Genomic DNA, 60,948 nt, shown 5'->3' on the forward strand with positions numbered 1-60,948 from the left:
GAGAAAAAGGGGAGAAAATGGGGAAATGAGAGAGGTGAGTGGGCGAATCCATTTCAAGAAGTCTCATCCTTGTTCAACTACTTTTCTACCTTGAAAAAGTATTTGTTGAATGCTGACTATGAGCTAGGCCCTGGGTTTAGTACTGGGGATACAAATAGCGACTTTTCCAGTCTTCATTGTGCTCTCCAATTCAACAAGGTGGCTGTAATTCCTCCATCCAACATGACAAATATCTATGGTCTCTGGACCCTGCTCCTCATGCCTGGAATGTTCTGCCCCCTCACCTCCGTGTCCTTTCACCTTTGTCAGGTGGTCTTCCCTGGTCTTCTAGCAGTGAAGGCCTTCTTCTCAGATTACCTTTCATCAACTCTGTCTATATCTTGCGCCTGGTTATTTGCACTTTGTCTCCTGCCTTAGGATAGGAGCTTCTTGAAGGTGGAATACCTTTTTGTTGGTGCCTTTCTTTATATACTCAGTACTTAACTCAGTGCCTGGCACATAGTAAATACTTAATAAAGGCTTCCCTTTATCACAAGAATAACTGATTCCTGCATTTTTTCATTCAGTACTCAAGAGGGGGACGATGACATTAGCTGGAGCTCTTCCAAAGGGCATCTGTGATGATGAGAGTCATGGAGATTCTTTGAGAGGAAGATCAGGGGAATGAATGGAGGATATTTAGCTTGGTGATGAGAAGAACCAGGACTTGAGAGATGTCTTCAAGTCATAAAAAGGCCGCCATGTTTTCTACTTGTCCTCAGAGCCAAACTTGGCATCTTGAGTGGAACGTGCAGGAAACTAATGTAAGGAAGAACTCTTCAGCAATTGGAATTGTCCTAAAATGGAGCAGGTTGCCACAGGAGGTAGTGAGTTCCTTGATGCTAGATGTATTTAAGTTGTTGAGGATGTCGTGGCTGGAGAGATAGGAGCTGGACCTGGGTTTGATTCCTGGTTCTACTATGTACTTCCTGTGTGACCTTGGGTCACTGATTCTGGAATCAGAGGGACTTGATGAAAGTTCTGCTTTTGACTCTTACTATGTGTGTGACCTTGGGCAGATTATCTAACTTCTCTAGCTTCAGTTTCTTTTAAAGTGAGGGAGCTGGATTGTATGACCTCCTTAGTTGCCTTCTAGCTTTACATCTGTAATTGAAAGAACAAGTCAGGTCCCCCTCTCTGGGCCTCAGTTTCCTGATCTGTAAAATGATCCTACTCTATCAGCCCTCTTCTCTTCTAATTATGATACCTTACTTGGTCATCTCATTAACTCCCATGGACTCAATTATTATCTCTGTGCTAATGAGATGCTTAAATCTTATTCAGTCTTTACTTCTCTATCGATGCCCAGTCTCACATTTCCAGCTGCTTATTGGACATTTTAAACTGGATTTCCATAGGTGTCAAACTCAACTTGACCAAAACTGAACTCTCTGTGTCTTTCTGTGTCTCCCTGTGTCTCTGTGTCTATCTCTGTCTCTGTCTCTGACTCTGTCTCTGTCTGTCTGTCTCTCTCTTCTCCCATATCCAATCTGTTGTCCAGTCCTGTTAATTTTTACTTTTGTAACATCTCTAGCATCTTTCTTTTTTCCTTTGCCATTACTACCACCCTAGTTCAGATGATGAACATCCTTGGCTTCGTTTAAGGTCCAACAAATTCCACCTTCTATGAGAAAACTTCCCCAGCTCTTCTTAACTCCAGTGACTTCCCTTTGTTAATTATTTCCAGTTTATCCTACACATAGCTTGTTTCATACATATTTGTTTGCATGTTGTTCACCCCATTATGTTGTAAGCTCTTAGAAGGCGAGGCCTGCCTTTCGGTTTTTTTTTTTTTGTATCTGTATCACTTAGCTGACCGACCTCCTGATACATGGGAGGCACTTAATAAATGCTTGTTGTCAGACTGATTGGATGACTAGGATCCTCCCATTTTTAGAGGCTATGCTTCTGTATTTCTCTGCTTCTAGAGAAGGCAGGCTTCAATGTTGATATTTATGTCAAATATCAGTCAAGGAAAACCAACAGAGGAAGAATTGATGAGGACCTGTTATATTCTCACCCAGATTTCTGGAAGAGTGATATTCCTTCTCCACTTCATTCAGGAATTGGCTCCTAACACTGAAGGGACCCTCTGAGGATCATGGTCATCTACTCATCAACCAAGACCATTGGGCTTTGTGAAAGATCATCAGATAGGGAGAGGCAGAGAATAACTGGAAACTACCGCAAGGGAGGTTCCCCATGTCTTTCAAACAGGAGGGTGATGGTTTGTCCTGTGTTGCTGACAGGGCTAGTCTCTCCTCAGAAGAAATATGATGTAGGCCTAATTTCTCTTTGTTCTCCCCCTCTATATCTATTCCCTTTCTTCTTTCCCACTGTCCCTTTGTTTCAATTCCCTTTGGGTACTTACCTGGCATACAGTAAATGCTTAATAAATGTTTGTTGATGGTGCATTTTGGTCCCACCTTAGCCTTAGGATGCTCTCAGGAAAGGCTCCAGTATTAATCATTTATACTTTAGTCTGACAATGCCTAGAGTACTCAGTATTTCTTCAATTAGATCTGTGGCCGCTCCAAATAGATCAGCCTCATGATCTATATAAGAAAAGCTCAGTGTATGAAGAGCATCTATTCAGATTTTGATAAGCAGTTGGATGGGCAGTCCACAGAGCGAGTTACCAACTATATTTGAGACAGATCCTTAAGAAGAGGAATGAATTGGGTCTAGAACTGAATAGAAGACAGAGTATACTGGGTTGCATTTGGGAAATTATACTACATTTTCTCTCATGTCAAGCTTTCATTTATACAAAACCTATATGATGAATGCCAACATTCTTCCAGTATTGCTATGTAGCTGTGGAGAATAGAGTAATATGGTCTCTAACAAATCAAAATTATGAGTTACCCAAAAGGAAATGTAGAGGCACAACAACAGTGGACATAAATAGGTTGTATCATAGTACTCATGTCTTTTGAATGTAAAAAGTACAGAAAAGATATCGTTCTGGAGATGTCTGATGAGAAAATAGAGGTCGGCTGCTCATATCTGAGCCCACGTGAAGGCCAATGGATAGCCAGAATGCTATATGTAGGAGGCTGGGAAGAAAGCCTCTATCTAATGCATCGAGTAGATCCAAAATGGAGGAAGTATGGAGGACCTGGACAAGAATCACATGAGTTGGGAAGACATGTATGGGTTGTGACCTGCCTTGTTGGAGGGAGTGCCCACATCAATAATGATAATAATGGTGATGATAATAACTGACATTTATATAGCATTTTATGAGTTGCAAAGTGCTTTTCCTACCTACATTATCTCATTTGATCAATGAGATCATCTATCCATTAACATATTCAAGTGAGTTACAGAGTACTGCTTCACCTTTTCCTGGCTGTCTTGTAAACCTCATCTCTAACTGAAATGGGAGCCTTTGTTCCTTGTCAAAGGATTTTCAGGCTTTGAGAAGCAGCTATTTTGGGAGCATGGGCACTTGCCCTGAGCTCCCCTTATCATATTACATAGGTAGCTGGGTAGACTTAGCTCTGGCGACAACAATACGAAAAATGAACAAATGACTGAGTTATGCAAATTTTTGTATGCACCTAGAGGGGTTTATGATGGCAGTTGAGAACCGTGTTATTGCCACTGCCAATGTTAGAAATCGGAGCAATGTTATCTTTTTTTAAAAATTATTTTTAGTTTTTCATATTCATTTCTATGAGATTATGAGTTCTAAATTTTCTCTCCCTCCCTCCTCTCCTCTCTCCCTAAAATGGCAAGCAATCTGATATTGGCCTTATGTGTACAATCATATTAAACATATTTCCACATGAGTCATGTTGTGAAAGAAGAATCAGACCAAAAGGGAAAAACCATGAGAAAGAAAAAGGAGAAAATAGTCTGCTTTGTTCTGCGTTCAGACTCCATGGTTCTTCCTCTGGATGTGGATAGTATTTTTCCATCCTAAGTCTTTTGGAATTGTCTTAGATCATTGCATTGATGAGAAGAACCAAGTCTATCAAAGTGAAAGTGTTATCTTAAAGACCCCAGACGTAGTGATCAGTGTAGAACATTCAGGTGCTCCGCTTGGCATTCAAGGCCCTTTATCATCTAGGACCCGCCTACTTTTCTTGTCTTAGTCTTTATTCCCCACCACCTTTGATCCAGTGCTACTGCCCTCCTACTTATTCCAATAAGACTCTCCCTATCTTGGCTCCAGGCATTTTTTATGGCTGTCCCCATTCCTGGAATGCTTTTCCTCTTCTACTCTACTTGCTGACTTCCCTGGGCTCCTTTAAGTCTCACTTAAAACCTCATTTTTTACAGGAAGCCTTCCCAATTGCTCTCAATTTTAGTGCCTTCCCTCTATTAATTATTGCTATTTGTCCCATATACAACTTTTTTACATATTTTATACATATACATACATATGTTTATCCCACATATAATCTTTACTTTACATGTATTTGTTTGCATGTTGTTTCCCCAATAGATTGCAAGTTCCTTGAGGTCAGGGACTAGCCTTTGCCTCTTTTTACATCTCAGTGCTCAGCACTGTGCCTGGCATGTAGTAGATGCTAAAAAATGTCTAGTGATTGGTAAAAATCATGTAATATCACTTCAGGCTGCAAAAATTTTGCACCTACTGTATACTGAGCAAGCAAAGCTTGTGTTGGCATTATAAACACCAGAGGCTCAGTTTCACAGACTAAAAGATAAAGAATCCCTGTACTACAAATAGAGATTTTAATATATCTTAGAGAACTTAATCAATGAATTGTAGAACGTGATCAAAGACTGAACTATTTCCCAGAGTCAACTAGATACAAAAATGATAAATAAACAAAAACAGTATTTGGAATAAATGTTGCCATCCTGAGAACTCAAAAATTTCCAAGATACATACATAATGCCTGATGCACAATTGGTACTTAATAAATGCTTGTTGGTTTGATATGGGGAAAAAAACTTTCTAAAAATAGAGAAATAATGGAGGAGATCAAAATTGTGTGGGAACAGACAGCAGTGCGTATAAACCTGGCGTCCTATTTGGAGACACACCAAGAATTCTTGAGCCGATCTCCTCCTAATTTTTTTATTCAGCTATCAAAAGCAGTTACGTGATTTCCTTGTGCAGTCAGCCACAGCATACTAAAAATAAAAGACAGAACACTGACTTGTTTCTATATGAAATCCATCCAAGAAGATGAGAACTAGACAATTAAGATAATGATGACAATAGCAATAAAAATGGCGGTGATGATGATGAGACCTCTCCAACCTACTCATTTCCCATGACATACTACTCCACCCCACCTCAGCCACACACCAAGACGGTCAGACGCTTGATCTTGCCCATCACTCACATATATACCACCTTTATGTTAATGAGTTCTAAAATTCCCTTGACGGAACACAAGCTATTGGTGTTCTACCTCTCCCTCTGCCTTCCAGTACCAAACTTTGCTCTTCATCCACATTGTGGTATCTAATCACTTGACCCAGGGGTGGGAAACCTGCAGCCTCAAGGTCTCATGTGGCCTTCTAAGTCCTCAAGTGCAATCCTTTGATTGAATCCAAACCTCAAGAAACAAATCTTAATAAAAGGATTTGTTTGGTAAAAATTGGACTCAATGAAAAGCCTGCACCCAAGGATCTAGAAGGGCACATATGGTCTCAAGGTTGAAGATTCCCAACCCCTGTGTTGACCCCTCCGTTCTCTCCTGGCACTAGCCAGTCTTCTTTTCCCTATCTTGACCCCTTGGCTAATCAGTTCATCTCTGCCCTGTCTTTCTTTTGAACTCTTTGCCCCCTTATATTGGTGATTGTGCCCTCTCTGTCCTTAGCCTTTAATCACTACCACTGTCTTCTGCCTTTGCTCTTATATCTGTGCTTCTGAATAAAGGTGGAGAAAATCATAAAACCATACTGATTGTATTCACTACAATTTATGTCACAGCCTTAACTAGGCCCTCATTGCAGCAAAGCAATCTCTTTATGTTTCCCTAATTAATTCACTATCCTTATGGGGCAGCTAGGTGGAGCAGGGGGTAGAGCACCAGTGCAGGAGTCAGGAGGACCTGAGTTCAAATCTCATCTCAGACACTTGACACTCACTTAGCTGTGTGACCTTGGGCAAGTCACTTAACCCCAGTTGCCTCATCTTGGGTCATCTCCACTCATCCCGATGAATATCTGGTCACTGAATTCAGATGGCTCTGGAGGAGAAGTGAGGTTGGTGACCTGCACAGCCCTCCCTCACTCAAAACAAAGTCAAGTGCAAGTCATGTCATCATTTCTCTGATGGCATGGTCTTCCTCAGGCAACGAAGGACAAACACACACTATTCTTATTCCACAGGGCCTCTTCCAAATCTTTTTGTCCCTCTTCAAACCTCTCATGACTCCCTCTACCCTTCTTCTCTCAGTTGAGAACTTGGCTTTATATTTTCCAGAAAAAATGTAGGTTATTTTCAGTGAACCCTCTTCTCTCTTCCTCCTCATCTCATATCACATAACAGAAGAGGCCTTCTGTTACCCTTCCTCCTTTACCCTTGTCTCAAATGATGAGGCAGCCTTTCTCAAGGCAAACCTCTCTACCTGCACAGGTGATTCCATCCCATCCCATAACTCCTAGTAGATTGTCTCCTGTTATCTTCCCTCTCTCATTCATTTTCAATATGTCCCTGTCTACTGGCTGTTTCCTTACTATCCATATATCCTTATCTCCCCCTTGTCTCCAAAAACTCTCACTTAATCCTTCCACCCCACTATCTTCTTGTATAAAAGATTAGAGACTATGGGTGGGACAAGAGGGCTCCCTGTGATCTGCCAATATGATTTCCTGGTCAAATGTCCATCCCCCTACTCCTCTTAACACACAACATTCCCCACTAGAAGAACTATAACCAGCAATTTAGTGCCCAGGTCAGATTGTACTAATGTCCCTAAGGTAATCAATCAACAAGCATATATTGAGTGCCTACTGTATGCTAGGCACTATGTTAAAACCTGGGGATACAATTTCACAGTTTCTTCATTTATAAAGTGGTTTTTTATTACAACTCTGTCACTTACTAGGTGTGTAATCTTGGACAAGCCACTTAACTGTTCTTAACCCTTGGTTTCCTCATCTATAACATGAGATTAATCAATTAACAGACATTTATTAAATGTCTATAAAAAGAAGTCTGTCCTCAAAGAAGTCAAATTCTGTCTCAGGATTGACAACTTGTTTGATTCTGGAGAAACCATTTTCCTATTCTGAAACCCACTTTCCTCATCTTTAAAGGAAATTAGGATAAGAAGGAAATGATTTACAGAAATGGGTGGCAGCTTACGCAAAGGCATGAGTCTGGAGGAATGTCCAGTTTGGGAATGGCTTAGGTGGAATGTAGAGTGTATGATGGGGAACACTATACAACACAAGAATGATTGGCTAAAGCAAAACTGTGAGGCTTCGAAAAGACAAGAAGAGAAGTTCATATTGAACTATAAAATCGGCTTCCTTTGTAGTCCCATGTATTTTTAAAAAATACATTAAGTGCCATTAGTCTGAGGAGGTCCATCTTCTTTCCTTTTGTTGGTTGTCTAGACTTTAAAAAGTGATGGAGAAAATGTTAATAATAAAGATTGTTAAAACTGTTAAACTTAAAAGTATGAATCAGTGGGGTCTATGATACAGAAGAGATTAAGAGTTTGTCTCATGAAAGAAATAAGAAGCCTCTGAAGGGGGAGTGACACATTCGGTCATGCGTCAGTAAGACGACTTTGACAGCTGTGAGGGGGACAGACTGGATGGTGGTTATCCAGTTAGGAGGCCATTGCATAAAGATCCATTTACTTCAGACGTCTCCCTGGTTGCCTCTTTTACAGTGGTCTGACTGTTTGGGAAATGTCTCTCCTCAGGTTGTTTATTTGTCCTTTTCCTACCTTCCTAATTCCTGTTTATGTTCAGAAGCTGAGCTAGTTCTTTCTCCCCATCAACTGGTCCCTCTAAAAAGAACCAGCTGTCTGTGGAGCCATTAGCCTTCAATGCTGATAACATCTTCATGCTCATGGGTCAGGAGTTTTATCTTAAGCCATGGGGGTGACTATTTGGTTAAGAGTGAATCCCTGTAGCTGTTCCATGACCCCCTGAAAGGAAACCAGAAAACTCATTGGGAACTAAAATGTCCTAGAAAGTCTCATACTGTTTTCTGTTTATCTTCCTCCCACCCCCATGTGTATTTTAGAGATTTTTAGCTTCTTTGATGAATGGGCTTAAAAATAACAGCATTCAGATGAGGAGAGCAGAGTGTGGAAAACAGACCCACTTTGGCTTTAATGAAAATCTTGAGTCTATGTGCGTTGGAGGGAAGGGGCCAGTTAAAGGCAGGGGGTTGCATGAAATGACCCCCTGAGTTTCCTTCAAGCTCTATCACTGGTTTAGACTGCCTTTGAATGGGGCCACTTTGAGAGCAGGGATTTCTTTCCACAAGCAGTCAGCAAATGTGACTTTAGATTTGCTTAGGAGAAGTAGGAAAAGGGAGAAAGGCCACTCTTATTATTTTCAGGCCTGAAAAAATTGTGTATTATTCATTTATTTATCATCCAATAAACAATTTTTCATTCAACAAACATTTATTAAGTAGCTGAGATGAAGCATGGCATAGCAAATAAAATGACGGATTTGAACTCAGGAATATAGAGGTTCAGACCCTACATCAGACACTTATTAGTTGTGTGACTGCCAACAAATTGCTTTTTTTCTCAGTTTCTCATCTGTAAAATGAGAAGATTGGACTGGAGGACCACTAACATCTCTTCTAGATCCAAATCTATGTCCTGCCATGTGCAATGGTCAGTTCTATCCAAAAACCACTTATTAAACACCTGCTTGAGTGCCAGTCACCTCTAGAGAATGGACACACAAAGACAATGAGTCAGTCCTTCTCCTCAAAGAGCTTATCTTTTAATAGGTGGGAAACAGTGTGTGCGTTGAAAATTATGTACATACAAAGTGTGTGCAAAGTAAATTTCTAGGGGAAAGGCACAGGTCTAATGTGAAGCATAACATTTTAATGATTGGCAGGGGTCTCAGAGGGCACAAACAAAAGAAAGAGAGGACAATTAGTGATTGGAACCCAAGAGGGCTTGGAGTCCCAGGATATACCAGAGCTGGCTCCTACTAGCTTGAGAGAGATAATTGTTAAACCTTCGGTGTGAGCATTTGCACCTTGGCTGTTGGTAAACGCCACAAATCAGGACTTGATTTATTGTTTTGCTGATTGACTAGATGTGATGGAGAAAACAATATTAAGGATTGCTAAAACTTTTAAACTTAAAAGTCTGTGATACGTTTTTGGAGAACTGGTTGTTAAATATCTAGTGGAACACCTTAGTTGGATACTGTTTGACATTTTTGTTAAAGACTTGGATAACGGCATAGCTGGTGAATTTGCAGATGACACAAAGTTGAGATGACAAAGTCAGGATCCAAAAATATCCTGACCACTTAGAGCATTTGACTGAATATAAGAAAATAAAATTTAATAGGAATAAATGAAAATCCTATGCTTGGGAACAGAAAAATTAACTTCATATAAAATGAGTGAGGTGGAGAAAGAGGGAGAGAAAGAAGGGGACAGAGACAGAGGGAGGGAGAGAAAAAAGGGAGAGAGAGAGAAGAGAGAGAAAGAAGGGGGAGAGAGAGAAGAAGGGGAGAAGTAGACAGACTTATGAGAGGAAATGAGAGATGAGGGGGGAGACAGAGACAGAGACTGAAAGAAAAAGAGCAGGAGAGGGAGAGAAGACAGCAGTTCTTGAGAAAAATAATCTGAGAGTGTTAGTGGACTGCAAGCTTATCAGTGCATTAGCTTCATGACGTGGCAGCCCCCCAAAAGATGCTGGGCTTCACTGGGCAGAACATGGCTCCTAGGCTAGTGGTTAATATTCCCACTGAACTTTACCCTTGCCAACCTTCATCTGAAGGAATGCATTCAGTTCTGGACCCCACAATTTAAAAAGGAAATTAATAAACTGGATAGCGTCGAGTAAGGGCAAAACTAGAAATGAGGCAAGTTTAGCTCGAAGAAGACTTGGGAGAGATATGATAGCTGAATTCAAGTATCCGAATGGCTCTCTCCTAGAGGAATGTTTAGCTTTGTTTTCTTTGCTCCTAGAGAGCAGAACCAGGAACAATGGGCAGATGTGGCAGAGGTGCTAATTTAGGCTCATTGACGGGAAAGCCTTCCTACTAACTGGAGCTGTCCAGAGGTGTAGAAGGCTGCTTCCAAAGGTGCTGAGGCTCTCCCTCCTTTTACATCTTCAAGCAAAGGCTATGACCATTGCTCAAGTATGATCTAATTCTTTCTGTGGATGGGTATGACTCCACAGCTGCTGAGATTTCTCCTAATTCTCACACTTTGCATTTCTGTAATGCTGTGGATGACTATGAAGGAGCAGGAAGGGGTGCCTAGGGAAGAATACTTCAGCTGAGCTGCTATGGGGCTCCCAGTAGATCCCCATTCCCTTCCCAGCAGCAATGGCAATGTTGATTTCATTCCTACTCCCTGAGTGAGAAGTGGAAGGTGGGGAGAAGGGCAGGCATGGCTCAGGCATGTGATGAGGATGTGGTTTTGTGTTAAGGGAGTGATATCTAGATCACATAGGCAGGGTTAGTTTATTTTTGTCCTTTAGCAGACAGAACTCAAAAGGTGTAGCATTTGGGAGGGGAAGGGGTTTACGTAATATAAAAGCAGATAGTTTCACATATCTCAGTAGTGCCCTAGGGCATCACTGTATTATCGCTAAACACAACAATGACAGTAGTTAGTGCCTACTTTGTGTCAGACTTTGTGCTAAAAGCTTTACAACTATTACCTCATGTGATTCTCACAGCACTATTGGAAGGTTTTATTCTCTTCTTATAGTTAAGAAAACAGGCAGACTTATTCAGGGCCAATAGCTTGAGCACCTGAGACCGTGTCTTCCTGATTCTGTGCTCAGTACTCTATCCAGTGATCCACCCAGCTGCCTAAAACAATGAAAAAAAAATAGCAATAAATAATAAAAAAATTAAGATTTAATATAAGTGAATGCTTCATAATTGATAAAAATAAATAATTCAATATGTTGAGTATAACCTATTTAAGACAGTAGCATGGGGGACAACATACTCAGAAAGATTTCGATGGGAAATGGTCGGAACAAAATACGTTGTGTCATTGAAAAGGACAAATAAATTTAGAGAGAGTGAGAGCAGTCAAATGAGTTGCCCAGAGTCACACAACTAGTAAATGGATACAAACCCAGACCTGACTCCAAGTCCTTGTTCTTGGTGTTCATCCTTTGTTTTCAGAGGACCAATGACTTCATGGGTGATGTCTTGACTTGCATGTGAATTGAGTTTGAGTGAGGCAGAGCTGCAGTCATCAGACTCATTCTTTCCTCCAGAGTCATCAGAGTCCAGTGGCAAGACAAAGTTCAAGATGAGTGATGATGGGCCAGGATGCAGTGAGTGACTCTGGTCTTCACTCACTCTACCACCTAGGTCCCTCTATGACAACCCAATTTGATGATTACATAAACATATATGAAACAGAAGACAAGTACTGCCGTGTGTGATATGACTATAAGTCATAGGATTTCAGAAAACAGAGATCTAAGTGTTTTAAAATAGCCTAGGAAGCCTAAAGGAGGTATTTTTCAAAGTAATTATTGTATATTAGCACAAGCTAGCCAATTATTTTATGTTCTGTACCACAGAAGAATAACTTTAATAATTCCAGAGATACTTGGGATAATTTTGTTTTCTTTTTGGAGGTAATTGGAGTTAAGTGACTGTCCTAAGGTCACAGAGTTAGTAAGTGTCTGAGGCTGAATTTGAATTCAGGTCTTCCTGATGCCAGGGCTGGGGCTCTATCCACTATGCCACCTAGCTTTCCTGGGATCATTTTGTAAACATAAGATTTACAAAATGGTGGTCAACGGCTAAATTTTTTATAAGCTCAGTTTTTGTATCAGGGTTTTATTAGGGTACTTTGTTGAGTTCTGCTATAGAACTTGAGGGCTACTTAGAACACAACAACTAAAAATTGTTGGAGGCCCAGACATTCACTTCTAAGAAGAAAAGTTGAAAGTGAAAGGAGCTTTTCAGAAGAGAAAATTGAAGGAGGGAGCCATAATAAATCTGCAAAGGGATAGCATAAAGGATGGTGCTGACCAGCTTCTCTCTTTCTCCTTGAAAGCCAGAGCAAGCAGAAAAGAGCTCGACCTGCAGCGGGGTCTGGTCACTGAGCCAAGCTTTATTGTCTCCCCTTCTGGCAAAGGGACCTTCAATGGATTTCAGCTCCGTTCAGTGTGGGGCCAGAGGAATGACTCCAATGTCTGTTCCATGACTATGGGAAGATACTCTTGGCTCTATTCCCACTAGTTTTTTTCTTAAAAGAATAAGAAAACCATCCTCAATACTTTGTTGATCTGAACTGAGGTCTCAGGTTGAATCATTGCTGTAGCTTCCTGGTTGCCCAAATAGAAAGCACAGCTTATTATCCGTCTATCTACACTGCTGTGTTGATTCCAGAAATGCACCAGGGATATAAAATGGAGTAAGAAGGAGAACTGAGCTGAATTCTAACAGGGGATGGAGACACGGGGGATGGTGTGAGTGAAGTCTAAGAGTCAGGAAAGGGCAGGACAAAGCTGAGGAACAGTGAATAGTTCTGCCTGACTGAAACAGAAAGGATGTAAACCTGAATATTGTGAAATGAGACTGAAAAGATAGGCTGGGGAATGGATTGTAAAGGGCCTTGAATGCCAGGCTAAGGATGTTGTATTTAATCCTGTGGACAATGTGGACACTGTCTGGTCAGACTATTGATCAAAAAATATTTATTAATTGCTTATTGTGTGCCTGAAATTGTGCTAATTGGATTGGATTACTATGTTCCCTAATATTATTCCATCCCAAAGCAGGGGCTGAGCCCATGAAAACTCCAATTACCCTTTAAAAGTTAGTTTTTCATGGGAACGCATTGGTGGGGGCACCGGTCTTTGGACCCACACCTGTGTTCCTTTAGATAGATGAACTGAATAGTAATCAGAGTAAATGGGTGTGGATGACATAATGAAATGCTTTTTAATGTGTCTGCAAAGTTGACTCAAGCCTTTATCACCGGAAGAGGGACAAAGGGGGAAGCATGGTTTCCTTTTTTTTGTCATTGTTGGAATTCTTTTAGAGAACCGACTTTCCCTCTCTCTAGGCAATCAGAACAGTTTGATTGAATTCAGCTTTAAAAAAGGGTGAGATTCAGTAAGACACCTCATCTTGGGCCTCTGCCTCAAGACCACCTTACTCATCAACTGTCCTTATCTTACAGAGATGCAACCACTGCCTGAATTTAGGGCATTTTAGCCAGACTATGTGTTCTTAAATTCGTCATTTCTCTTTCTATTCCCTTCACTTCTGCCTTGTTTGTTTCCTTGACCTTTTTTCTCTTTTTTCTGTTTCCTTGGGAAGCAGTGGGCTGTGCTGAAAAGAACATTGACGTTGGAGTTATGGAGTCTGGGGTTGTAGAGCTAGTAAGGAACTTTGAAACCTTCTAGTCCAGCCCTCCTTTCCTATTCACCCTCTCCCTTCCCAATGTCCTCAGGCATCGATACAGAATTGAAGTCACCCAGTGAATTTCCTCATTTAGGAGTTCTATATGCAATGAAATTTCAGGTTCACATCCCATCCTTATCACAAGCAGCTAGAACAGTGCTGGGCACATAATATTTACCTACTAAATCCTTGCTGATTGATTGATTAGTAGGACCTCTCAGAACTTGCCTTCTAAGATCTCCTCAGCTCTGAGCACGATCCCTTCTGAGTTCTGATTCATTCATCTTGTTTCCCTCCATGAGGATGGGGACTACTTTGCCTGCTTCATTCAATTAATACATCAGTCAACATGTATTAAGTGCCTACTATAGGCTAGGTGCTAAGCACCAGGGATACAAAAAAATGGCAAAAACCAGTGCTTGCCCTCAAAGAACTTTTAATCTAAGGGGGATGTATCCCTGATACTTGGCACAGTATCTGACACATAGCGAAGATTTAATAAATACCTCTTGACTGGTTGGTTGTAGAGATTTTGACAACTCAAGGTGGCATCTGCGCTGTGATGGGCCATCAAAAGGTGCCAACCCCCGTAAGAGCTAGACCATAAGGTAGTCTATGGCGTAGAGACGCTTCACAGTAGAGCCGGCCAATGGACCTGGGAGATCACCTAGCGCACACTTCTCCCACTGTTTTATGGCGTGGAAGTGTGGCTTTGCACTAAGTTAATTGGTGACAGAGTCAGGCTGGGATCCTGAATCTTCTGATGTCCCCCCTCCGGGTTCTTATAACAGCTGGCATTTCCTTCAAAGATTGAAGCCCAGGTGGAAATACAAATAAAAATGAGTACTCAGAATTTTGGGATTGAGGATTGATGAAAAAACCTGTTATTCTTAGTAGAGAAGTGAGGGACAATGGGTACAGAAGGCGACATCCTGTCAGACATGATTGCCAGCCACTACATTTGCTCAAATGTTCTTATTTATTACCAGAGATGTTCTATAGCATGGGACAAGGCATGGGAAAGTGACACTGAGATTTTTTTTTAGGCATCAATAAAACATTTGAAAAGGAGTTTTAGTTTATCTGCTTCTTGGGTATTTTTGGTCCTTGTCTTCTCCCTCCCCTCTCCCTCTCCCGTTTCCTCCCCCCCCCCACTTTTCTTCTTTCCTTTTCCTCCCTTTCTACTTCCCTTTATTCTTTCCTACTTCTACCATCCTTCTTCCTCTCCTTTTCCCCTTCCTTCCCTTCCCTCCCTTTTTCTTTCCTTCCCTCCCTTTCTATCTCTCTTTCCTCTCTATTCTCTCCCTCCTTCAATCCTCCCCTCAGCCTTTCATCTTCCCCCTTTCTTCATTCCCTCCCTCTCTCCTTCCTTCTCTCCCTCCATATCCCCCTCCTGCCCTCCTGCCTTTCTGTCAGTAAAGGGGAGCAACAAAGAAGTCTGCCTTTCCCAGAAGGGGGGATCCATGCTGTTTGTCACCAAAGAAGACAAATAAACGTCAAACAGAAAGGGCAGCGTTTGTCCCCACTTTGGAGGAAGGTCTAGATGGAACTAGGGCTCCTTCAGCTGGCTTTAGACTATAACACAAGAGGCACCAGGTGATAAAGGCATATGCTCAAACAAGCTGTTATCTTGGCCCTGGGACAAAGGAAACCTGAAACTTGGAATTTTAGCACTGCTGGGCCTCCCCTGGAGGCCAGCTGGATCCTGCTTTCCACTTAAGACTGACAGTTGAGATCCTGAAATATTAGAAAGGAGAATTAAACTCACTGGCGTCCGTGATGGACAATCCATACCTTTATCGGGGGCACAGAGGGACCAAATTAGCTGCGGGATGGTGGGGGTTGGTGGTAATCTATCCTAGTGGGCAAGGGAGACAGACACTAATTCATCACCTTCTGAGGGGCACTGCTCCTCACCTGTGTGCCCCAAATTTCACCATTAGAAACACATTCTTTTGAGTTGTGCTGCTTTCTCTCTTTGGTATTTAGTTATTATTGGGCCCTATGATTTCATTGTTATGGGGAATTTCTTCTCACAACCCTTACATATCTTTAACTGTGCTGCGATTTGTAGTCATAAGAGAGTGACCTGGGTATTGAGAACTCAAGTGACTGGTCCTGGGTCCTGTAGTCAGTATGTTGGGTGGGGTGGCAAGTGGTTGTCTTAAAGAGTGAAAAATATAATGACTGGACTGGGGGTCAAATCTCACCACTGGTGGCATTATTGTGTTCTCAGACCACTCACTTCCCCTCTTCATATTTCATTTTCCTAACCTGTAAAATGAGGGGGGTTGGGCCAAATGGCTTCTCAAGTCTCTCCTCTCTTTACATGAAAGATTCCATGATCCTCCTGAGCTAGACTGGCCCTTTTTCTTCTGCACGGCTTCTCCCTGTACTAATCCTTTAAAAACTCAATCATCCTAAGAGAAGAGCTGGGCTAGATCCCTTTCCCTCTTCGTAAGGTCCTTGGCAGCTCTGATAATCCACACATCCTGGATGTCCATAACTGAGCACCATGGCGGGGGAGGCCAAAGTAGGATTTCAACCCAAGGAGCGCCTGCCCTCTAGTGGCAGAAAAATGAGATTAGCAGACGTCTTTGGGACCAAAGAAGCAGAGGTTGGTCACAGAGGGGAAGAGGCCTCAGAGAGTGTTTGGTTCCACCTCATTTTACACATGAGGAAACTGAGGCTTTTTAAGGAGGATTGGCTTTGCTGAGGCCCTGCAGAGTTTGTCTAAGAAGCCCACATTTCTTGTTCAGTGCTCTTTCCCCATAACGATAATGCTGACAATAATATATTGATGATAATAGCTATCATTGAAAAAATTGAATGTTTGCAAAGCACTTTATGTGTTCTCTCATCTGATCCTCAGAACACTCCTGTGAGGTACGTGGGATTATTTTACAGGTGAAGAAAGTGACCTGTCTAAGTCACATAGCCAGTGAATACCCAGAGGCCACTTGAGCCAGTCTTTGAGTGAATGAATAAATGAACGAACCTTATAGTACACCCAGAGTCAAATATTTTCCCCTCTAAAAGAAAACTGTTTCATGTTCTGGAGAAGAATCCCAGACGGGTAAGATCGTTTGTGATAGGAACTGACCTCTTCCAATATCAAAGAGAATATAAATCCTGTTCCCACCTGCCTTCTCTCCTGATTGCACATTATCCCCTTCCACACCCACAGTGATCCAGTACACAGCCTTCTTCTTTCTTCCTGCATAGTGCCCATCTCCTACTATTGCCTTTGCCCTGGTTAGGATAGATACCCTCCTCACCTGCCCTCTCCAGACTAATTTCCTTTAAGCCTTTCTGCTTTAAGCACAATCTTCTCCATGAAACTTTTCTTCTTTCCTCTAGTTGCTGGTTCCTTATGCTCCAAATCACCCTGTATCTAGGATGGCTATATAGAAGCAGCTAGGGGGATGTAGCAGATAGAGGGCCAGGCCTGGATTCAGGAAGACCTGAGTTCAAATGTGACCTCAGATATTTACTCACTGTGTGATCCTGGGCAAGTCACTTAACTTGTTTGACTCAGTGTTCTAAACTGTAAATGGGGATGGGGGAAAATAATAATAGTGCCTGTCACTCAGGGTTATTGTGAGAGTTAAATGAGATAATATTTCTAAAAGCACTCAGCATAGTGCCTGGCACAAAGCTGTCGTTCATTTGTTTGGAGTTGTGTCTGACTCTCCGTGACCTCATTTGGAGTTTTCTTGGCATAGATACTAGAGTGGTTTGCTATTTTCTTCTCCAGCTCATTTTACAGATAAGGAAACTGAGGCAAACAGGCTTAAGTGACTTGCCCGGGGTTACACAACTGGTAAATGTCTGAGGCCAGATTTGAAGTCAGGAAGATGAGCCTTCCTGATTCCAGGCTGGGCATTCTACTCACTGTGCCACCTAGCTGCCCTTGCACATAGTAAACACGATGTAAATAGATGCTTTTTTTCTTCCCCAGTATACATATATGTTGATTCATCTCAGCAGAATGCAAGTTTACTTTTATCTTCAGTTCCTGTCTATTTCCCTTGATATCATGTGCCTAGCACAGTGCCTGGTGTGCTTAATAAATAGGTACTTATTACTTGTTTGTTGATTGATTCCTTAACCCATCCCCTCCATCCGCCCCTAAAAAAATCTGTCCAAGACTTGAGGGTTATTAATCTACACCACAAGGGAGATGGTGCAGACTCTTTGTGCTTAGATTCCAGCAGGGCACACATTAAAAGTTCTCTTGCTAGCCTTATGGACAAGACAGTGAGCTATAGAGTGGAAAAGGATACATTCAGAACTGATCTAATGTCCTAGTCCAGGGAATGCATTGAGATTAGCCTGAAGGAAGATCTTGAATGGACTGTGGTCCCATGGACTTGTCCTAGGGCCATTTTTATCATGTCTGGGATGAAGACATAGATGCTTCCCTTATTAGATTTTCATCTAGCATAAAGCTGGGAGAGAGGACTAATGTATTTGGTCATAGAACTGGGATTCACAAAGATCTTACTGGGTTAGAATCACTGTTGAAAGCTAATAAGAGGAAGCCATGATAAAGTGGAAAGAGCTGTGGCTGTGGAGGTAGAGAACCTGGGTTCAAATTCTGACTTTAATGCTTATCTGTATGGTCTGGAACAAGTTGCTTATAGTCTCTCATCTATAAAATGAAGAGGCTGGACTTGACCTCCAAGGTCCCTTCTGGCTCTAAATCTATAATCCTAAAATGAAACAATAGAAAAATATGTTTAAAACACCCAACCAATTGAATAGGATGGGAGAAATGTGACTAGACAACCATTCAGTGGAAACGAGAATTCAGGGGTTGGGAACTTTCAGCCTTTAGGTCATATGTGGTCCTCTAAGTCCTCAAGTGCAGCCCTTTGACTGAATCCAAACTTCAAATTCTTTTTGTTAAGGCACTTGTAGACCTAGAGGGCCACACGTGACCTTGAAGCCACAGGTTCTCCACCCCTGAGGAATTTGAACACACAACAAACTAGAAAAAGCCAACACAGTTTTAGGTGGAACAAAGCATGTGCTGACAGTCCTGGTGACCTCTCCCCATTAAGACCATCTCTTGAGTGTTATAGGGAATTTTGGGTGCCACATTTGAACAGAGACGATGATAAATTTGAGAATTTCCAGACAAGAAGAAACAGGATAAGAAGGGGACTTGGAACCAGGTCATCCTACATCTCAAAGAAGTGGGGATGTTTATTCCGGACAAGAGAAGACTTTACACAGGAGACTTTGAATGGTTCCCCTGTCTTGACCCCAGAGAACAGAAGTAGGACAAGGGATGAGTTATAAGGAGGCTGATTCAGACTCAGTATAGGGAGAAACAGAGGTCAAGGGCCTCTTTGGGAATGAATACAGTCCCAGGGGTGATACAGGTATTGGCCCTTGACAAGCTCCTCTGAGTGGGGCTCCTCCTCCTGTTTCTTTGGCCCCTATGGTGTGGATGGTCCAGGATGTTGTCCCCTGGTCTAAACTATCCAGGGATTCCAGGTCCCATTAGGAAACTTTCATCCAATTTCACAGCAGTCCCAGTGGCCAGGCAAACTATGCAGCTCATGTGCCAGCCAGTAATTAATTAACAGACTCATTAATTAATAGGGGGAATTTGAGCTTGCAAACACAGCTGCTCCACTCCTGTCTCAAAGGATCCCTGGGTAATCAGTGAGTTTAAAACAAAAGCAAACAAGCCAGTGGTGGGAGGGGGTAGTGGGGAGACACTGCTTTGTTGTGCTGTCTTTCTCTTACTGAATGATCCAGCGAATCATCTGGCTCCAGAGCCAACATCAACAGAGAATTAGCTGCCTGGAAACTGAGAAGCAAGGCCTCAGAGATGCTTCTGGCCTGGAGTTTAAATATTTGGAGCAAACACTAACACAAGGGCTGTGGTGAAGAAGGTCGGGCGGGGGGAGAGACACCCACAGACTCAAAGGTGTTTATTTTTTGTTGTCTTGGTGGCTGGTACCAAGATGCGCTTAAAGGAGAACCAGGCTAATATGATGAAATGAACGCTAGTTTGGAAGCCAGGAGGCCTGAGCTTGTCACTTCGTGAGCTCAGAGAAGGTGACTTAGCCTGTTCTCAGTCTCAGCTCAGACCTCTAAAATGGGCAGAGGAGCCCTACTCTGCTAACCTGGTAGGGTGCTTGTAAGAATCACTAATGCCTCAAAGTGTCATTTGGCAGTGGGATGTAGTACACAGAGGGCCATCCCTGGAGTCAAGAACACTTGAGTTTAAGTTCTGATCCTGGCCTAGCCTATATCTATGACCCTGGGCAGGAAACTGACCCTCTCTGTGACCTCTAGAGAGTTCTCCAAGGCTAAATGAAAGATCAGCTGCGATCTGCATTGTTGAAGGGGTTTTCCAGTGCGGGAGCTGATGAGCTGCCAGATCATGAGGATGCAATAACAATTTAAAATATAGCTTTTTTTCCCCCCCTACTTCAGTGAGATGTGGAGGTGAGACTTCCTGACTATATTTAACACATCCCTCTGTACCAGGGATGGGGAATTTGTGGCCTCACAGTCACTTGTGGCCTTCTAGGTCCCTGGCTGTAGCCTTTTGACTGAGTCTAAGTTTTACTGAACAAGTCTCTTTATTACTGGAATTTGTTCTGTGAAACTTGGATTTGGTCAAAAGGCCACACTTGAGGACCTAGAGGGCCACATGTGGCCTCCAGGCTGCAGGTTCCCCACCCATGCTCTATACCTTGGTACTAATCATTTGCCTCTGGTTTATTTCAGATTTGCTCTGAGGTTTTTCCTTTCCTGGGAAGAACTCTTTATCTACTGGGCAGACAAGACAAGGCCTTCAGGATGGGGGTGGGATGGGCCCATCCTTCAATCCTCTTTCTAGCCGAGGGACTGGCATCCTTCTGGAACAGAGCCAGAGACTTTCAACTAGAACTTCTTGCCCCAGCCTTAGGACAGGCAGCCCGGGAGGCCCATTGGGAGCATATTACAGTAGCAGGCCAATGATGTACAAGAGGCAGCTCGTTTATACGAAAAAACCAAAAAAGAAATGGAGAGACCAGTCTGGATGGAAGCTGTTGTTTTGACCTTCTCCTTCCAGTTGCTAGTAAAATGTCTGTGATTTTCAACATCAGAGCATGGCGGATTAAAAGACCTACTGTGGAGCCTTAGGAACAGGAGACCGGGGTTCATCTTGTGGTCCTGTGACTCTAGATAAGTTGCTTCCCTTTCCTGAGCCTCTGTTCATGTGCAAAGTGGGCACAGTAAAATCCATCCTACTATGTCCCAAGGTGATTGTTAGAAATGGACTTTGTTAATCTTAGAGTTTTATAGAAATGTAAATTATTATTAGGATCATAGATCTAGAACTGAAATGTCATTTAATCAACAAGCATTTATTAGGCACTTACTAGATGCCAGGCACATATAACTACACCTGAGGATACAAAGAAGACAAAAACATGGTCCTTGCCTTTAAGGAGTTCCCATTCTAATGAAGTAGGGTGGGGGTTGGCGAGGCTATATACAAATAAGTATGTACATTGTCAGTCAGTCAATAAACTTTAAGTCAATAAACATTTAGTGAACAGACACTTGGGATACCTCCCACCAGGTTGGGCCACTTCTGAAGGCTCCTGTTCACTTGGAGGGGCTGCACCTTTTAGGCAGATAAATAGATCAATTGGAACACTTCCAAGAGAGGGTGGGAATCAGGAATATTTAGCCAGAAGAAGAATTCAGGGAGAGGATGCGTTTGAGATCTTCAAGGATTGGAAGGATTTTGCTCATGGAAAAGAAATTGGTCTCCTAAGAACGATGGGAGGAAATTAGAGGAAGGAACTCAATGTCAATCAAAACTATCCTCAAGTGGAATAGTCTGCCTGGGTAGCTAGTAAGTTCCCCATCACTGGAGGTTGAAGGACCACTCAGTAAGGATGTAACAGATAAGATTCTGTACTTGAACTGGACTTGATGACTTCCTCAGGCTCCCTCCAACTCTGAGTCTGTGTTTCTAGGACACACATGCACACATGCACACACACACACACACAGTTCAAGGCAGCAAATAGGTTGGAGCCTGGGTAGACAAACAAGAGAACACGAGAACAAGGGGAATTCTAAGGTCCAGGGAAAAAAATGGTGAACAGAAGTTTGAGAATGGTCAAAGACAGTAGCAGACTTCAATAATGCAGGCAGTTTGCTGCTCATGGCTGGCTGGGGAGGAGCCAATGGGGAGGCTGGCCTGGAGGAGGACAGGTGATGGAGAGGAGGGACCCACAGTTCCAGTCTTGCTTCTTAGTGGCATAAAAGAAGGATGAGGATGCCATAAGCGAGGGGATTCACCCTCTCAGTTTTCTTTATTTCTGGGTATGAACAAAAAAAAGGAGCCACACCCACACTCTGCTTCCTGCAGATGAAGCAAAGGCTGCTTTGGGCTTTGCTCTTTAGGAGAGGAGCAAGTAGTACATAGAAGGGATAAGTGTTAAGGTCTCTATGAAGCACTTTACAAAAATGCCCTGCATCTACCCTGTCATTTGATCCTCAAAACAACCCTACAGGTTGCTAGGGCAGATAGATTTCATACACTAGAATGTAAACCCCTTCAGGGCAGGGATAATTTGGTTTGGGTATTTATCTCTCCAGTATATCCAAAGGAACTTGTACACGGTAGTTTGTGGAACTACATGTAATTCATTACTTTGATCTGTGATCTCATCCAGACTTCTTCTATTGCTACAAATGGGGATCCCTCCAGTGTCTTTGCATTCTGTGTAATTCTTGTCTGTGCCTTAGACAGGTGACTGTAATAGAGTGCTAGACTAGCTCTTAGCCAGGAAGATCTGAGTTCAAATCCCGGCTCAGTTACTTCCTGGCTGTGTGACCCTAGGCAAGTCAATCACTTGCTTTTAGCCTTAATTTCCTCATGTCTAAAATCAGTTTTTAATTATTCTGAGGATCAAATGAGATAACACATTTAAAGGCCATATTGAGGCAGCTATATGGCATAATGGAGAGAAAGAATCCTAGAGTCAGGAAAATTTGATTTTGAATTTGAATGCAGACTAACTGTATAACTCTAGGCAAGTCATTTAACCCCTGAAACTCAGTATCCTCACCTATAAAAAGGGGATAATTAATAAACCTATCTTGTAGGGTTTTATGGGGAGTAAACGTGATAACATTTGTAATAAGATGTTTTGCAAACCTAGGGCATCTTCTTCTGCACCACATAGAATCATGGCATCACCACAACACTACAGATTTAGAGCTAGAAGAGACCCCCGTCTAGCCCCTTTCATTTCACAGATGAAGAAACCAAGGGTCAGAGGGGCCAAGCACCTTGCTCAAGGTTATATAGGCTGTAATCAGCAGGACTTGAATTTTAAATATAGTTTCTCTGTCTCTGTAATCCAGAGCTCTTTCTGCTTTACCACACTGGCTCACTCCTGCCTGTCTGGTAGCTGTTTTCAAAGAATTATCATCATTTGTCATTTTAGCTATCTGCGTATATGTTAGAATGTGAGTTCTTTGTGAGTAGGGATTATTTCATTCAATGTATTTGTATCCTTTGCACAGTGCCTGGAATATAATTAATACTTCTTATAACAGGTGTATATTTATCGACTGCCTGTGCTATTTTTTCATCTCTTACTATATAGTCATAATCCACTTTATAAATGTATCGAGGCATAAATGTATCAGTATCAATACTTTACATATGTATCAAGGATCATACAGAAGCCATCCCAGGGAGCATGTACTCAGAGTGCCCCTGGAAACTTCCAGAAACTCCAAGGACAATGTGATTCATCAATGAGGAATCTGGGGATGATGGACTTCTACGGCTCCTGGCCACATGGTGGTTCAGTACTGAAAGGACTTTTTAGTGTTTTAGAATGATGTGCTAGACCACCCTAAGTGGTCCCTTGGTTGACTCCTAGCCTTGTGGCAGTCTATACAGGTAGGTTGTCACCTGGTGACAAGATGATTTCTGTGAGGAGTGGAGAAGGATGATCTGTCTGTTTCCTAACTTGATGGAGGCAGGTACTCCCCATGTGGAATGTAGACAGTACCTGGGCTTGGATTAGGGCTGCTGACTGTCCTTTTCCTCTCTTAAATGATTTTTTCTTCATCTTTCAGTACTAACCTTGTGAACGTCTATATTTTGTGATGGGTGGTAAAAAGCTCCAGCATATCTCAAAGCAATTATAATGACAACATTGGTGGTAGCAGCAGCCTAGTACCAAAGGAAAAATCAACATTGGAGAAAGGGGAGCTACTAGCAAATACATTACTCTTGCTCTTTAAACGAACTGTGGTAAGTGAAAATGAAGTGTAAAATGGTTAATTAGTAGCATTGTAAAAATTGTTTATGTCCCAACAAGGCTTATTAGCCTTCCAGCAAATTTTGCTAACATTTCTATAATGCATTTCTATATGCTTTTATGCCTAGCATCCCCTTTTCTGAGTAGAGATAAACTTGTTCCATACCAGATTCAGATTTGTTCAATGAATGCCATTAAAAAAACCAACAACTCTGATGCCCCATTTCCTTTTTCTAGTCAAGGAAATCCTCAACTAGCAATTTTCTTCAGGAAACTGAGGTGAGAGTGATGAATCAAGGAAAGTGATAATTGGGGAGCCCATTTCCTCTACTGAAAAGTCGGGTTTCCCCAGAGCTAAATCCTGAGCAAAGCATTGAATCTGAGGGAAAAAATGGCAGAGGGCAGTGTTGGGAGGGGAGGGACAAAATAGATTATTTCTGGAAACTGGGGCCCCTAGAGGCCACATATGCCCCCATGAGCATCACGGCACTTCATGGGGGCATTTATTCTCTCAACCCCTGTTTAGTTGCTTTTTTCCTTTTTGTCTTGGCTAGGAGGTATGACTTTTGATAGAGTTTGACTCTAACAAGTTTTCACATGAGCCTTCTGATCTTGTGTTTGGATGTAGTGCCTGACTTTGAATGAGTAACTGAGACTTATGGCATGGTTCTTGTTAAATATGGTTGCCCCTGCAGGTATGTACTTTCCTCTAACAGTCAAACTCTGTCAACAAGTCTTGGCTTTCCCCTTTTCCTGCTAAGGTAAACACTCTGTCAATCAATTCTTGTTTTTTAAAAAAGTTGACTGCTGGAGTTTGAAAACATAAGTTTTCAGTTGGAAGGTCAATAGTCATTCACATCTCCTAACATTATTTGAGCTTCACAGTACAAACACAGGCACGTAAAGTAGATGGCCAGAGTCAACATTTATTGTATTGGAACAAGCAGCAATTATTCTGCTTGATATTCTTGTTAATTGGAGATACATGGGCAGGCTCTAGATAGTTAGAGTTGGAAGGGATCTTGGAGATCAGCTGATCTCCCTCCCTCCCCAGCTGAAAGAGGTATAAACTGAGGCTCAAAGAGAGGCAAAGCTTTACTTTGGTGCATATAGGGTCGTTGACACAGCGAGGTCTAGAACTCAAGACTTTTGGTGTCCAGTTAGACTAGTCTCTTTCTGATGTGCCATGAGCTTCTTCAGCCTTTGTGGGACCAAGGGGATCCCTCCTCCCTTATTGGTGTGGCCTTTAAAAAATTCAGGAGACATAATTTCTGGGTAATTACTCATTTGATTAATAATGCCAGCATTTTTAATAAAAGGTCAATGACATTCTCAAATGCCAAAGACCCCCATGGATACAGGTTCATGGCTTATATGACCTGGGGAGGGGTGTGTTTCTGAGGATGGCAATCAACTCTGATTGGTTAACAATTAATGAGACATGAAGTTTACAAAGAGAAGTGAGCTCACTCCAGTGAGGGACTGTCAGTGACATCATGTCACTCTTGGCCAGAGAGACCATCACTACACCCAGACCACACCCTGGGCAATCCAGACAAAGAATCTATATCCCCACCCAAGCCTGAGCTGGTTGGTGAAGTAGCAATACTCAGAAAGAAGAGAATGTTAATCTTTTCTTCCATCAGTCCTGTCCTTGGGAGACTGGACAAGGAAATAGGGCAGGGAAAAAAATCTGGGGTCTCTTCAATTTTAATAATTGTCTATTGATATTAGAAATAACCATTTCTCTCATAGGCATTAACACATTATGTACATGTGAACTATTATGATGATTTCAGGGATGAGAAGTGGCAGACATGATACACCCTGTCTCATTCTAGTTTCACATCTTACTCACTCCTCTCCAAGCATTTCTACCTTCTCCCTGAGCCCTCAGCCAAAGAAATACCCTGGCAAGATCCACTGAGTTTCCACTTGGAGCTTTTTAGGGGGATCATTAGAGTTTCCCTGAAGATTTCCCTGAAGATCCTTAATGATATTAGTTTGGATGCCAACCTGAGGTAGAGAACCAATTCCCTTTAGTGACTTGCTACCTTCCCTCAAACCCCTCAATAAGGGGATTGTTTGGCTTTGCCTACAACTGACTCCTAAATTGGAAGACTAGTTCCTAGATCCAGAACAGATCTGTATATAGAGCCCTGCCCGTAATTATAACACAGCTCTCAGGTTTCTAAGAGCTATTATAGATGAGGAAAAGAGGGTTATGTGAAATGACACTTTATTTATCTTCAATTTGAGGAGAATGAGGTGTGCCATGTAAGTGAATTTTCCCAGATTTCCTTCTTTAAATTCGAATGTAATAAAGGTCCCCCTGAAAATTATGATTTTGGGTTCATGTGGGGTGTTTTGGGTAATCATATGGATGCAGATTCTAGCTGGATCACTCCATAGTACTATTAATATCCCAGACAAGGCAGAAACAATGAATCAAATAGAAAGTGTTTAATTAAAACAAAATATTTGGGGTAGGAAAAACAAATAGTCAATAGAATAATTTTCAAGGCCTATTCCCCCTGCTGCCCACAAGTCTACATCTCTCAAGATATTAGGGAAATCACCACCTCCACATGAAAACTCATGAAGCTGGTAATTCAAACTGGGTTTTTAGTTCTGGTACCAAATCCTCTGTGGTTCCTCAGGGCTAGAGGTACCTTTGTTTTACCTCCAGACTGAGAGCTGGTCCCAGACCAAGTCAATGGCCTCAGTATGCATCCTCCTAGAAACTTAAAACCCAAACATAGAGAGTGTCCTCTAATAACAACATTTCTCACTCATCAGGCCACATCCCCAGCTCCTTTTTTCTACTATTGTTTTCCTCAGGATGTCAGGAGCCAAAGGTCACCACCATGGCAAGGGTCCCTACTTTCTCCATGTACTTCCTGTCTTACTCTCCTTTTTTCTTCACTTTGAGTCTAGACCTGCACATCTGATCCTCAAACATCTTGGTACAAATCTCAGAGGATTTTGATATCCCTTTATGGTTGGCAAGTAGACCACCTCCTTTGAAGCCTACTTGCCTTTATATTTTTCACACTGGAGCTATACAGGGATCTTCCATTATGGGCAAAACACTGTAAAGAGCTTAGAATAGTGCCTGGCACATAGTAGGTACTTCAATGCTTGTTCCAGGCCCCTCCCATGTGATAGTAGATTTTAAACATGCCAGTTATTTTTGGTGGGAAGCTTTCTCAAATAATTCCTGCCTTCTTAAATAAAGTCCACTACGGACAATTTACCCTTTTCTTAATAAGTCAGAGTCATTGGACAGGACAGCTACATGGTTCAGTGGATGGAGCACTAGGTCTGGAAGACAAGTTCAAATCTGGCCTCATACAATTGCTAGCTGTGTTACCTTGGGAAAGTCACATAACCTCTGCTTGCATGAATTTCCTCAATCTGTAAAATGTGAGTAATAGGATTGTTTTGAGGATTAAATGAGAAAATGATCATGAAGTGCTTAGCACACTGCTTGGAATATAGTAAGTACCATAGAAATATTTTGTTGTTATTCAGGTCATTTCAGGCTTGTCTGATTCCTTGTGACCCCACTTGGGGGTTTTCTTGGCAAAGATACTGGACTGGTTTGCCATTTGCTTCTCCAGCTCATTTTACAGGTGAGAAAACTGAGGCAGACATGGTTAAGGGACTTGCCCAGGGTCACACAGCTAGTAAGAGACTGAAGTCAGATGGAATTTACAAAGATGAGCCTGTGCACTATGGCACCACCTACCTGTTATGATCATCTTTATCATTATGAGCATCCTTTACTGAATTGCACTACTATGAATTACCGTTGGAACAAATAGGGTGTTTTACTCCTGCACTAAGCAGTCCAATGTTGCTGGGGTTTTTGAGTTCTCACATCTGCTTGTTATTAGTGACTCTGAGATGCTGTGATTCTATGAGTCTGCATTGTGGTCTTATAATTCTTTATACGTAACATTCCATCTCCATGCCTTTGCAACTGTGTCCCATCGTCCCCCTTTTCCTCATGCCCACCCCTGTGACTGGAATGCCTTCCTTGATCTCCCCTTTCAGAAGATGGGATTTCCCTTAAGACTTTGATCATGCATCACTTTTTACATCAAGCCTTTCTTGATTTCCCTCCCTCCCTTCCCACCTCCCTGTTAGTACCCTCGCTTCCCGAATCATCTTACATTTATTTTGCACATAAAGACACATGTACATACATATACCTATAGCCATACATACATATATTTTGGTTCCTCCAAGAGAATTTAAACTCCATGAGGGCAGAAACTACATATTTTACTTTAATCTTTGCATTCTCAGTACCTAGCACATTTCCTGGCACATTGTAGTTCAGTCATTTAGTCTTGTCTGACTCCATGTGACACAATAGACTTTTATCCATGGATCTTTCTAGGCAGATATTGGAATGGTTTGCCATTCCTTCTCCAGGGTGTCTCCCTTTTAAGATGAGGAACTGAGGCCAATAGGGGTTAAGTGACTTGTCCAGGGTCATGTAGTTAGTAATTGTTTGAGGGTAGATTTGAACTCAGGTCTTTCTGATGCCAAGCCTGGTGCTCTATCCATGGGTACATTGTGGTTGTTCAGTTGTTTCACTTGTGCCTGACTCTTCATAATCCCCTTTGGGGTTTCCCTGGCAAAGATACTGGAGTGGTTTGCCATTTGCTTCTCTAGCTCATTTTATGGATAAGGTAACTGAGGCAAACAGGGTGAAGTGACTTGCTCAGGGACACACAGCTAGTAAATGTTTAATGCCAGACTTAGAAACCAATTATTGTAACATAGGATTATAAAATATCAGAGGATTTTGACATCCCTCCATGACATCCACCTCCTACTACTCATAGACCCCAGGTTAAGGACACCTGACCTAGATGATCTTTGGAATCCCTTCCAACTCTAGGATTCTGGAATTTTAGGGTGCCTTCTATAAGGGAACTATATGGCATAGTAGATAGGGTGCTTAGAAGCGGCATCAGGAAGAGCCAGGCTCAAATCTGCCTCTATCTCTTGCCAGTTTTGTGACCAGGGGAACCCCTTCCTTGCTTGTAGAATCAGTCTGGGTGGGGATGCTAGAGGCATTCTGACTGATTTTTTTCTTTTCTTTCTTTCTTTTTCTTTTTGTAGCCATTGGGAGCTTTATTGACCCCAAAGCAGCAGGTTTGAGATTTAACAAGCAGCTAAACAAAGGCAGTGATATAGGAAAAGGGTCAAATTTATATAGGATGATTTTAGGGTTTCCTTGTGGGGATCGGATGATAGATCTATTTTCAACATAGGGAGCTTACAGGCAGTAGTCTGAAGAAACAAAATCACTGCTTCTGCTACTACTAGCTGTGCGACTTTGGGGAAGTTCCTATCTATTTCTAGGCCTCAGTTTACTACAGCGTAAAATTAGGAGTTCAGATTAGATGACATGCAAGGCTCCTCTCCACTCTAAAATTATTTGGAATTTTTCCCCCTGAGAAATGTTAATATTTGACCCAGAAACATGAAAACAAACATGGACAACACTGAATCCTCAGATAAGAGGGTGGTTGGAGACTTAAGTTGTTGTAATGGGGTCTCCTGGGCCAACTTATTTTGCTTATCACTCATAGTTTATGTAGTTACTTTTATTGTTAATTATTATTAATGATAAACTAGCATTTAAAATAGGGCTTTGAGTGTTTCATATGGTATCTCATTAACAGAAACCTTATGAAATAGGTACAGTTATTGTCCCCATTTTGCAGATTAGGAAGGTGAGGCTAAGAGAGGTTAAGCGACTTGTCAGGAGTCATACAGCTAATGAGTGTCCAAGGTGGGATTAGAATCCAAATGTTCCTAATCGTAGAGTCCAGCACTGTTTACTTTTCCATCTTGCTGCCTGAAGCTGAGATTTTATGGCAGGCTTTTTTCATTGACGTTTGTCTTCTGAAATCCTCTGAGCCTCAGTTTTCTTGTCTGGAAAATGGGGCCAAGAGTGCAAGAATGACTTCTCTCACAGGGTTGCTGTGAGCAAATTGCTTTGAGGCAGTACTTCAGTATGATTGTGTGAGTGTGTTTCTCTGTGTGTGCACACACTTGTGCTTGTGTGTTTAGGCTGTTACCCATGTATCTGGCAAATGAGAATCAGAATGTGATCCCCTAAGAAACTTGCTAATCTCTGACTTCTCCTTTAAATCCTTTCTCAAAAGGACAACCACCACAAAATATTGTATTTTGTTTGTAGGGGAGAGGGGTGGAATGAGATGGAAGAGGAGAGAAGTCTTCCTTAGATCAGTCACTCATAGAAATACTTTCTACTTCACCAAAATTCATATCCTGATGATAGCAGGTTAACTCTAACATTGCAGTGGAAAATTCACAAATTCACAAAATCAAAGGCTGGAATGAGCCCTCAACTCCAGGGGATTAACATGCTGCTGGAGGAGGAGGGATAAGCAGTCACACCTGCTCTGCATTGTAGGGGTGCTAGGAGGGGGTGGATGATAATTTAATTGCCCACATGTGATCTTTAACATTTTTTTACCCCTCCAAGGTCCTACATGGACAATCCACATCAGTCTCCCTCACAAACTGCTTCTCCGAGTCCCTGTCCAACCAGCTTCTTTCAGAGAGGGGTCGCCCCAAGCTGGTACAGACACCTGGGCAGGGGGGTCAGAAGCTGAAAGAGGCTGAGCCTGGGTGTCTAAGACCCCCAAGTTTTAGCTTGGGCTTGTATTATTTTGGCCTAGTGGGGAATGAGGACGAGGAAGGAGATTGGGATTAGATGGAAGACAGTGAGTATTTGGAAGTTCTATGGAGTATGGCTTTTTTGAAAAACATTAGTGGTTCTGTGTCTTAGTATGACTTCAGCCTGAGTTGGTAACTGAGGGGAATATTATTAGTGTCTCTAAGGCAGCTTATATCAATCAGCTCAAGGCCAAGGGTGTTCCACAATCTCTCTGAGTGACTCCTTGAAAGATGGAAGACATAGTGGAAGGTAAGTAGGCCTACTTTTTCCTTTTAAGCTGTACAAAAACTCTTCTTTCCAAGAGAGAAGCTCATGTTCTCATGCTGCTTATATTCCTATTCCAGGACCTCATGAAGCTTCTATCTATAAGTGATTTTCATGATGTGACTTTTCCCCATTTAGAGGAGAAAAGGAATGTATTTAGGGAGCTGAAGGTCATACAAGGCAGGGGATGGCTGTTATTCAGTCATTGTTTAGTTGTGTCTGAGTCTTCATGATCCCATTTGGGGTTTTCTTGGCAAGGATATTGGAGTGGTTTGCCATTTCCTTTCCAGCGCATTTTATAGATGAGGAAACTAAGGAAACTGGACAAAGTGACTTGCCCAGGTTCAAGTGTCTGAGGCTAGATTTGAACTTGGGAAGATGAGTCTTCTTGACTCCAGGCCCTCCACTCTATCCACTGACCCACCAAAAGAGACTGCAAGGACAACGTATCTCCCCTGGTGGTGATGAAAATGACAAAATTGCCTTCATTTACGTAAGATTTTGGTACCAAAATCTTCCTTTCCTCCTTTTCTTTTTCCTTCCTTCCCTCCTCACTAAATAGCCCTGTCTAAATTGTGAGAAACTGACCAAGAGAAAACCCTTACTCAGCTTCCTGCTTAGTCTTTGCTGAGAAAATGACCTTCAGGGTTCTTTGAGGTTGCAGAATTTTCAGATCCTTAAGAGTAAACGGACGACTGGTTCCATGACTTTAGACAGGCCTGCTAAATGTGTTAGTAACCGTTTCTCCCCAAATAACCTTATCTTTGCTAAGCATATATTTTGTATGTGACTATACGTGTATATAATGTTTCCGCTTCTTGAGGGTAGAGGCTGTTTCATTTTGGTCTTTGTGTTTCTAGGTACTTCATACTTTTTGATCGTTTGCTTGCCCCAGTCCTCACTCTCGCCTTAGAGGTGTCCCATTGCATTAAAGCTCTTAGACTCCAGCGATTCCTTTGCTACTTCCAAATTCAAATGCTACTTTCATCCTTGGGGGGTGGGGGGGTGGGGATTCTTTCCATCTATACTCTTCTGCCTCAGCTTCCCTGGCTTCTCAAGTCAGCTCAAAATCAACCTTCTTCTTCTGGAAGTTTTCGTGCTTCCTTCCCCACTCCCCAGGGGCCTTCCTTCTGAGATTTCCTTCCAATTTGTTCTTCCTATATCTAACATTTATAGGTATTTGCATATTGCTTACCCTATTGTATTACGAGTTTCTTGAGGGCAGGAACAATATTTTTACCTTTGCATCCCCAGCCCTTAAAAAGTAGGTGTTTAGGAAACATTTGTGGGCTAACTGGTAATCCACAGAATCTGAGTTGGAAGGCATTTTGGAAGTCTTTTGTTTCAGGGGTGTCAAACGTAGCCATGGACATGGTGAACTACATTAAAATGTAATTGGGAAATATTTTAACAAAATAAAATTTCAATAGATTTATGGTATAATATATGTATTATATAATAACAGATATACATATGTGGTTTACTAATTCAATATATGGACCCTGGAGGTGTTTACATGTGCTTTGGTGGCCCCCATTTCTATTTGAGTTTGATGCTATTGCTTTAATCCCACCTATTCTTGAGCAGAAATGCTCTATGCGATATCCTTGAGAAGTCTAGTCTTCTACTAGAAGACCCACAGAGATGGGGTATCCATTATTAGGTGATGCACTGGATAGAACATTGGCCTTAGAATTGGGAAGCTCTAAGTTTAAATTCAGTCTCAGACACTTATCAGCTGTGACATCCTGGGAAAATCACTTAACCTCTGTCTGCCTCAATTTCCCCATCTATAAAATGGGGGTAATAATAGCACCCATCTCCTAGGATTACTGTGAGGATCAAATGAGAACTGTAAAGTGCTTCACACAGTGCCTGGCACGTAGTAAGTGCTATGTATAAGTGTTAGCTACTTGTATAATTATGACTTCCCATTTCATTTTTAGATAGCTCTGTTAGGAAGCTTTTCTTTTTATAACGATCAGAAAATGATCTGCCTCCAATTTTTTTCTCTGCTCCATTGCCTTCTGCATTCAAGGAACAATGAATTTCTCAACCACACACAACAGCGACACAGTGGATGGAGTGTTGGGTCTGAGGTTGGAAAAACTCAGCTTCCCGAGTTCAAAACTGACCTCAGACACTTACTAGCTATGTGACCCTGGGCAAGTCACTTTGCCCTGTTTGCCTCAGTTTCCTCATCTGTAAAAGGAGCTGAAGAAGGAAGAGGCAATCATTTCAGTATTTTTGCCTAGAAAACCCCTAATGGGGGTGATGAAGAGTTACTAGCTGTGTAACGAGTTATGACTGCAAAATGACTGAAGAGCAATGATCACATCTCCCCAAGCCTTTTTTTCTTTCATGTCCACATTTTTTCCTCAAGTGATCCTAATAAGAATCCAATCATTTCACCATTCTATTCATCTTTCTTGGGGCTTGCCAACACCCCTCCTAAAATATGGAAGTCCGTGTTTTAAGGGTAGTATGACCAGCCCAAAGGGCAAGGACATGGGTGAATAGAACGGATCATGGCTATCATGTAGTGAAATTAATAGATAACTGACAGAAAACCTGTTTATGTAATGTTTAAAATTTGCAAAATATTGGGAGGCTTCCAGTCTTCTCTAGATGGTTTTTGGAAAGACAGAGATAAGAATTGTGTAGATGATGGCTGGGGAGCTGTCCTGATTGAAGTCCTGTCTACATCAATAAGATCACTGGTCCATCCCTAATTTAATATTCTGTTAAATGATGACTTACTAGATGGCATAGGGGATAGACAGCTGAACTTGGTATCAGGAGGATCTGAGTTCAAATTCTGCTTCAGACATATTAGTTATATGACTGTGGGCAAATCACTTAAACTCTTTGAACCTCAACATCATGATGATGATGATGATAACAACATTTACATATACCATCTACTAGGCCAGGCACTGTGCTAAGTGCTTTAAAGTTATTATCTCATTTGATCCTTACCATGACACTGGGAGGTAGATATTATTATTACCTCATTTTACAGAAGATGGAAACTGAGGCACAAGACATTAAATGGTTTGTCCAAGGTTACGCAGCTAGTAAATGTCTGAGGCTATATTTGAACTCAGGTTTTCTTGACTCCAGGCCGAATTCTCTATCCACTGTGTCACTTATTTTATCTCTAAAATAAGAAGTTTCAATAGACTCTGAGGTTCCAGCTACCTTTTCATCTATGATTATCTGACCAACCCTTTATTCTAACCTGAGCAGATCTTATTGGATGCTACATCCCCCAGAATTGTACCCACACGATCTCTCACTCCAGTCCTAGAGAGTGCAAACCTATCTACAACTTCTCATCCTGTGGGACCAGTTCATGTATTTTCTGCAAATCTTGTAAAGAATATAAGCAGAGTAGAGGGAAGCACATCCACATATTGGCTATATCAGAAAATGTTTTATTTTCTATCTCATCAATTAGTTCTCTGTCATCTAGACTCATGATTGATCACTGTTCTAATTGAAATTCTTAAATTATTCAAATATTGTTTTCCTTTATATTATCAATCAGTGGAATAAATAGTTTTTCTGAATCTGCTCACTTCACTTTGCCTCGGTTCATCCAAGTCTTCCTAGGTTTCTCTGAATCCATCTCTTTTGTTATTTCTTGTAGTGTATGACCTCTAAGATTCACCTCTAGCTCTAAGTAGATTATCTTTTGATCCTACAGCTACCCCTCTCCCTATTTAAAAATTTAGCTGAAGGTACACAAGTGTCTTAGATCTGCCTTCTACTTATATGCTCCCCCTTCCACCCTTTTGTGTGTTATAGAGAATGATACATTTTTTGAGGGGTGGATCATATAGATTAGCCCAACCCAGTCATTTTACAGATGAGCAAACTGAGGCTCAGAGATATTAAACATTTAGCCCACAGTCTTGTAGTTAGTCTTTGATGGAGTTTAAATGAGCATACAAATTTCCTTGATTGGGGTTAGAGTCAATTTCTTTTCCAGCTAATTTTTTTTTTGTATTTACTTTTATTCTGTATTTTCCTTTGATTTTTTTCTCATCCAATCAGTAAGCATTTCTTAAGTGCCTAATATAGTCAAAATATTCTTTTGGGTGGTAGGAATACAGTGATAATAGCAAATCCTTATTTATAGTCTACTTAGGTCGTATGCCATGTTTGCAGATCTTAGAACTTAGATCTGGAACCTCAGAGATTGTCTCATTTAGAAATTCTGAAACTCCTTTGGTCTTGGGACCTCTTCATCTTCTTAAAAACTGAGAACTCTCCCACAAAGAGCTTTCATTTATGCAGGTTACATCTATCAATACTTACTATTAAAACTGCTACATTTAAATATTTACTACTGTATTTAAATGATAAATCCATTACATGTTAATGTAAGTAACATATTTTTATAAAAAAAGCAATTAATGAGAAGAGTTTTATAATTTTAACAAATTCTTTTTCAATGTTCGACCCAGTAGAAGATGCTTGGATTCTCATATCTGCTTCTGTATTCAATCTATTGTGAAATGTAATTTTGGTTGAAGTACATGAAGAAACTCTGGGCTCACAGAGATATGTAGTTGGAAAATGGAAGAATATTTGAATAGTGTTCAATAGTAACTTAATTTTGTTATGAAAATAGTTCCCAGATGCCTCCAGGGCTACTCTGACTAAACTTTGAGAACTACTCATCTAAGTTCTATTCCCTCTTTAACAGATGAACAAAGTGAGGTGCAGAGAAATTAAGTGACTTAACCAAGGTCATGTAATGAATAAGGAGCAGGTCCAGATCTACTATCTGCCCAGAAAATGCTGTCCTCAGGGTCCAGGCTCACAGTCCCTCCCTCTGTATCATCAACAAATTTGCTCAGTAACCTATGAGAAGCTTTGATCTGCTTCTTGTCCTGGATAGTTTCAATGAACCAGCAAACATTAAATGCCTACTATGTGACAGGTACTGGCAATACAAATACAAAAATGAGATAGTTCTTACCCTCAAGAGGTTTAATTTCTGCCCTCACTAGCTCCCTGCTTTATCTGGCCTGCTCCCATCCCCTTTCCTACTTTTCCCTTAGAAACCCCAACCTAGTGAAACTCAAGATTCTTTGAGAGAAGAACGTTTCAATGGTGGACAGCATCAGAGAAGGCTTCGTGGAGGAGGTGGTACCTAAACTGAGACTTGCAGGGGGAGATAAGGAGCCTGCAAGATACATATGAAGATGGAGCCCTGAATACGGAAAATGGAATATTGAGTTTGGGAGCAGCTAGTGGTAGAGTCCAGGTGGAACATAGGGTGTGTGTAGAGGACTGATAGGAAAGTAAGACTAAAAAGAAAAGTTTATTATGAGATTTTTAAAAAGCTAGGATGAGCTAGTATTTTATCTCAGCATCACATCATTGGTTTTCTATTTCTATCTTTATTATTTTTCATTCCCCCATTTGATGATTGCTTTTACCTCAAAAGTTTTTTTGGACATTTTATGATGTCATTCTTTCTAGGATTATAGTACAGTTCCTTCTGGGTATAATGATGTATGTTTCTCTACCTCTATTTATATAGCTGTTACCCTAAAAAGGGTCAGGAAGCCACTATTCTTTATAATAAAGGAAGAGATGATTGTGATTTAAGTACCTGTTATAAGTGCCTGTGGTATGATTAATTAGTATAATGGTTCTTAGAATGTCAGAGAATGTTAGGGCTAGCAGTAGTTTTGTTATTGTTCAGTTGCGTCCAAAGCTTTGTGATCCCATGGACTATGTCCATGTTTTGGTTTTTGGCCATTCCCTTCTCCAATGTATCCCCATTTTACAGACGAGGAACTGAGACAAATAGGGTTAAGTGACTTACCTAGGGTCACTTAGCTAGTAAATGTCTGAGCCTGGGTTTGAACTCCGATCTTTCTGACTCCAGGCCTGGCACTCTATCTACTGTGCCACCTATCTAAACAACTTAGAAATCATCTAATTCAAACCTCATCATTTTGTAGATGAAGAAATTGACTGAGCCAGACAAAGTATGACTTACTTGAGATGATACAGGTGTTGACAGAGCCCAGGACTTCCATGCAGATATCTAGCTCCTTAATAGGCTTTACATTATATTAATAATGACAATATAATACATATTTGTGGTGGCGAGAATAAAACAGTCTTTCCCCGGGCCATGGATATCCACGCTAGCGAGAGCTGGCAACATTCTTTTTTCTTTTCTAAATCTTCTGGAAAGCAAACCAGTCCTCTTGAATAAACTACAAGAATTGTTCTCAAAGAATGAGCAGGAATCAGTTGGGGTACTCCTCCTGAAATCTTGTATCAAGTGGGATTTGCTGAAGTGAATGGGAGAGACAGTGCCTAGACACTGGAAAAGACAGATGGAAAATGGTAGTGGGTTGCCATGAGGTTACGTGGTATTGGGGATAAATTTAATTATAGGGTATATGGAGGGAGTATCCCTCTAGGCTCCACACAGAACTGATGTGAGGGCTGGGACTGCAGGAACCATCAACAACAAGGAGACCTTAAAAATAATGGCTGTAAAAATGCCTGGAGATTCTTATCTTAGTTCTTACATAAACCAGTTGTTAAGAGAATTGGTCCCCTGAGGAAGCTTATGAGAATCATCTTCTAGGGTCTGAGGAGGAAGGGTAGAGCTGTGCAGGATATTTAATTGGACTGCTAAAGAAAGGACCATTTTGGGGGAGCTGAGGATATTTTCAATAGAACTGTGAAAGAGTTAGCAATGGAGAGCTGTAACCAGTAATGCCTACTGAGATGGAAAGGAGATTAAGGCAGTCAGAGGCAGCCGAAGTAGTGGAAACAGAAGGACTGCAGAGGGGGGAAGTACTTGTGTAAAGGAACCATTGCTGACCACCCTAGGGCTAAAGCCTTAGTTAAAACAGTACTGTAAGTTATGGAGAACGTAGATTTCTAGAGGTTTCTTCCCTGGATGGGGGTATAGTGGTATGGGGGTCCTGTCACTACTTTTTATGGTCTTGGATATGAGTCCTCTAAGCTTTGCAAGTCTGCATGCACGCAATGGGAGGTTGTGATTCCCCTTATGGGAAGTATCAGGGATGGGGAACCTGTGGTCTTGAGGACACATGTGGCTCTTTTGGTCCTCAAGTGTGGTGCTTCAAATTTAAACTTCACAGAATAAATCTCCTTAATGAAAGGATGTGTTCTGTGAAGTTTGAATTCCCTCAAAGAAGTAGCCTTGAGGACCTAGAGGGCCATATGTGGCCGTCAGGCCACATATTCCCCACCTCTGTTAGACTCTGAGGTCACAGCTCAATGATCCAGAGAAGTATAATCAGATCTTTCACGTTAGAAGAAACCTTCTGACTCAAGGTTAACACAATTATTAAGTGCCAATTGTATTCAGAATGCAGTGCTACATTTTGTGGGGGAGATGCAAAATTTAGATAAGACATAGTCTCTGCCCTTTCAGGGTTTGATAGGAGGATAAGAGTAACACAGGTGGTATAATAAAAGTTATTACGTGATAAATGTGTTACATGACAAAGGCCTTTGTAAAGTCTGTGGGGAAGGTCTTTGCTGATCAGAGAAGGCTTTGTGGAAAAGATGCCACTGAGATGGGTCTCAAAGACAGAGTAGTACTTCAACAAACAAAGAAAGGAAGCTAGGGAATGCCAGGCCTCTGTATGACCAAATAAGAATAAAGTGTATTGAAGGTGGGGGAGTCCAGAGAGCGATCCAATTTGACTAAGAGGTTATCTAGGTCCTGAAATGCCGGGCAAAGAAGCTTGAGCATCATTAGGTAGGCACTGATACCATGAAGATTATTAAGAGGGCGGCAGCTAGAGATCCTGATTCCAATCAAATGGGCAGAGGGGTGGTAAGAGCTTATGTTGGGGTGGTGACAGTGGGAATATAGGAGGGAGATTCGAGAAATCTTTGGGAGGTAGAATTGATAGGTCCTGGTAACTGCATGAAATATTCTGGGAACAGAATATTAGAACACATTAGTGCCAGACCTAGAGGCCTGTATTGGGCTACCCGAGTCTTTCTTACCTGTTCCAGGTCTTCGGTTGGCCAAACCGGATAAACGTATGAGAGAAAGGACGTTCCAGAGTCGAACAGGGGTTGAGCTTTATTTCAGGGTCCAGGTTACAAGTGCAGGGGGGTCTTCCTTAGGAGGAAGAGGGGGAGATTTCCTAAGGAGGCTAAGCTTAAGGGATTGGAAGTAGAAGTACAAGCGGGGAGAGAGGGGGAGGGGAGAGAGGAAAGAAAAGAAGTGGAGCCTACTGTCCTCTTTGGCTCCACACGTGCTAAGAGCGCTTTCTGGCTTCCTCAATCCTACTTAACCTTCAGCCACACAGTTTGCATCTCAATACCGTGCTGTTAGATAACAATAGTGTGCCCAGATCCGGGACGACCTCGAGGGCAGGGAGACTCCACCCATCACGTTTCTCCCGGGGGGAGGCGGAAATACCTGAGCTAGCTGAGCTAGCTCAGTCTGACCTTCTCGAACCCCCGCTGTTCATGGAGGGCCTCGTAAGACTCTAAGATTTAGAAGTCCCGCTTTTACCCGCCCGAGACCATCCACACGGATTTGAGCTTCCAATCCCAACACATTAGAATACTAAGGTTTTGAATATGGGAAGGAACTGGGTAAAGAGACAAGAATGGTTAAGTCAGAAGGAGAACAGGGATTAAGTAGAAGGGAATGAGCTTGGTTTTGGGCATGTGTAGGTCATGGTGCGCCAGTCAAGAAGGTATCAATTACATGGTACGAGGAAGGAGTTGGCTTATTTTTCTAAAACAAAGTTCATGGGTTTATTTCCATTGGATACCACTAGGTGGAAGTCCTGCCTTAAGAACTTGCTTGATTGGGAAGAATTGAGCTCAGCCTTTTCTGGGTCTTTCTACTATGGGGGAAAAATAGTTCCCTTGTGGGGAAGTGGGTGGGATGGGATTAGGGAAAGCAGAGGAACATCATGTTGGCTGTATAACTGAGTTGTACAACAAAAGCTCAGTTTTCTTCTCCCTTGACTATTTCTGGGCCTCGGAGGAAGTTTGCAGACTTTTTTGATTCTGTACCCCAACAGTAAAATATTTTTGAGCATGTTCCCCATTATATGTATATTTACTTATAAATTATAAGCCTGTACTATGCTAATATTTGTTAGCAGAAATTAAAAAGAGATGAAGATAAAATCACATTTTGAAAATATTTTATTAAGGTATGAACTATTTTGTGCTCACTAAATTAATAGTAAGATTATTGGTTATATTATTAACATTATAATGAATAGTAATATTTTGAATAGTAATCATTGGAATATGATTCATTATTTTTGAGCAATATTATTTTAAAACAAGTGATTTAGTACTTTGTGATACAACAATTCACAGGTGTAGTTTTAAGTTTAGTTTATTTTGATACTTGGGTTTAATTATTGTTATAGTGGAAGAAAAAAAGATGCTCCACAAAGGTACATTGATCCCGAAGAAGGAAGTGCATTGCTGGTTGGGCTAGCTAAAACCTGACACTTATTTTTTGACCTCACCTACCTGTTATGCAAAGATTTTTATAGAAATCTGACTTGTAAGTTTCTATGTTTCCTGAGGTCAATCAGTTCTTGTAATCTATTGTAACATACTGTATTTTTTTTTTTTTAACAAATAGGTTCAAAATCCAAAGAAAGTCTTGGTTTGGAAAATTTTCAAATGGGTTAGAAAATTCTGCTTTTAAATGTCTAGTGTATATGTACGAAAAGCAAATTTTTTTTTTTTCAAAGAGGTGATGTACTTAAATGATTTTTCAGCAACCCAGAAATTACAGAGAGGGTGATCGGTGTCAAAGAACGAGGTTTGAGAAAAGACAACCAAACTTGATGATTAGGAAGTCATCGGTCACTTTGAAGAGAAAGGTTTCAGTTGAGTGGCTGATCGAGGACAATGAGTTGCTTGAGAAACTGGGAGCTTGGAAGGATAGTGGAGTCTTTGATAGAAGCAGACGAAGTTTGAAAGAAAAGCAGGAAAAATGATACAATGAATTCTCCAATATGAATTGTAACCCATCCACATCTGCTCAATCCATGCTGTTTACTCTATCTGAAGGAGGACAAAGGTTGGACTGTGTGGCTCTTACTCAAGACCGACTGAACCTAGTCTGAGGCCTCTGAAAGAGTTTGATGTGGTGTGGGCAAGGATGTGTGTATGAGTGTGCAGTTACTATTATGGGTGCCCTGTAACAGCTAACTGCCTTGAGGGGCCAATGCCTCAGAACAGAAGGGGAGAGGCTGAGAGCATGGTCAACCACAGGGACCAGCTGTGGGAGAGGCAAATAGCTCGTTAATGGGAAAGGGGGGTGGTGGGAGAGTTGTACAGAGACAAGTCTTTTGATTGGCTATGGATTGAGAGGACTATAGATTTTTGATCTCTTCCCATCCTCTTGTCTGGTTACTCCTTGTATTAATGCAGGGGCCCACGATGAGGGAAGGGCTCACTTTTGAGATCACTGCCCTAGCATTCACATGGGCAGTGCAGTGGACCATGAATGAAGGTTTTTCCCTTCTTGGCATTTTAGCATACACCTTGCTTCTCTTATGGGAGAGCTTTGTGCACTGTTTATTCCTAAGAAGAGTTCTTTGTCCTTTGAAGGGAAATCTGGAGAATGTAGAGAATCTTGTTACCTGCAGGCCTCCACATGGAATACTGGGGCTTTTTAATACAGGAGACTCAGCTGGCTCTGGGAATAAGCAACTGATATTTTTGGCATTGGAGTTGGCTTTTCTGACTGCTATCAATTACCCCATAGCAAAAGCTTAGCCTTCGGGGGCCAGACTTTATTTTCCTTGCAAGTAACACCAGGAGTAACTGGGTATTTATGCTGCACATAAAGCAGCATTAATTTAAACAGAGTATAGACTGATTTAGTGAGCAATAAATATTCCCCATGACTTTCTGACTTAATGCCAATTTATTTCTTTTAATGCTTCTTCACGGAGGCTTATAGGAGAACAAACATAGTTTTAGAAGGCCCAGAGAGTTGGCTAAAGAGTGCTGGATTTGGGAGGCAGGAGTAAATCAACAAGTATTTATTAGCCATTCACTAGGAGCCAGGTGCTGTGATAGCTACGGGGGGATGCAAATCAATCAAGCATTCAAGCATTCTTAAGTACCTACTACATGCCAGTGGCTGTGTCAGATGATGGGGCTACCAAATGAAACGTTCCCTGACCTCGAGGAGCTTCTGTTGTATCAGGGGAGACAAAATGTACATAGATAACTACAAAGTAATTGGGGGAAAGGCATTAGCATCTGGGGAGATGGCAAAGAACTCATAGATCTGGGTTTGACTCCTGCCTCACGCTTACTAATTGTGTTGCCATGGGCAAGTGACTTTATATTTCTGAGCCTCATCTATGAAATGGGGATGATAATATTCATAATACCTACTACCTTGGGGTAGAAGACAGATAAATAGAGTCTGGAATATCTAGATTCAAGTCCTGACTAACTCCAGGCAATTAAAGGGAAAGGGAAGAAACATTTATTAAGTATCTACTAAGTGGCAGGCACTGTTCTAAATACTACAAATATTATCTCATTTTCTCCTTAACCTTTCATTGTTCCAAGCCACTCTCCTGAGAGTACTTGGCACATGGTAAACATTTTAATAGATGCTTTATCTAATTTCAAGGTTATAAATTACAAAGGAATTACTCATTTTAATTGGTGGAATGAATTTCTCACTGGGAGTTCATCAAATGGATGAAGTGACTGGTGGTGGTAGTAGATAGAGTTCAAGGGGGGGGAGTAGGGTCTTCCAGGGTTATTGTGCAGCATAATTGAGGAAAAAGTATGTAAAGAGCTTTGCAATCCTTAAGGGTGATAGAATTGCCAGCTTTTTCATTGTCAAAACAAAAGGAGTGACTTGGAATTGAATTTAAGGAATTATTTACTTGTCATGTCATTGAAGTAATTCTGGTCTCTCAGAATCTGTGCCAATGGAGCAGAGGTTCTGGGAGGTCCAATTAAGGTAAAAGACTTTAAATATGAGCAAATAATAGATGTCAAATAAATTTAATAAAGGTGAATTGCAGTACATACTTTTAAGCAAAATCAGTTTATTGACAGTTGTGAATATAACTTTTCAGATACAGATACATACACCCAAACCAGTTACCCCAATAAGAGGAGACCCTCTTTATAGAAACACAAGAAAGAGGGGGGTCTTGGTAATTGTGGGACATTATAATTGGCTATACTAAGAAGAGTGGGTTGGCATTCAAGCTAACTCTTCTCCTCTGACAATTATGAAATATGTGACACCTATCTACGTCTTGAGATTTTTTGCTAAGAGGATCAAAACCACCAGACTTGCTGTCTCCTTGAAAGAGGTAAAATTTCCACTAATTTCACAAGGACTGGTAAGGACAGATGACATCTTTTGGGGGGGCTTGGAAGTATCCTAAGGGCTACTGGTATGAGAGAATTTTTTTTTTTAATTATACTTTTAAAGTAACTCAGGGAAAGCTAAATTCCTGAGTTCAATTCAAGGACATAGAAAGGTGACTTTAGGCAGATGCAGACCCAATTATAAAATTAATACAGTATAAAATCAATTATATTGTAGAAGCAATATGGTAGAAATCAATACAGTAGAATTTGAGGCAATATTAATGATTTTTTCAGATGCTGTATCTTTTATTCTAGCTCAATGTAGAGAGACTTAACAAAGGGTTATCACCAAGTAACAATTTTAAAAATATAAAGTTGAAACCATTTATGAAGATGGTCTACTTTGATGGAGGGAGTGAAATCTGCACTGGTTCAAACTGGGATGGGAGTTGGGAAGAGGGCCCCATTTTGGCAAAAATTAAAGATCTCTACGCTGTTGGAGAATTAGCTTCATTAAATGAAAAGCTGATCAAGTATTTTGAGTCTTAAAGTTTAGTTTCAACATGGTATTGGGTCAAATGAATCTTTATGTCTACTAAGTATCTGGTATATTTAGGAGACTTAACCTATTTCACCAAATATGACAGAACTTAAAATGTCCACATGAGATATTCTTTAATGTAATTAAATTTAATATAATGAATTTAATTCCGTTTAATGTAATTCCTTTGAGAGGTTTCATACTCCAATCCAACAAACATTTGTATAAACTACTATTCACCAAAGTCTCTTACTCCAAGGACTCATTGTTGTATGGGCACGACCTTGGGGTATTGAGAGTGATGCTGGATTCTACCAAAATGGAAAAGCATTTTGGGGGAAGTCTGGCAATGGACTAAATCTGCTTTCCAAGGACCAGTCTAGCTAAGTAGTAATAACAGTATTAGTAGGATAGCTAGCATTTTAATAATGCTTTAAGATTTACAAAATGCTTTAAAAGGATGATCTCTTTGGATCCAAAGACCTTGGGAAATTGGTATCATTATTTTCATTTTTATGCAGGAGGAAATGAGGATGAAAGAAGTTAAGTGATTTGTTGAGGGAGAGAGGGAGGACACCTATGTGGTCCCCCTCCTTTTGCAGTGACAATTTCAGAATGCTGGTAAAAGGGTAGAGGATGCTAAGAATAACATAATTATTAGATGTGGTAAATTATAACTTGGCTACTGGTATTCTCCATGTGAGATCTTTATTGAGTGATCAGTAAGAGGAAATACTGCTAGAAGAATCATAACAATCTTGACATTTTTGCCAAAAAAACAATCAGAAGGAGAAAAGATTGGTTGGTTATGTGGTGAGGAAGGAGAATGATGGATGGAAAACCTGGGTGTCCCACAATAAGGGTAAGTGAAGGTATCTACCATGGTTGCTCCACTTGTCAAGAGCTTTTGTGAGGGGAGGAGCAAACATGGTTAGGTTGTGATCTTCATTGGTGGAGGGAAGAGCCAAATCAATGATATTATAGATAATTTCCAATATTTAATGTCATATTCAGAAGAATAAATCTGGTAAGAGATGAGAGAACCAGATTGTTGAGGGCTTTAAATATAAGTTTTGTATTTTAATTCTAGAGATAGTTGGGAGCCATTGAAGCTTTGTGAATACAGGAGTGACAAGATCTGATCTTTGTTTTAAGGAATATCTCTTTGGTAGCTCGAGGATGATGGATCAAATGTGGAGAGAGGCTGCACACAAGGATGCCAATTAAAAGGTGTGTGTGTGTGTGTGTGTGTGTGTGCAAAATCTCATTTGATTCTCACAATAAAGCTCTGAGGTGAGCATTCTTGCTATCCTCAGAAAACTGAGGTTGACAAAGATTAAGTGACTTATCCAGGGTCACACAGCTAGTGATTGTCTGGGAAAGGATTCAAATTCAGATCTTATTTACCTTGACTTCACCTTCAAATCAGCTACGATTCACGTGAAACATTATCAGGTCCTTCATAAGGGGAGAGATTTTATGATTTGAAAGAAGGGAATAGATGTCAAAGATGTTCTTTATTGATTTTTTTTTTTTTAAGGAGCAGATAGCAAGTTTCTTTGGTGAAAGTGAGAGCAAATAGGCCCAACAGGACATATGGTGGGGGTTGGAAGTAAGGAGGCTGGTAACCCTGAAAATGTAGTCCGTTACTTCAGGGGCAAGAGGATGATTTTCACACTGAGAAAGTGAAGGGGTTCTACAGTGAAAGGGGAGTTGTTCTCAGCCATTCAGCACTATCCCGACTAGCTCTTCATAGTTGATACGACCCTTGCTGTCCTCATGCCCTGCCAGCAGCACTTCGACTTCTTCCTGTCATCTTCTCAACCAGGGTGATGAGGACATATCATACATACTTCAGCCCCCATGACTATGCCATTCCTTTCCTTATCAAACACCTGAAACCCTTCCACATAGTTCTCATATGTGCCCTGGTCCTTATTCTTTGCCGTGGTCTGCAGCATTGGTAGAAAGTGTTCAAAGTCCAGCACCTTCACATTCATCTCATCACTCTTAGGATTCCCTAAGACCTTGAGCACCTCAGCATTGGTGGGGTTCTGGCCCAGGGCTCGCATCGTGCCCCTACACTGGTTCTATGAGATCTTTCCATACCCTGTTCTGTCAAACAGCTGGAAGGCCTCCTTGAACTCCGAGGTCTGATCCTCCGTGAAGAAACACATCTTGGCCATCCAGTACTTCTTTGCTGGCCCATACCACTGCTGCTGCTCAATGTAATGGTTCCGTCAGGAACATGTCTTTTGAGAGTAGCTTTCACAGCTGTTTAATAGACCACAGACAAGAAACCATCTTTCGGCTGTCTGGAGAATCAGGTGGGAAAACATGCTGGGGAATACTGTTTTGGGTCAGTGATTAATCATGACTCTCTAGGAATAAGGTCAGAAATGATTTTTTAAAAAATTTTCCAATCTTTGAAACTGCAGGCAGCATTTCCCAGTCTACTTTATTCACCAGGCTTTGACATTTGATGACTTTTGTCTGGTCTAGATGTCAAGTTTATTCTCAAAGGACAGAGCTTTTCCTTTGCTGAAGATATTCCAAAGGCTTGCCTTGGCTTGAAGGCTAATTCTGAAGAGAACTTCTGTAAAAAATCTGTGGCAGCAACCCTGATCTCCTGCATGGGTGACCTCCCAAAGACTTATTCTGCTCGATACCTATGCATTGACAGGGATTCTACACCACCCCCATGGAGACTTTCTTCCATTGGTCCAGCTTGGGTCTTTCTGATTAGTGGTTTAACTACTCCCAGTAAATCAACTTGTTCTTCTAATTTCTAATTTAAACAAATCCAGGATGCCAGGATGACTATAACATGGTAAGCCTAACCATGTTATGTGGAAAAAGGAAGTCAGGTGAATTGCTGACTTTGTTCAGTCAACAGAGGAATTCAAAACTCGCTATGGTTTCTAAATATCTCTAGTTTCTGGCAACAGGTTCCATATAGTTCCTTTCTCTCTGGAGACCCAGAACTACTCAGGTCTAAAGACTAGCCCCCAAAGAAATTGGCTCCCTGAGTCTGCTGTTGATTCCCAACTGAATGGTGGATTTGGATGTGATGGTAATAAGTTTGAGTGGAAGGAATCCTGGTGGGTTTGTAATATGTCTCTGATAGTTAATTGTTGTATGATTTTATCAGAAAGTCACTTAACTTCACTAGACCTCAGTTTCCTCATTTGTCAAATGGGGATAATAATACTTGTGCCATTTGCCTTGTAGGGCTGTTGAGAAGCTCAAGAGATAATGTATGTAACATGTTTTGCCAATCTTAAAGCATTAAGTAAATATTAGCTGTTAATTCATTTTGATTTTGCATACTTAGGTCATAGGAGATGTCAGAGTTAGATGGGACCGTAGAGTATGGAACGTCAGACTCTCTCCTCACCTTCAGTGTTATGTTAACAACCTTAGTCTCTTTCATATATTCTGTGTCCTAGCCAAAAAGTTCTACTTTCTGGTCCCAGAAGGCGAGGTTCTATTACTCCTCTTTTCTTTTGCACAGACATGCCCTTCATGCCTGGAATTTCTTCTTAAGTCTTGGTTTCTTGCCTCTTAGATGCCATGATCTCTTTCAGTGTTTAGTTCAAGATTCATCTTCTTTGTTATCATTCAGTTGTGTCTGACCAGTCTCAATCCTATTGATCATACTGTCCATGGGGTTTTCTTAGGCAAAGATGCTAGAGTGCTTCCTTATTTTTTTTCCTCCAGTGGATTAAGGCAAACAGAGCTTGAGTGACTTGCCCAGGGTCACACAGCTGATGTCTGAGGCCAGATTTCTTCCTGACTCCAGGCCCAGTTCTCTATGCATTGAGCCATCCATCTGATTCCAAGACAAACAGGTTTTTGATTTTGATCTTCGTATCTCTCCAGTTCCTAACGCAGTGCTGGGAATATGGCAGATGTTTAATACACACATTGAATTGTTGATGAATTGATTAGATGTAGATGGACTTGAAGGTCTAAATCTATATTCTTATGATTAAATAATGTAAGGTCCGAGACTGAGTAATTATTTCTGCTACTTGGATTTGGGGAAAGCTGAGTGTAAAACAGAAAGTGCCCTGAAAAATGTGTTCATCTTCTTTTGGCTTATGAGTGGGAGTGTCTGAGGAAACTCTGGGCTGAGTAACACATCCCCCTGTTGTGACAGTAGATGGCAGAGTGTTTCCACTGAATTGTTTAGACATTTGCATGTTAGGGGTCTACTTCTCCTCTCAGCCACTCGCTGCTGGGGCTGCTGCCCTTCACAGCTGCTGCCCTTCAGAGCTGACCTGGATTTTACAAGTAAGGGGAAGGAGGCCAGGTTTAATGGAGGGCAGCAGCCTCCACTGGCTTCCGGACGTCTGCCCTTTTCACATCCTCAGGGTGACATCTGACTGAAGGGGCTGTTCCTGGACCTCTGGGGAGGCAGAGAAGAGGGTGTGGTGCTCAGCTGATCGGACAGAGTACCTTGCATTCTGGATGTCTGCCCATTTCTACACCTGGTGAAATACTTTGGACGCCATTGACAGCAGGAGGTGCCACCCACAGAAACTATGAACCCAGACTTAGAAGACGTGGATGCATGTTGAGCCCCAAGGCTTAAGAAGTGACTAAGTCATTCTCTGCCAGTCTGCCAGGATTTCTGTGGAGAGATTATATTTTTATTAAATTTGGAGCCTTCTCGTCTAATTTTTCTCCTATTTTATGTCCATACAGTTATTTTCAAACTAATAGTTTTTATAAGCTACACAAAGCCTTATTCATGCTGGTCCCATTTACTCTGATGCAGCAGTCTAGAAGAATGTCAGTTATATCCATTGCATAGGCTGCTGTTGCCTTAAATGCATTTTTTAAGAAGCTATGCTCATTTAAGCAAACATTATTAAATACCTACTGTATACAAAATACTGTAATGAGACACTGATGGGGAGAGCCCAAGATAGTTAAAATATGGTCCCTGCCATCATGGACCTTATGGTCCAATGGGAGGATTAGACATCTACACAAAGAGGAGGTCATATGGACCTATTAAAAGAGTACTGGTGGGATATTCTGGGCACCCCTGCCAACAGAAGGTGCCACCCACAGAAACTGAAAACCCAGACTTAGAGACATGAATACATTTTGAGCTTTAGTCACATTTCGTAACTGAACTCCTAATTGCAAAATTGAAATAAAGGAATCAACTTGGGGACTTTCTGTGTGCCCATGAACTTAACTTCTGGTTGGTCTGTAACTCAGGTGTCTGGCTCACGTGGAGTGCCTGGAGCTCTAGGCCTAAGTCTTTTCTCTATTTCCCAGATGCTGGAGCAGTTAGCGAAGGTAGGGAGGAAGAAAAGAGGAGAAAGAGACTAGGAGACCAAGTTCTGAATCCAAGGGAATGATCCCTAAGGATTCTGAATCAGTCTCTTATAGGATTGGGAGGGGTAAATGAGGAGAATGCAAAACTGAGGGCCCTCAGGGTCCATGCTGATATCTAGGGGAACAAGACTTGTTTGTCCTTTAGATTTCAGTGAGGGAGGACTATGCAAAGTCACCAGGAGCCATCTGGGTCCAGTGGTAAGATAACGGTCAGAATGACTGCAGCTGGCCCTCTATGCAGTAGGAGACCTTGGCCTTTTTAAGTTAAGGTCTTTTACAGGTCTCAGTTTTTACCTAGCCTTCATCACTGAATGGGCATTGCCTTAGTCCACCTGAGCTTAACAAGAATAACATTGGTGAGATTGTCGCAAGCAATGGAGAGAGCTCTGCACCTGGAGTCAGGGGAACTAGGTTTGTCACTGACTACCTGAGGCAAGTAACATCATTTTTCCTGGTCCTCAGTTTCCTTAATTGTAAAATGAGGGAATTTGATTAGACAGCCTTTAAGGTCTCTTCTAGCTAATCTATGGTTACATGAATTCATAGTTTTTAATCAGCAATTTAAATGCTAACAGTCCTTTCCTCACATCAACCCTATGTGGTAGGGACTCTGTTTTATAAATGAGGACACTGCGTCTTAGAGTTTAAATGATTTCCCTAAGATTGCGTGTAGTGTCAGAAGCAGGATTTAACTCAGTTCTCCCAAATACAAGTATTATCCTTTATTTGGAGAGGGCAGCAACAAAGGGATAGACAGGAGAGAGTTTCCATAAGCTTGAGTAGAGTAGTATGTGACCAGGCTGGAAAAGTAGGTTAGGTGTCAGTGTACAGGAGGCCTTGAAGGCTGTAAGGTTAAGAAGTTTGGATTTTAGTTAGTAGGCAACAAAAGTTGCCACGCTGGCAGCACTCTTTGACGAGGTGTAGAAATAGAGAAGTTTCCCCCAGATCTCAGGGGTGAAGTCTTGTCCACGTGGGCTAGGCATTTGACAAAATAAAAATGGCCGTTTTGGGGCTGACAAATTCAAGTTGGATCATGCCAGAAGACATAGTTATATAAAGGCAATGTTTAAAAATACTACTTTCCACATCATTCTTTGCATAGGATTGCCTGAAACAGAACCTTGGGGAGAGGTTGGGTGATGTTTTGGCAAATAATTAGGTGGTGAAAGATGCATAAGAGATATGCAAATAGTTTGGTCTCTAATCTCTTGATAGTATCTATTTCTGTTCAAATGCTTGACTTACCTAGCCTTTCCTTGGGGCTCTTCAGGGAAGAAAATAAAAACCAAAAAAAGTCAAATCTTTTTGGTATCTTAAAATAATGAAACATTACAGTTTCTTTCCTACCCTTAGATCTGAAGCCAAAGGCAGTCAGATGAGTAGAATATGTGGATATTTTTTATGGACTTTTTTTTATATTGAAGAATCCCTAACAAAGTCTGGTGACACCCATCTAAGCAAAGTGGGCCCAAGTTCGAGGATCCTGTTGCCCAAAGATCAGTTAATTATGTTGGAGCCCTTGATTAAATGTATCGGAAGGTATTTTGACTTCCAATATGTGTATAGCTCTATTACAGTCTCCTCTCCTCAGACCACAGATGAAATGCTGCCTTCAGTTGTGAGCATCCCATTTCATGAGGGTTATTGATAGGAGAGGCATCTTATCAATGGTGAGAGATCTGGTCTCGGTGTAAAGGAGATTTAAATTCAAGGTCTCATCTTTGACATTTATTGGCCCTAAGAGCCTTAAACTCTCATCATCTCTGGCAATTCACTAAGAATATATGTCGCAGAGGAGATGACAGTGTGCTTTGGTAGTTGAAGTTCCTTATAGGCAGTATCCTACAAGGATAACACCAATGGGTCCAGTAAAAAAAATTAGCTAGAGAGTGACCCAAGATGGTGGAGGGCCTATCCCATTTGGGGATAGGTATAAAGAACAGAATATGTTTAAATATTTAAATGGAGAAGAGCAGAGTTAGGTACATGATAGCTATTGTTAAGTATTTGAAAAATTGACTGGTGGGAGAGGGATTGGAATAGTTTTATGTGGCCCCAGAGAGCAGAATTCAGAGTAACATAACATGTAGAGGATTTTAGAAAGGCAGATTGAATGGCTACTTATTGAGTATGTTATAGAGGGACTCTTTTTTTAGATGTGGGTTGGATTAATGGATACTTAGATTCTTTCTAATTTTGAAAATATGTGTGCACGTTCATGTGCACATACATGTGTGTGCGCTTGTGCATGAGCATGCATTTTTTCTAATACCATAGAAGAATGAAGACCAGAAAATCAACACCTGTGAAAATTAACCTGGTACTTCTTCATGTGGAAAAAAAAATCAAATTCTTTTTCTTGACCCCAGAAAATTTGATGTCCAGAAGAATATATAAAGAGTTGGAGTTTTCTATATATGGAGCGGGTTGATTCAGGGGGTAGTGTAGTCCCTTTTGCTTGGGGCTCTCTAGAGAAGGTCAGATGGCTATATGTCAGGTATATTACAGAGAAGATTGCTTTTTAGGTATGTGTTAGATGTGACAGCCTCTTAGGTCACTCCAACTCTGAGATCCTCATATTTCAATCAATGTTGACTTAATTGAATTAAACATGCCTAGACAGTAACTACTCAAACCTATGCTTGTATTTGAGCTAACACCATGGCTTGTGCCAAGGGGGAAGGAAAGCATCTTTGATTTGCAATACTGAGGCACTGTCATGACTACATGTGGTATTCAATACTCTGAAATATCATAAGGTGGAGAAGCATCAGGAGGAGATAACAAATACTTCCATTCTGACACAAGCTTTAAAACTGTGGTATCTGCCAGACCTTTCAGATCAGGTAATTTGCTATGGTGTAGTGTGCTCATATGCGTGGGTGTGTGCATGTACACATATACATACATGCATGCTCTCAACTGGAAGCAGATACTTGGGTCTGAGTCTTAGATTTGCGTAGTATGTTGTTGTGTGATCTTGGGCCATCAATGAGCAAGCCTTCCATGTGCCAAGTACTAAAGATACAAATATGATTATTGAAGCATGTGTGTAAGGATCTTATATTCTGATGGAAAGAAAGAAGAAAGAAAGGAAGGAAGGAAATAAGCATTTATTAAGCTCCTACTATCTTCCAGGCACTTCGCTAATATTCTCTCATTGATCCTCACAACAACCTTGGAGAGATTGGAGTGGAATTCAGAGAGAAATGGATGTGCAAACCAGGCTGTCCTGGGTGCTTTTCTTAAAATGGAGGCTCCAGGAGGAACTGACCCATCCAAGGAAGGGGCTGCAAAGAGGGTGAAAAGACTGCCAGGTCATGGAAGGGAAAGGAGTCCACACAGTCAGGAATAGAACCCCCCAAAGAACCATGGAGTCATGAAGCTCATTGTGATAGTTGAGGCGAGAAGTGATGAGGGCCTGAATAAGGTAGTAGCTATTCAAATAGAGAGGAGTCATGGTTGAGAAATGTGGAGGTGGAAATGCTGAGATGCCTAATAGACCACAAGTTTCCCTGCCTGGTCTTTGCTTTATAATTACTTGGATCCTGCATGATTCAGACCTGGCCCCTCATTCTCCTGCAAAAGATTAGATCACTTCCTCTCAGCCTCAGTCATCAACCTATATGAGCCTGTGAGAGATGAGCTCTGAGCATCTCCCAGGAGTGAAGCCTCCTCAAAGAATTAATTGTTTCTTGTCCTGTTGAAACATTTGCAGCAGGTTGACCTTGTAAAGAAATGTTTCAACATATTCTGTACCTTCCCAGACTTTCCCCTCTTGTTTTTAGGCATATAGCAGGGAGAAATAATACTTCCCTCTCCCCTCAAACTTCCTGCCTGTCCTTGTCTCCAGACAAGTTTGTTAAACTGTCTTTGTTCATTGTTGTTGGGGTAGATTGCTGCAAATAGATTGTACCCTCAGGGTTTGCACCAATGAACCCTGAGGAAAGGGGTTAGGGAGGAGGGGATTGCAGTTAGAATTTATATAATCTGCTGAGCTGAGTACTCCTGCCATCTCTGGTTGACGCCATTTTTCAGATGCTTTGAGGGAGCCCTTTCTTGAGAAAGTCAATAACTGAACTATTCTTTTTGCTGATATCTGAGTCTCTGATTCATTGATAAGGGTCTCTGTGGCCCACACAGTTTTGGGGGCTCGTCCAGGATTGTACCCCCTTTTTGGGGACTCCCCCAACCTAAATTCAGGGGCAGGTGCCATACCAGACTTTTCTGGTGGCCTCCAGGTTTTGGCTGGTTTGGGACTCTCCCCTGAGGAGGGAAAAACCTGAAGGGAGATCTCAGAGTGGCAAAACAAAAGTTGTACAGCACTCGTGATCAGAAGACCACCACAGCCACCCATGTGAAGTGAAAGAAATTTTTGGTTACGTAGGTTTGTGTGTAAGTGGACCAGGAGGACTTGGAAGCTAAGCAGGATGAGCCCATAAGATGTCACAAGCCAAAATGGCAACCCTCTGGGTGACTGGGTTCCCCAGAGTCTAAGCGGAAAGGTTCGTAAGACATCTGAGGGAACTGAAGTCTTATGAGGGGAAGCCCAACGAACCCACCTAGACTCTTTGAGTTGGTAAAGAGGCCATCTGAGAGGATGGGGAAATCAAATTCAAAATCAGGTGGAGACAAGGAAAAGCTACCAGATGTGCTGGCTGAAAGTCCCTTGGGATCTAGACTTAGTAATTGGAATGAACTTCCAAAATATAGGGGTAAGGATAAGAAGAAAATGATTAAGTATTGCTGTTTTGTTTGGGCAGGTGCTCAGCTTGGAGGAAATGTCTTCTGGCCAAAGTATGGATCCTCTGAGGACTGGCTTTGCCAAAAATTTAAACCTATACGTACACTCCTATTTTGTTAAATGTTTTGTCTTATATGTTGTGTTGATATTTCTGTGGGAATGAAAGTCTGTTTCTCTGTTTTATCTGACGCTTTCTAAGGTTGTAAATTTAGCCAGCCAGAAAGAGCAGAAAGGCTGAGCTAGACTGTCCCTTGAAGCAGGGACAGAGAGCAAGGGAATTTATCTTTTTAGCTCAGACCAAAGAAAAGCAGGTTAACCAGCATTTATATTTCCTGCCTCACCCAAAGGAGAAATTTTTTTGTAATGGGACACAACAGAAAGGTAATAGAATTCATTCTGGTCATGTACGGAATTGTGAATAGGTGAAATGTGTCACTCTTAATTTAATGTTTAAGATAGGTTAGAATTTATTAAAGTCTGGTGGAAATAAGGGGAAGATTAGTAAAAAAAAAAAAAAAATCTCAAGCAGGCAATTGAGAAAAGAAAGGCTGAGAGTTTTGAATTTAGATTTAATTAGGTCTTGAAGCTAAAGTTGGTACTTTATGTTCAAATGAAGCCACCATATCTGATACCAGACAATGTGTTTAAAGTGGCAAAAATAAATAAGTAATATGAAGAGGTCTTTCTGTTTTTTTTTTTTAAAGTGATCATTTTAGGATAAGGCAAAAAGAGTTTTTATTTTATTTTATTTTTTGCAGAGGGGGAGGGGAAGAAATGTGGCTTTCTTGGTTTGTAAATTGTTAGACATTTAACTCCCTCTAATTTTTAAGGTTTGGGGTAGGACAAAATTGTTAGGCATTTTATTTTTATTTGGAATATAAAGGAGATTAAAGGTAATCTGAGTAAAGGCAGAAAAAAATAATGTGAAGAAAAATGGGAGATGGGGGAACAATGGGCTCATGTGCTTTCAGCCACCCCCTTCCCCATATCAGTTCAGAAGATTTGGGTTTGTTGAGAAAACAAAAATTTGTAACTTGATTGGAAAACCAACAAACAATTATTGTGATTGGTAATTGTTACGATTCAATGAATTATTAAGTTTCCAAGTTCCTTGCTAAGAGGGTAAGTCTACCTAGTTAATATTGGTTCAGAATTAATAATATCTCTTTTATCAAGGCTAAAGACAGTTAACTTAAGCACATTTTAAGCTAGTATAATTTTAAACTTTTTCAGAAAAGGAGAAAGATTATTTAGATTGAATTTAAATAAAAAGTAATAACTTTTGAGCTATCTTGTCTTATAAATAAAATGCAAAGGAAAGCTGGAAAGTCTGAGTAATGAGATTGAGACGTTTGGAAAGATGAATAAAGTTTGGTTAATATGGAAATCAGATAAGGTTTGGGAATAAATGGTGGTTATTCAAACCCCTCTTGTCCCTAGACAGTTGTTCTGGACCTTTGTGCCAGTTTTAGATGGTATCAGTAAGTGGTGAGGGTGTGAGGAAGTATTTTAAGGAGACAGAAAAATCACATACCTTGATTTGATAATTAATAGCTCAATGAAATTGGAGATGACTCTGTCTGATCAAGTGATAGAGTGTACCCACGTGATGGTAAAGAGATGAATTACTGTGAAGGTGATGTGAAAATGTATTCACCTGAATGGGTTAATGGATTTTTTTTTTTTTAGTTTTAAGTAAACTTAAATTGTTTTAAATTTTTAAGTAAATCTAAAAGATGCTATATTAGGAATGTCATTGTTAAAAAGCTGTTATGAATTCCATATAAGAGTTTTTGTGTTGTAGAATTCCTATTGAGAAAATAGAAATCCTTGGTAAAAATACATATACTTTTTTTTACATATGACTTTCCATCTAAGGATGTATTAATTATGTTAAAAAGTGTATTTCTGCTATTAAGAAGGAAGTTTTAACTAAAATTGTTTTTGCTATGAATCAAGCATTTACAAAAGTATGTTTGTAAAAGGAAGATTTTATGGCCAAATGTGAAAAGGCCTTGGTTTTAGATCTTTTGTAATATTTGCCAAATAGGTTCATGCTGGGGATGGAAGCTCAATTCCATGTGGACAGTCTCGGGCGGGTAAAGGTGGGAACTTCTAAATCTTAGAGTTCTCACGAGGCCCCCCAGGAAACGGCTGGGAATCGAGGTGTGAACCAAGCTATCTCGTGTATTTCCGCCTCTTCCCGTGAGAAACGTGATGGGAGAGAGCTCTCCCCGCCCTCGAGGCTGTCCCGGATCTGGGCACACCCATTGTTACCTAACAGGCTCGGTGTTGACGTGTAAACTACGAGACGGGAGAGCTTAAGTAGGGTCAGGAAAGCCTGAAAGTTCTCTTGGGCGGAGGGGCCACGTGTGAGGACAGAAGGCTCCGCTTTTCCTCTCTCCTCTCTCCCCTCCCCCTCTCTCCCCACTTACACTTCTACTTCCAATCTCTTATTGTAAGATCTTTGCCTCCTTGGGAGATCTTTCTCTCTCCTTCCTAAGGAAGAATTCCCCCTGCACTTGTAACCAGAACCCTGAATAAAGCTCAACCCTTGTTCGACTCTGATAGGTCTCTTCTCTCATACGAGTATCCGGTTTGGCCAACCGAAGACCTGCGAGAGGTAAGGTAAGACTCGGGTAGCCCACAGGCCTCTAGGCCTGGCAGGTTCATGAGAGTTTTGTGATAAATTGTAAACTGTTCTTAAAAGAAAAAGATATTTGTTGTATGAAGAAATGTTTTGTAAAATCTTTTGTATGATTTTTGAAAGGCGTACCTACAAAATTTATATTTGTAAGCTAATTTGTTATAATAACTTCAGATTTTGTGGGGGGGCAGATGGAAGATAAGGGACAAGATAAGGGAGACCTGGAATTTTATGACTCCTGGAAGCTCTGGGATAATTTTAAGATAAGAAGTCTCCCGGCCCCACCCCCCTCTCCTTTTGAAGTCCAGTCATTACAGAAGGACTTCTTAAGATCTAATATGAACTCAGATGGAGTTCATAAATAAGAAATTTGTTTTGGTGATAAATAATCTCTAGTGATTGGTTTTTAGGACAAATTGAAGATCTAAGATGTGAGTCTTGATAAAAAATTTTTAATTAGTGAAACCTGCCATCTAACAAGCCTCAGGGGACAATTGTGTCCTCAGCCTGGGGTGGGATCCTTCTGGCTCAGTTTCCCCATTGTGTTCCTTTGAAAAGGAATATGTTCCCACTTGACTATTTCTGAGTCTGACTATGATATCTAATTAGGTCCTTGTTTTTCATCTACATGGCATGTTTCTATAATCAAAGCAGATAACTTAAAATGTAAGCACAATGCAAGTAGTGGAATCTTGCTGTTTTTAATTAATTGGGTAAATGAGTACTCTGGTATGAGCTTGTGAAAGATAAAATCCTTGGGATCATTCCTTCTGAATATTATGAGAATAATTAGGTAATGGAAAGGAAACCAAAGTATAAATGTGATGCTGTATCATTGTTTCATAGAACAATATTGGGATTTAAAGTTGACTATAATTATATGGAACTGTTGAGGTTTAGGGGTACTTGAGACCCCAAAATAGTAATTCGCTGAGTCCTGCTCAAATGAATTCAACCCAAGGCTTCTTTCAGCTAAAGAAGGTCAAAGTTTATTCTCTTATTTACATAGGGACTGAGGAAGGAGTTTGAGGTGGCCCCAGGTGGTCTGGGAGTTTCAGGAATGGTCTTGATGGGAGTGGCCAGTAACCTGGAGAATTGGATTGACAGGGCATAGTGATATGCTTTTATGGGCCTCTAGAGAGCCAGTTCACATGGGACAAGGTGAGGTTTTCCAGGGCCCATTTAAACAAATAGGACTAAAACTCTTTGGGTAATGGACAAAAATCCCAACTTGGAATAAGGTCTTTACATGTTACAAAGACTAATCGGGTAAAAACAATTGACTGAATTAATTACTGAGACTAAATCGGAGACACTTTTAGTTTGGGGAAAAGAATTTCAGTCTAAGTTTCTCAGCAGCAGGTAACCTCTGGTGATATTTTGCATTGATGGAAAAGTTCAGTGTTTCTGTTTTGATTTGAATTCCTTTTCATGAACATAAGTTGAAGTTGGTGTTTGAACCTGTCATATGTGTAGCTCATTCTTTTAGACTGAGCAGGGTTAGAAAGGTATAGAGAAGCTTGGGAAGCAGATGTAAATCTATTAGAACAATAACATGGTTTTAATGGTAAATTTGATTTTGAATGTTATTTAATCAGGAATTACAACATGTATAGAAAGGCATGCAAGCTACTTAAGACTTGCTTCAAAAGATGTTCCTTAGCCAATGTAAAATTATAGTCATATCTGAACCTGATTATTGGAGCTTGCTATTTTAAGATTTTATGGGACTATTAACTGACTGTCCTTCTGTGTCTAACTCCAGGTGTGGATAGTAAGAGAGACTGTGAGCCATTGACCCATGATGCCAGTGAACCTGTGAGATGCTGGTACGCACTGCAAAAAGGTGATCTCATGGGAAGGTTGGGGAAACGACTGTTCAGCCTGGGCTGAGGTAGGATTTTCCTGACTCAATTTCCCCACTGATGCCTGGAAGATTTTAAGCCTGGCTGGATGCCAGCTGACAACCTACTCCCACCTGGGATTGACATGAAAGTTAGGGAGATACTCCCCTGAAATGTCCCTACTCTTAATGGCAATTTCTTATGATCAAAAGTTTTGTAGGCATAATGCCAGATCTATTAAATAGTAGATTGTTGGCAGAGGAACATCTGAGATTGTCTAAAATTAAGCTATTAGGCCTAGGTTTTTAGACCTACAATAATGTTAGGGTCCTTTAATTCTTAGTAATAGTATGGAGACAATCAAGTCAAGGGCTTGTGAGGTTATATGTAGTCATTGCCATTTTTGTCTCAGTTGGTTAACGTTAAAAGAATAATGGCTTTTTGGCCTATACTGTAAATGCTTTAAAAGAAGCATCACATGACAAGAAGTTGGAATTGTTTTATGATGTGATATGTACTGTGTTAAAATGATTATTTATTATATTTATGTAAATATTGGAGCCTGGTATTGACTCCTTAGTGAAATCTCAGTCTTCGTGATGGGGGAAATGAATAGTGAATTAATGTAAAATGTAAAATCTGGGTTCTGATGTGAATTTCTTAAGCATGACAATTGGCCAAAATTCCAATTTTGATTTTGTAAGAGTGATAAGAGTATTATAAAGCTTAGGAATGGTAATCTATAATTGTATCAAGGTCAGTTTTGTAGGAGAATGTGGACATCTGGATTTCTACAAGAAGATAAAGGAAAGAAGATGCAGAGATGTTGTGCTGAAGAAGGCTTGAACAAGTATCCAGACCAGAAAACTGCATCATGTGCACCAGAAAACCCCCAGATGGCTGCGTGAGATGGAACTTCTGAATGGAAAATTCATTGATCTACCTTTGTATTTTGAATCTCTGTATTTGTACTTATGAAAGGGGACTGCCCCCTTGTAATTTGTCAATGTGTCGGTCAACTTTGCTCCCTTCCCATATTCATATAAAGGAGAGATAGATGAAGGAAAGAATTCATAGGGGAAAGAACGTGAGGAGGTATTTATTGGATTTAGGTGTGGAAACAAGTTTTAATAAAGAAAAAAAGGGGGAGTTTGTGGGAAGCTAAATCTCTCCACCTGCTGTATGAAAATAGATGATAATGGAAAGACAGGAGAAGAAATCACTAGAAATATTAGAAAATTGGCTCACATTCCAGTTCAAACTTGGACATCACCATTTAATGCTTCTTGGTGGTCCTGGTTTGGAGGAAGCTGGTGGAAACAAATTCTATGGTTTGTGCTAATTGCTGTTAGTGGCATAATATTACTTCCTGTATACCTCCCCTTCCAGATGCAGCTAATTACCTGAACTGTTCAAGATACCCTATCTAAAATGATAGAAGGAAAGGCAGAGGGGTTCCTGACACTGATGATTTTAAAAAGTCAGGGGTGGACCCTGGGTTGACCCTAGAGATTGAAATGAGCCTAAGGGCAGAGAAGACAATTTGATGGAAGAAGCATATAAAGAATGGTGTGAGAAATCTTCACAGGGTAAAAGATAAGAGGAGGGACTGTGAGAGATGATCTCTGAGGATCTCTCAGGAGAGAAGCCTCCTCAAAGAATTAATTGTTTCTTGTCTTGTTGAAACATTGGCAGCAGGCTGACCTTGTAAAGAAATGTTTCAACATATTCTGTACTTTTCCAGACTCCTTCTCCTTGTTTTTAGGTACAGAGCAGGGAGGCATAACCTCTCCCCTCTCCCCACCCAAAACTTCCCACCTATCCTTGTCTCCAGACAAGTTTGCTAAATTGTCTTTGTTCTCTGTTGCTAGGGTAGGTTGCCATGAATAGATTGTACCCTCAGGGCTTGCACCAATGAGTCCTGAGGAAGGGGGTTAGGGAGGAGGGGATTGCAGTTAGGATTTATGTAATCTGCTGAGCTGAACACACCTCCTGTCTCTGGTTGGTCCATCTTTCGGGTGCTCTGAGGGAGCCCTTTCTTGAGAAAGTTAATAAATGAACTATTTTTGCTAATATCTCTGAGTCTCTGATTCATTGATAAGGGTCTATGTAACCCGCACAAGGCCACTGAAGGGGATACAGCAATGGGAAATGGAGTTTGAGTAGAGAGCCAAAGAGTAATGATTACTGAGAGAGAGACTCTGTGTGTGTGTGTGTGTGTGTGTGTGTGTGTGTGTGTGTGTGTGTGTGTGACAATGGCAGCTGTGTGAACAAAGTGGAGGAAGAAGTGAAAGATACTGTAAAGATCAGATAATCAAGACCTGAAATCTGATTTCATTATTGGGAATGAGGAAGGGTAGAGCAGTGTGGAGTCAATGGAAGGACTAAGGTGACTCTCCTTGTGATCTAGGTCACAGACTTTTTCTGCCTCAGGACCAAGAGATCATAGAGCTTGTGTTCCTCCTACATTCCCGAGGAAGACCATGCCATCAGAGAAATGATGACATGACTTGCACTTGATGTTGTTTTGAGTGAGAGAGGGCTGTGTAGGTCACCAACCTCA

General features: G+C 41.1%; 1 long non-coding RNA gene and 1 pseudogene across 2 annotated transcripts; one reads left to right on the forward strand and one right to left on the reverse strand.

Moving 5' to 3' along the window:
• The first annotated feature begins 30,343 nt into the window (after nt 1-30,343).
• Nucleotides 30,344-60,458, forward strand: LOC140510554 (uncharacterized). Of its 2 annotated transcripts, XR_011969286.1 has the most exons (4): nt 30,587-30,873; nt 56,466-56,517; nt 58,307-58,435; nt 59,142-60,458. It is a non-coding gene; the product is annotated as an uncharacterized lncRNA (long non-coding RNA). The 2 variants fall into 2 exon arrangements; XR_011969285.1 differs by lacking the exon at nt 56,466-56,517 and having other exon boundaries at nt 30,344-30,873.
• LOC140512495 (myosin light polypeptide 6-like) lies at nt 45,515-45,972 on the reverse strand (annotated as a pseudogene).
• Nucleotides 60,459-60,948: the final 490 nt, after the last annotated feature.

This window comes from Notamacropus eugenii, chromosome 6, assembly GCF_028372415.1.
Source record: "Notamacropus eugenii isolate mMacEug1 chromosome 6, mMacEug1.pri_v2, whole genome shotgun sequence".
In the NCBI taxonomy this organism is placed as follows: domain Eukaryota; kingdom Metazoa; phylum Chordata; class Mammalia; order Diprotodontia; family Macropodidae; genus Notamacropus; species Notamacropus eugenii.